This window comes from Silene latifolia, chromosome Y, assembly GCF_048544455.1.
Source record: "Silene latifolia isolate original U9 population chromosome Y, ASM4854445v1, whole genome shotgun sequence".
Taxonomy (NCBI): Eukaryota; Viridiplantae; Streptophyta; class Magnoliopsida; order Caryophyllales; family Caryophyllaceae; genus Silene; species Silene latifolia.
Window position 1 is genome coordinate 165156566 of NC_133538.1, and position 72089 is coordinate 165228654.

The 72089-nt window shown below is 35.4% G+C and overlaps 1 long non-coding RNA gene across 1 annotated transcript; it reads left to right on the forward strand.

Annotated features, from left to right (window-relative positions):
* Positions 1 to 24261: 24261 nt before the first annotated feature.
* LOC141634418 (uncharacterized) lies at positions 24262 to 27206 on the forward strand. The gene is made up of 3 exons (XR_012539134.1): positions 24262 to 24445; positions 25453 to 25539; positions 27009 to 27206. It is a non-coding gene; the product is annotated as an uncharacterized LOC141634418 (long non-coding RNA).
* The last annotated feature ends 44883 nt before the right edge of the window (positions 27207 to 72089 follow it).

The window sequence follows — 72089 nt, forward strand, 5'->3', positions numbered from 1 at the left end:
CCGTCTCACCATTCCTTGTCTTACGCACCTTGCGATCAAGAATCTCTTTAGGAATCTCGACATAGGACATGGATTCATCAAGCTCGATGTTCTCCATCTCAAGGATATGCGATGGATTACTCAGATACTTCAGAAGCTGAGAAACATGGAAAACATTGTGGACTCTATCCAAAGCTGGTGGCAAGGCTAATCTATAGGCTACCTCGCCTATACGGCCAAAATCTCATAAGGACCTATAAACTTTTGACTTAGCTTACCCCGCTTCCCAAATCTCATCACACCTCGCATAGGTGACACTTTCAAAAGGACCTTGTCACCTACTGCGAACTCAATGTCCCTACGGTGTAAATCGACATAGCTCTTCTGACGATCTTGAGCCGCTCTCATCTTTTGCCGAATTAACTGGACTTCCTCCACCATATCCTGTACTAGTTGTGGCCTTAAAACCACTGTCTCAGAACTATCATCCCAACAAACTGGACTTCGGCACTTCCGGCCATACAAAGCCTCAAAAGGTGTCATCCTGATGCTCGTATGATAACTGTTGTTGTATGAAAATTCGATCAGATCAAGCCTGTCTTCCCAGCTGCCCCCAAACTCCATGACACATGCCCTCAACATGTCCTCTAAGGTCTTGATGGTTCGTTCTGTCTGACCATCAGTTGCTGGATGAAAGGATGTACTCATCTTCAAAGTTGTACCCATCAACTCCTGCAGTTCTTGCCAAAACTTGGATATGAACCTCGCATCACGATCAGAAACGATATCTTTAGGTATAACATGTAACCGAACCACATGCCTCATGTAACCCAGTGCCAGCTGCATTTTAGACCAAGTATCTTTCATAGGAACAAAGTAGCTGACTTGGTTAACCGAACAACAATCACCCAGATCATGTTTTTAGCTTGCTGTGACCTAGGCAACCCCACAATGAAGTCCATAGAGATTGACTCCCACTTCCACTTAGGTACTTCCAAAGATTGTATCTTACCTTGTGGTCTCCTTTATTCACCCTTGACCCTTTGACAGGTCAAACATCTGGCCACAAACTCAGCTACATCTTTCTTCATGTTTGGCCACCAGAAAGTCTTCTTAAGATCTTTGTAAAGCTTGTCACCACCCGGGTGAACTGAATAAGGAGTACAATGAGCCTCCGTCAAGATCACTCTCCTCAACTCTGCATCCTCAGGAACACACCATCTCCCACCAAAACGGACACTCCCATCTGTATGGATAGAAAACCTGGAAACCGTCCCACTCTCTACTCTGGACTTCCACTCCTGAATCTTAGGATCAAGCTACTGCTTACTCTTGATGTTCTCATAGAACTCTGGCTCGATCGTCAAATCCCCGATGGAATCCCCCTTCCTTAACATAAAGATTCCCATCCTAGACACCTCATCCCTTAGCTTTAGCAAGGACATGGCTGGCGAATGAACGCTCTTCCTACTCAGTGCATCTGCAACAACATTAGCCTTACCCTCGTGATAGATGATCTCCATATCATAATCTCCGATAAGCTCCATCCACCGTCTCTGTCGCATATTAAGCTCCTTCTGAGTGTAGACATATTTTAAGCTCTTATGATCGGAAAACACCTTAAAGGTCGCTCCATAAAGGTAGTGCCTCCAAATCTTAAGAGCGAAAACAACTGCACCCAGCTCCAGATCATGAGTAGGGTAGTTCTCCTCATATGGCTTCAGCTGCCTCGAAGCATAAGCGATGACTTTCCCTGCCTGCATCAAAACACAACCAAGACCATTCTTTGAAGCATCGGTATAAACCTCAAAGTTCTCACATCCCTCTGGCAAACTAGGATAGGAGCCGTGGTCAAGCGTTCCTTTAAGGTCTGAAACGCCGTCTCACAACTCTCATCCCAAACAAATCTGGTCTCTTTCCTCATCAAAGATGTCATAGGTTGTGCTATGGTAGAGAAATCTTTCACAAATCTCCTGTAGTAGCAAGCAAGGCCTAAGAAACTCCGAATCTCAGCAACATTCTTCGGTGATTCCCACTTGGTTACGGCCTCAATCTTACTAGGATTCACAGATACCCCCTTCTTGGATATCACATGACCCAGAAAAGCCACCTTCTCCAACCAGAACTCGCACTTAGATAGCTTGGCATAAAGTTGATTCTCTCTCAAAGTCTGTAAGACTATCCTCAAGTGCTCCTCATGTTCTTCCTTAGTCTTAGAATAGACTAAGATGTCATCGATGAAAACAACCACAAACCTATCCAAGAACGGTGTAAAGATCTGGTTCATCAAATCCATGAAAGCTGTCGGTGCATTGGTCAACCTAAAAGGCATCACCACGTACTCATAATGACCATATCGAGATCGGAACGCCATCGTAGGAATATCCTCATCTGCTATCCTCAGCCGGTGATAACCCGACCTCAGATCAATCTTGGAAAACACACCTGCTCCACTTAGCTGATCAAACAGGTCATCAATCCTAGGCAAAGGATATTTGTTCTTCACTGTGACACGATTCAGCTCTCAGTAAACAATGCACAGTCTCATACTCCCATCTTTCTTCTTTACAAAAAGAACTGGGGCTCCCCACGGTGACACACTAGGCCTGATATAACCCTTGCTTAGCAACTCATGTATCTGCTTTTTCAACTCCGCTAACTCTTTAGGTGCCATACGGTAAGGTGCTTTGGATATCGGACTTGTTCCCGGTTTAAACTCCACGCTGAAATTAACATCCCTCTTGGAAGGCAAACTCGGTATCTCCTCAGGAAAGACATCTTCGAACTCTCTCACCACAGATATCTCAGAAGGTGTCGGCGGCTCTACTCGGTGATCTCTCACATGATAGAGAATCAAGGGGCACTTCTTCCTCAAACATGACTTTAAAGTCATCACAGCTATGAACTCACACTTAGTTTTACCACAAACCCTCTATAAGACACCCTTAGGACCCTTTAAGGACACTCTCTTTTGCCGACAATCTATCCTGGCATCATACTTACCCAGTCAATCCATCCCGACAATCACCTCAAACCCATCCATAGAAAACTCTAACAGATCTATCGGTAAATCTACCCCTCCAACCACCATGGACACACCCTTATACAACTTGAGACACGACACAGACTCCCCTGAAGGTATGAACACATCATCTTTTACAACCTCAAACTTACCCAAACTCATAGACATGGTATGACTCTTAGACACAAAAGAGTGTGTAGCCCCTGAATCAAACAAAACAAAGGATGGTACATTATGAACAAGAAAGGTACCAGTAACTACATGAGCATCATCTTGTGCTTCCTGTTTGTCCATCATGAAAAGCTTCCCACTATTTTTCTGTCCTCCACCTTGAACTGAAGCATTGGAGGTACTTGGCTTGGCTGCTGAATCCTGGGTGGTGCTGTTCTTCTGACGTTGATATGACCCACCACCATTGCGGTTATAACTGCCCTGGTAGCCCTGTCCACTTCTGTTGCCCCATGAACCTCCCGGTCGGTTACTAGCAAAGCTCTGAGTTGGCCCCGAGAGAAATTCCCTTGCCGAGCTCCTGAGCCAGTGTCGGGCCTGTAACTCGTGCATTCCCGTCTCCTGTGGCCTACACCACCACAGTTGAAGCATGTAAGGTTAGAGTTGTCACTCACACTCCGACCTCCATTCTTTCCTCAGCCACGAGATCCCCCCGAGAAACCAGCTCCACCAGAAAAAGCCTTTGCATGGTTGAAGTTCCCTTTCTTGTTGGCCGACTGACTGTTGCTTCCACTGTCAGCCTTCCTCTTTTCAGCAGCAGTCCCCTCATCAATCTCTCTTTATTTCTACATTACATAGTATAACATCCATATCCCTACCTCCTTTATTTCTACATTACACAGTGCATTTCAATTATGTCGAAATAGATGATATATAGAGAGTGAAAGGTTTTCAGTTCACTCTATCAATATCATGTAATAAATGCTTGCCAATTAGTGGATATGGTTGATACTTGACCTATGCAAACTATACAAGGATGATTCAATTACAAAGTGAGGGCCTATAATCTGTGATATACGATTAAACCTGCGGTTGTTACCGACTTACCGTATCTAATACTGTGATTTGGACATTTGGTACCATGATTTAGATTGCTTTACCCTTGTTTGGAATTTGGATGCAAGGGGTCAGGCTTGTAGCGAAGGGAAATGAGATCAATTTTGTATTACGTCCAAAATCTAAAGAGCTTAAATATTTGTTAATGCTTACAAGTTCGCTCAGATAACAATTTTCTATGGAGTTCTACAACCAAGACTTCAAGAGGACAACCAAGGCGGAGTAAAAGGCGGAATTAGGTTCAGTGGTGTGATATTGTATAATACAATCAGTGATATTGTTTAGTACAACCAGTGATATTATTTATCGTAAGGTGTGATATTGTTTTGTATAAGTTGTGATACTCTTTTACTGGATTCAAATACTTAGATACAATATTACAGCTTATACTAAACAATATCACAGCTTAGACATTTTTTTTTAAAAAAAAAAAATCGTGATATTTTTATGTAGAGCGTGTGATACATAAGTGAACTCACGAGACTCAAAAACATAGAGTGGACTCATGTGATCCTAATTCTTTATATATATATATATATATATATATATATATATATATATATATATATATATATATATATATATATATATATATATATATATATATATATATATAGGGTCGGGGTCAGGTGCGAACTAAAGTTCGGTGCGAACCGTACGAACTAGCTTCAAACCAGTTTTTTTTTTTTTTTTTTTTTTTTTTTTTTTTTTTTCAGATACACTTTATTTCCTTACTAGATACACCTCTTATTCAGATACATTTTATAACATATGTAGATACACTTTTTTTCCACCCTAAAATTCTAGATGCACTTTTACACTTTTTTAACTCTAATTTTTTTGGGAGTTTTAAGACTAACTCCGAGATACATTTTATACTATTTGCGGATACATTTTATATTATTAACGGATACACTTTATGGAAATTGCTACAAGTTTTAACACTAACTCTCGGTCACGTTTTATTTTTTTTGCGGATATATTTTATATTTTTGCCGGATACACATGACATTAAAGCTAGATACACATCTTTTCAAACCCACATACACATGTCATTAAAAGTCGGATACTTCCAGATACACATGATATTACTACTAGATACACATGTATCCCGTAGTAATACCATGTGTATCCGGGCCGATATTATGTGTATCTACGTGGTATTTTGCGTATCTACCGCCCCCGCCACCACCACTGCCCTACCACCGCCACAACCACCATCACCGCCGCTACCACCACCACCACCGTCACCACCATTACCAAACTGATCCCCACTAACACCATACCACTACCCCGACCATGCCACAGACAACACCGGCGACATCACCGCCACCCTACTTATCTTATGCTTTTACCCACATTCTTAAGAAGACGATATTACAGGGTGAAGTTGGGTTTTTTCCTACATAGTCCATTTCCCTCTTCAGAGATCTATCGGACTTTGCCAGTGAGAGTTGAAATCTTGAAAGCATTTCTGAACTCGGATTTAGTAGGCTTCCACACGTTTGATTATGCTCGACATTTTCTCTCGTGTTGTAGTAGGCTCCTCGGCTTGAATTATGAATCCAAAAGGGGTTATCTTGGGATTGATTATTATGGCCGAACTGTATATGCTTCAGCCTTGGGTTACACATCTATGGTCCAGTATTTAATCAAATCAGACTCTTCCCTGGTGTATCTCATCGATAAAATGGATCGTTCTTCTCTTCACTTGGCGGCTCAATACGGCCGTTTAGATGTATTGAAAACAATTACTGTGTGTTGTCCAGTTCGATTGAACAGATTGACAAAGATTATCGAAACATCCTTCATATTGCCGCTGACAACGGGATGTGTGTAGTCGTGAGATACCTTCTGAAGTTGCATGATATTATTGACAAGAAATGTGAGCCATTCATTTAATGTGTTTTTTAGACAGTTGATATTGAGTGAGCAGAGGATAGGGAACTAGGGGAGTGACGGGCCAGACAATGGATAAGAATGTGAGAGAGTGAAGTCATTAGTATTTGGGCTTTTTTAGTTTTGGGTCATTAATATGTGTCTTTTAGACAGGTTAAATGCGTTCGATCGAACTTTAGGTTCCCACAGGATCCTATTTCTATATATATATATATATATATATATATATATATATATATATATAGAGAGAGGCAAGATCCGGTGAGTCCACCTATATATTTGAGTCCATGAGTCCATAAAACAATATCACGCACTATACAAAACAATATCACGAATTTTTTTTTTTCAAATTTTTTTTTTCGAATTTTTTTTTTTGAAATTTTTTTTTTCGAATTTTTTTTTTTCAATTTTTTGAATTTTTTTTTTTTGAAAAATTTTTTTTTTTTTTTTTTTTTTTTTTTTTAAACTGTGATATTGTTTAGTATAACGTGTGATATTGTATTACAAAATAATATCACGATTTTTTTTTTTTAAAAAAAAAAATTTCGAAAAAGTTTTTTTTTTTTTTTTTAAATGTATGCTGTGATATTGTTTAGTATAACATGTGATATTGTATTACAAAACAATATCACGATTTTTTTTTTTTTGAATTTTTTTTTCAAAAACTTTTTTTTTTCAGTTGTGATATTGTTTAGTATAACGTGTGAAACTGTAAGCTGTGATATTGTGTAGTATAACGTGTGATATTGTATCATGGACTCACGGACTCAAAAAGATAGGGTGGACTCATGTGATCCTAATTCTATATATATATATATATATACATATATATATATATATATATATATATATATATATATATATATATATATAGAGATTGAATCATGTGAGGCACCCTTCTTAGGGTGAGGCGGCTGGACCCATCTCCACCATCCGATCAAAAACAAATGAATGCACCAGATTGTGCCACGTCCCACTAATTAAAATCTCAGGTATGTTGCTCATTTCCCGTCGTTTTATAATCATTTATTCAACTCTCCTTCCACTCTCCTCTTTCTCTCTCTTTGTCATTTATCTCCAGTCTTCAGCTTCTTCAATTTTGTGCTTTCCATCACCATTTTCGTCGCATTTCGATCATCTTCAATGCCTGCAACGATTCCGTTCTTCACTACTATCAACATCTTCAACAATTTCGAAACACTTGGATTGTTTTCCTCGAATTCTTTGAATTCAACAAAAGCTCGACGTCGATCGATGAATGAAGATGAAGAAGAGCGATTGAATCGATCAACTAGGTGAAGAATCGACGAGAGAAGCGAGAGGAGCGGCAAGAGAATGAGAATGACGAGCCGATTTAGCGAACATGAGACTACTGATCAGTAGTGAGATTGATTCATGAACATCTTTCTAAAGAGTTGACGAATGCGGCGAGACAAATTGCGGCGACGAACATTTATACAGATAAGTTTGAATTTTAGTTTGAATCGAACAAATTGCGTTGGTTTTTTGTTGAATATCAAAAGAATTCTGTGAATATTTTAGTTTGAATCGAACAAAAGGAGTTGGAATTTTTGTGTATGCTGATATTTCTGCCTAATTGTTGAAGAATTATCATGTTATTTTATTAGTTTGATTGGATGAACTTGGTGAAACCCCCTATCGAGGAGAAAGAACACTGGGTAAACCTTTTCTCTTTTTCGATTGAGCTTATTAGTTATGATGCTCGGAAGTCGTTTCTGCCAAGTCGGTATGTTGTAAGGCTTTTCTTATTAAGGCTGCAGACTTGTCTAATAGTAGCTCTCTTTTCATCTGGGATGGAAAGATGTATAGAATATTAGAATGTAGTCATGAACTACAACTTGTTTTTTCCTTAACTGGAGTTCTCATCTTATTACCTATTCTGGCTGAAACATGAAGCAAGTTGACCAGAATAATAATTCATGTAGTTAAGTACTTTATATAGTACCCTTTTTCTTGATCTTGGAAGAATTGTCTATCGAGTATCTATGATGACTATGAGGCCTGGAGTCCTTTTGCATGCTTGACTGCACTTCAGATAAAACCGACAAATACTCCCCCCTTGGAAACAACTGCTTGTCATTCTATTGTCATTTGTATAGGAGTATGTTTCAATAGCTATTTGATGCAATTGGTGTTAGAGTGTTAGACTTTTAGGTCCTTAAACAAACTGCCCAAAGCTTGACATCGAGTCAAGATGACGTGCTACTTATATCACGAGTTCTACCTTGTATATTACAGGTACCTGATGAAGCAGTGAATAAATGTTCATCCTGTGGATCAAACTTCAATGCTTTTGTCCGGAGGGTTCGTATTTTAAGAACGTGAAATAGCCATATTGCCACATGTTATTCATTTCGTGGTCTTGATCTTTGTTTCATGTTAATACAAACATCACCTGCGAAACGTGGGGAGATCTTCTGCGATAAATGTACTCAAGGTCGAACTCCTCTTACATTGGATGAGGACGCAACACCGCCCGAGTTTGTGATCGTTGCACTGGTACTGTGCATTATAATGTTTATTTTTTTTCATTGTTATCCAAGAATGACACATGATTGGGTTGATTGGATTTCTCCATCAGCATTATCTGAGGCTTTTGTTGTAAAATATATGCACTCACTCTAGCATCAAAAGTGATTGAAAATGTCCGTGACGAGACGAGAGGTACTGCTTGGGTGGTTCCGGCAGCTGGTGAGCTCCATTAGAAGTGTGTAATTTAAGATGGTGAATTAGAAGGAGATTGAAGAAGTAAAGCGTAGAAGGGTCAAGTGTGACTTATAATTGTCTACTTTCATATCGGATTTGGCCATTGTCGTCTATTAGCTCAAAAGGTAGAGCAATGTGTTATTGCACATGGTGTGGGTTCGAGCCCCACATAGACGAACATATATAAATCACTAGTTACACTTTGTAGTAACATTAGTTGTTCTATGTGGTAACAATAATTATCGAACAAAGTGATGCTAGCTAAGAATAACACTAGTTATTTGATAATGTAACATTGTTTCGTATATATAATAACACTGTTTATTTGATAAAGTAACACTTATGTTACATATATTGATAATAGAAGCTCATGTAGGAATTGAACCTACATCCTTTGTGCAATTGCACAAATGCTCTACCAATTGAGCTAATGAGCTAGTTTAGTAGAAACTGAATATTCGACCAACACACTACAGTTGATGTAATGGCCACAATATAAGTTTATAAGTCACCACTTCACCTGAGTATTCGAGTCATATGTTTCTCATGTTATTCCAAAGAGCATGTAGTGTTATTCCAAAGAACTTGTCATGTTATCACATAGAGTAACCGTGTTATTATTCTATTAACTTGTTACGTTATTCCATAGAGCCAAATAATATTCTGTGACACAAAAGCCATGTATTATAACACAATATCCTATTACGATAACATAGTTATAGTTACGGATTATAAAGCGCGAAAAACCAATTCTAATGATCTGAAGACAAACTAGTTCCGTCGATGACCGTATAAGGCACATTATATGCATTTAAAATCTGAATAAGGTATGAGATTCACAAAATAAGGTCTGAGATTCACCAAATAAGGAAAAGAGCAAAAAAGGTGATTTTAAGACCAAGTTTCACAAAACAAGCTCTAAGATTCACTGAACAAGATCTGAGATTCACAAAACAAAGTCTGAGATTCACCGAATAAAGAAAAGAGCAAAAAAGGTGATTTTAACCACTTATGATGACCAAGTTTCACAAAACAAGCCCTAAGATTTACTAAATAAAGTATGAGATTCACAAAATAAGGTCTGAGATTCACCAAATAAGGAAAAGCGCAAAAAAACGTGATTTTAACCACTTATGATGACCAAGTTTCACAAAACAAGCTCTAAGATTCACTGAACAAGGTCTGAGATTCACAAAACAAAGTCTGAGATTCACCTAATAAAGAAAAGAGCAAAATAGGTTATTTTAACCAATTATGATGATCAAGTTTCACAAAACAAGCCTTAAGATTCACTGAATAAGATATGAGATTCACAAAATAAGGTCTGAGATTCACCAAATAAGGAAAAGAGCAAAAAACGTGATTTTAACCACTTATGATGACCAAGTTTCACAAAACAAGCTCTAAGATTCACTTAACAAGGTCTGAGATTCACAAAACAAAGTCTGAGATTCACCTAATAAAGAAAAGAGCAAAATAGGTGATTTTAACCACTTATGATGATCAAGTTTCACAAAACAAGCCTTAAGATTCACTAAATAAGGTATGAGATTCACAAAATAAGGACTGAGATTCACAAAATAAGGCAAAGAACAAAATAGGTGATTTTAACCACTTATGATGACCAAGTTTCACAAAACAAGCTCTCAGATTCACTGTACAAGGTCTGAGATTCACAAAATAAGGTCTCGGATTCACCAAAGAGAGACAGATAGACAATCACTCAAAAAGTTTCATGTGCCATAGTAAAGCAAGATATTGAAACAAACCCGGTTAAAATACAAAGCAAGCATCTTCTCCTCATCGGCAGCGCACTTCCTACCAATCATAGGAACACATTTAATTTTTAGTCTATATAAGTAACCATGAGCAATTGTATTGCTGATAGTCCGAAACAACAAAAAGTTAAAGCATGATTTCCCTGAACTCGAGAGTCAAAATCATGTACTTACAATGTTTTGATTTCATAAAATCCCTCCACAGTCACAACTCACAAGTATAAGATGAATTTAAGTGTGATGGCAAATTAAGAGCATACTTATGGTCTGATAAATGATACCTGAAGAGGTCTAAGTAGATAGGTTGTGTCCAGTTAGCACAGTCCAAGCCGAGCTTCCGAAATCTTTGAGAAAATATCGGTAAAAGAGGAAAGTGAGGACTGAAATCAGCGAGTGAAATAGCAAAGGTAATTGAGCCTTGAGTCGTATATTTGGGACACACAGTAGCATATGCTTTGAAATAATAAAACAGCATGTTGACAAACAGCAGTACGAGTCAAACTACATAGCACGATTCAAAAATAACAGCTCAAAAGTTTCCATTACCAAGGGCTTCTATCAAAGATAGTTGGCTTCAAGATCTTCAACTTCGCACGTTTCAGCAAAAAATGACCACTACCCTGGTCGGGTAAATCATCCCCTCAACACTTGTAATCACCACATATTCAAGGCCCCATGATGCAATAGCCTCTGCCACATTCTTAGGCTCGTCTGGATCTGGTGGGGGAGGAGTCCTGGATGTCTTGACATTACAAAACCTGAAAAGAAATTGCAGGACCTCATCAATCAAAGGCTTTTCAGAAGAAGTTGATACTCATATTTGATGGATAAGGCAAATTCTAGGCCAAACCAAACAACTGTTGATAAATTCATGCTCGTACGACCATCACAAAAACAGACGCGATAAACTACACTGTCAAAATAAGGCCTAAGATTCATAAAATAAGAAAAAGAGCAAAATAAGATTCGTATCTAGTACTTCATGAATTTCTGATTGAATCATGTAATTGCCGACAAAAGAGTTATCTTCTAGGTTTAAAATGAGTTCTACGATTCACAAAATAAGGAAAAGAGCAAAATAGGTGATTTCAACCATTTACGACCAAGTTTCAGAATATTAACTTACAGATTCACAAAACAAGCTCTAAGATTCACAAAACAAGGTCTGAGATTCACCAAAAAAAAAAAAAAAAATAGGTAATTTCAACCACATGTGAAGAATTTTTACAATATTGGCTTCCAGTTTCACAAAACAAGTTGTAAAATTCACAAAATAAGGCCTAAGATTTACAAAATAAGAAAAAGAGCAAATTAAGATTGGTATATAGTACTTCATGAACCAGTACAAAATAATGCCTAAGATTTATAATTGTCGCTACATTTCTAATATTCGAGTTATTCAATTCAAAATCAGATAAATCATAGTGAATCTCTGCCTCATTAAGTATGAAAACATTACCGATAAAAGCGATAGATTTTACTTAAATTCCATTTCCAACAGAGCCAATGACCCAGAAAATGTAATTGATATTTGTGTTGAACTGACAGTCAATGGAGCTTTGGAACATGACGGAAAACAAGACAATGACTCTATCAACACATGATGGTCTGATTGCAGCATTGTCCGTGTCTAGCGCAACTGGGCTGGTGGCCTCGGCTAGTCATGACAAGATCGGCAAGCTCTGGAAGTAGTCTCTTTCTTATTGGGCTTTAACTTAAGCATAATCGCAAGGTTTACTTTCTGAACCTGTCGTAGCTCCATGTTATTAGACTTTTAACTCAAACTAACCCGTATGAGGTGCATCATGTTTTCTCGTTCATGAATGCTAAGATGCATCACCTAATTCAGATGGACTTGCTCTGGTTCATCTCTTATAAGTATCCGCCAGCATATATTACCGACACTCTTTTAAGTATCCAAATCTCCACCAAAAAAACGCACAAATACAATCATACAGCTAACAATACTAGCTCAAATTACTATGTTACTATCAATATCTTTGTTTAACAGTGTAAGAACACAAAATTTAAATAAATCAACAAGCAACCAAAATTATAAGCGAAAAAGGAGAAAAGAGACTGTATTGTAAACAATTTTCAAAATTGCATCGAATTTACAACAGAATCGCTACAAAAATCGGACAACATTCTGGATATACGAGAAAAAGATAGCAAATTAGCGAAGACAGATGAACAATCAAGCCAAAACTATCCAGAATTTTCGAAAACAACAACACAAAAACACAATTATTAACAACTAACATCAGTGCATAAGATTATTACTTCACTAATTAAAAATTAACACAATACATCAACGAAAAACTACACTATGTATGAACTAACACAAAATTTGATGTAAATCATTAAAATTACAAGCGAAAAGGAGAAAAGATTATATGGAGACATACCGAAAACAGTGTTGATAGGGTTCATGGCGACCTGATTCTTAGCAGCATCACCAATTATATGAATATGCTCAATTTTGATAAAAACATATGAAATTACCTCAAAATTGCTCAAAATCTTTTGCTGAAATTGCTTAATTTGATGAAATCTTCTTCTAAAATTGCTTAATTTGATGAAATCTTCTTCTGAAATTGCTTAATTCGATGTTGTTTTTGCTGAAAATCGTTCCTTTGATTCTCCGAAAACGAAAAATTTGGGGAACGTAAGCCAAATTGTTTTGTTGTTTTTGTAGTGAGAGAATCTGCAAATTTGTGTAAACTAAAGAAGGTAAAGAATTTGGGCTTGTTTTAGTTTAGAGAGAGGAAGTATTTTGGCCTAAATGAAAAGATTATGAAAGACCCCAAATTTCCAGCCCAATGAATAATTGGAAATCAGTCCAATGTAACAATTTGGTGAGTCCGGCCGCCTCGCCATAATGAGGTGCCTCACCGGATCCGGCCTCTATATACATATATATATATATATATATATATATATACGAGAATAGAAGCGAGTCGCTTCCGGTTTGGCCTGTAATCGTAGTCTTTTAGCTTATGTAGTAGTCGACCTTCCTACGCGCACGCGGTTCTTAGTGGCATTTTCTTTCTGGAAAAGTCTGGAGTTGGCCTCTCTGTAATGGTCTTATTCGGCGGAGGCCTTTGGTGTCCCCTCCAGTCACGAATTGGGGCCTCACAATCACTAGCCCGAAATGCCCCCGATCTTATAAACGCGAGCAAGCAAAAGGAACCTCTCCTTCTTCAAAAGTGCGTTCGGAAAAAAAACCTTTAGATAATACGAAAAATTGACGGAAAAGAATTTATGACGGATTATCCGTCAGTATCCGTCGCATAAAATTGGCGTGTTGAATAGTATCAATGGCGCTAATACCTTGACGGATTTCCGACGGAAAATCCGTCAGAAATTTGGTTTTACAGACGAAAAATCCTTCAGAAAGTAAGGATTTGTGTCGGATTTTCCGTCGCATATATTAATCAATATATATATATATATATATATAACATATATATATATATATATATATATATATATATATAGAAGTAGGATCACATAAGTCCACACTATCTTTCTGAGTCCGTGATTCCATGATACAATATCACATGTTATATTAAACAATATCACGGCTTATACTCCAAAAAAAATATTCGTGATATTCTTTTGTAATATAATATCACCCGTTATGCTACACAATATCACAGCTTACAGTATCACACATTATACTAAACAATATCACAGCTGAAAAAAAAAATCAAAAAAAAAATCATGATATTGTTTTGTAATACAATATCACACGTTATAATAAACAATATTACAGCTTACAAAAAAAGAAAGTGAAAAAAAAAATCTAAAAAAAAAATTAAAACAAAAAGTTTTTCGAAAAAAAAAATTTGAAAAAAAAAATTGAAGAAAAAAAATTTCGAAAAAAAAAATCTTGATATTGTTTTGTATAGTGCGTGATATTGTTTTATGGACTCATGGACTCAAATATATAGGTGGACTCACTGGATCTTGCCTATATATATATATATATATATATATATATATATATATTAATAAAGGAAGCTTTTTTTCGAGCGATTAGAAAGACTCCAACTTTCACAAACTACATAAATAATATTTTATAGTTAAATAAGAGTTGTACTCTAAGTTCTCTAACAATATCACGTTGTCATAAAGTCCTATTGGACTCAAAACTATCAATGAGATTTACCTCAAGTGGGTTTTCTACTATAAAATAAAATATTGCAAATCTTGATCCGCTAGAATTTGTTTTGGAACCGGAAAGAATAATTTTTGTATATATAAAACGAAAAAAACTATGCATTGAATTCTTATATATGCTTAATTCTCCATCTTATGTTGGCCACTTTTAAAGTTTTGATATGTATATATTTGTGTTCGTTGATTGTTATTGCATGCATGCGAGTTTGTATCTTTAAATTATTATATGTTTAGTTATGTAATTTACCATCCTCTTCTTTTTATTTATAATTCTAATCATCAATTTTCATAATATTTTTAGGGGCAAGGCAACGACGTGAGATTACTTTGGATCGGAATTACTGGTAAATTGTTCTTCCTATAAATATTTGAGATTTCGTGTAAAGGTCATAGATGATTTTTTTGATTTTTTTTTGCTTTGAAAAATTATGGTATTTTTAGTATTTGATATACAATAATCAAGCCACTTCTAATTTAATAATTTGTGACTCTTTCCATTTCAAATATTTGTTTACTTAAACAAATAATTGGGACGAAGGGAGTATCTACTTTATAGTTTTATCTAATGATTTAGGTAGGTTCGCTTTTCATAGATAATGACCAAAGTTTAAATCACCGATTAACAATCAAAAGTGTTTTACCAAATTAATGTATTCCATAAACATTAAAACTTTAGAGAGACATTGACCAACAATATTGTTTTTAAGGCACCCAACCCCACAACAATATACAACTAATCCATTGCTTATTTTGATGTATACCATCAGGTTTACGTCGGATTCGAAGTGGATAGAATCACTAAGACGGTACAGTCAAATTAATTCATATTTCCAAACTTACTTCAAGGTAGATACAAATGTGTGAAGCTATGCATAAATTTTTGTTTTAAATAAGAAGGGCGAAGCTCAAATGAGCCTAAAAATCTTACTCCATGCGTTTTCATGTAATAATGCCCCTAAGGTCCGTAACAGATTCACATTCCTATAATCCTGTGACCTTAATTGTAAAAGGCAACTTATATATTCAGAAAATGATTCTTCACAAGATAGACAAGTTGGCGAATTTACGTGTATGTTTTAGTTGCATCATCAATTTAGTTTGATCAAAGAGAAAGTTAATTAACTTTATAATCCTACTGCTTATCTAAACTTGAGAATTATACTTAAAAAAGTTATTTTTTTCATAGACAAAATCTAATGCAATTAATTGATGTTTAGTAGTATAGTACGGAAAATACCTAAACTAAATAATGGTACGTAATTTGTGTTAGCTTTATAGTCCTACGACTTATCTCAATTTCAGAATTATACTTGAAGATTAATTTTCGTCATATTGTTTAGAACAAAATTTAATGCACAGCTACCTAATTCATGTTTAATAGTTTAGTATGAAAAAGAACCTAGCTAAACTAAGATTCAGACATTAGCAAAATTTTCCTTGGCAATATAGAATCTAAAAAAAAAAAAAGTTACAAATAAAAAGGAAATAAGATAAAAGTTTCATGACATAAGATAAGATTATTATCATACACGCATTTGAAATTGATTTATACATATGTCGTACGTGACTATATATGCACTATTGTGTTACATTTTTAATATGAGATATAATAGTTGTGATAAAACGACTTATAAATCTTCATTTTATACGTTGATTTCCATAATTTGCAGTACAGTTTTCTTTGCATGGCTTTACTCTACAACACTCAAACGAAGCAGATTTACAATTAGAGACGACCGACTAGCTAGAAATTTTAAACTGATCTGGTTTCAAATAGATTCCAAATGACTCGAGTCGGGTTTAGTTCGAGTAACTTCGGGTCGAGTATTTAGGGATAGCAAAAGTTCGGGTCGGGTCGGGTTAGGTCGGGTCATTTCAGGTTTGGGTTGGTTATTAGCGTGGTTCAAATAACACAAATTCAAATTGAGTCCTTTTATGACTGGACTGAAGTTTGTAATGGTATGTATTCTATGACGTTTTAAAACAAGATATTACAATCGGCCCGTGCATCGCACGGGCATTAACTCTAGTATATTAATAAAGGAAGCTTTTTTCGAGCGATTATAGAGACTCCAAGTTTTACGAACTACTTAAATATAATAATAATAATAATAATAATAATAATAATAATAATAATAATAATAATAATAATAATAATAATAATAATACATTATTAATATATGAATTTATCTAAAGATAAAGTTTTAAAGTTGGCCAAACATACTACACGTTTTGTAAAACACAAGAACTAGAAAGATAGGTGGAGTAATTTATTGTGTTCCATCCATAGGTGTTAGTAGTCTAAGTATAAGACGATTATAAAGCTATTCAATACATGTCAAATACGTCAACTAGATTCAAATTTATTATATTTTTTTATTATTGTTCACAGTATATATACGTACGTTCCGAAGGTTTTGCATTACAAACATTCTAATTTATGCTGAACTTGATTATTATTCATCTTGCTTGATCATTCTAACTATTATTTTGTTTTCATGTTGTGCATGTAGGACATGATAAGTTACTTCTCCATCAAGGTAAATTACTATTTTGTTTTGTTTCATCGTCGTTATTATGTGTATCATCTTGGTAACCATAATGTGATTTTTAATTTGATGTGAAACTCTTTGTACATTTGCATTAGTTACATACATGTATGTGAAACTGACTGTTAATTTGATGGTCAAGTTTGCAGGACTGTTAATCTGATGGTGCAAAGTTAAAGAATGAACTATCCAAACAACAAACGTATAAAAGATGCACATGAAATATGTCAAGACACCGTCAACTCATAAGGATTGCATCACGACTGGGAATTGTTTATGAGATAATTTTAAAAGAAACATGTATGAAAGACTACGAGTTTTATTTGGTGGTTTGTTTATGAGTAGATTGAGTTTTTGAGTAATAATAGAAGCGAGAATTGAAAAATAACGTTATAGCATTATAGAAGTAAAACGTGCAAATACCTAATGTTAGTCTATTACTCCCTCCGTCCTAATCATTTGTTTACCAATTTTATTCTTTGTGATTAGTATTTTAATCAAAAGTAAACAAATGATTAAGACGGAGAGAGTATAATATTTTATTACTATTATAATCAAGTTTTTAATAGTTAATTGTGAGTAATGACACTACAATTCAAGAAACTTTAATATGAAAGTTAATATCATGATATCAACTAAATTTGCTTAAAGTTTCGCAAACATGATAGGAATATTCATGGCGACTATCAAAGACCATGACCCTTTTTTTTGCTGGAAGGAGCGAGAATTCAAGACTAATGAAGCGATATTTATATACTTCATATGATTAGCTATTGAATATTATTGGTTCTGAAATTAGTATACGTGTGCCTTAAGGCAAATTTATGATATGATCAAATGTTATCTTATCAATGATTGTTAAAACTACTTATTAAAATTGGTATGGCCGGTTAACATAGTGTATCACGATGGTGAAAATTAATAAATATTGATATTTTAGTTGTTTTCTCTACGTATATATTTTTATCAAACATTAGTCTGTTAGTGTTTTATTTATATACTACTAAGATTAAGATAGATGGTGGTGATAAAATAATAGAGAATAAAGCTATAATAGAGAATGCAATTAGTCATAGAAACTCTACCTTAATCCTCAAAGACTCAAGAGAGGATCAGATTACTAATTTTTACGTAGAAATTACTCTACTTAACCTGTACCCAAGCTATATATTTTATGTAAATCTTCTATATTATTTACCGATATACTTCGTACTATATATCTCTTCAGCTGATTTGTAGTCCCATGCAATCAGTTCCCCTTAGCTTATAACACGATATATTACAATGTGGGTAATAATAAGTTTAGTTCAGTTGAGAAAAGTTAAGCTCATATAAGTTCTGTTTGGAAAAGTTAAGCTCCTACCAGTTTAGTTCAACTCCTATAAATTCAGTTCAAAAAAGTTAGCTTAATTTGTACCCAGGGCATCGCCCGGGCGTTAAATCTAGTATCTATCTATATTATTAAAGGAAGTTTTTTTAGAGCGATTACAGAGTCTCCAACCTTCGTAAAACACCTCAACAAAATAGATAATGTTAAATAACAATAACTATATCAAAACATATCCTATATCAGTATGACGTGAAGTTGTTGATTATTACTCTGTTACATGTATTTGATATGTTCGCAAACTGATACAATTGTATGCGAATAACAATGCTAAGCAAACCCTTACGTTATCTTTTGGAAGCTCTCACAACTAAAAAAAAAAAAAGACTTTTATTAGACTTCAAATAACTCTATAAGTACAAATAAAAACAGTATATATACACATACCGACTAAATCAAATTGCTATATTTTCACGACTTCTCTAATTCCTAATTGTTTTTTCTTAGAAGCATGTTAACAAGATATTAAGTTACGATCTCTAATATTTATTGTTTGCAATAAATTTTCAGGCATAATTCAGGTTGTGCATATACAATGTGTTTTTTCAATTTAGAGATGGAACCCGTCTTCGGATAATTTATTATTGAAGGTATAGCGTTTTTGTAATTGTCTTCTTAGTTACCATCTTTCAAGATTTATAAGTCGGTCTAACTACTTTGCTTTGCATTTTATTTTATTATTTTATTTGAAGGAGGTACGCGTTATGTGTACTATTGATGTGCATATTAGCAACTTTGGAGTATGCGTTACTCATACATCTTTAAAATTGCCTAATACATTAGTACATGATAGTGTTTCTATACTAAATTAATTGTTTTTTTAATCTTATGATGTTTTATTGTTTTATGGCAGATATCATGGTTGTCGAGTATGCATGAAGATTGTTCGTAGTGAACTGGGTAAAGCTTTCCTCCGTCTGTCATCAAGCCAAGAACCCAAGCCTTCACTTCTAGACAAAATTAGACATTGGTGTACACATTTGTATCAACCTATTATGTGACACCCCGCGATAAAGCGGAAAATATAACTAATAAAATGCGAAATTTTCGGGAATTTTTAAAACGTTTAAAATTTAAAGCGCGGGTTCACCAAAATCTAAAACATAAATAAAGAGTGCGGAAATAAAGACTTTAAAATTATACAAACGTGATAATCAAGGTGAGGGAAAAGATATCCCTCGAATGACAATACAATAAAAGGTGAGTCTAAACAATCCTAATAAATCGACTAAAAGGCCAAAGTGCTCGCTAGCTCAAACATGTCTTCACCCCATGAATGCACCAACTAATACCTGTCATTCATGTAAACATGAACGCCACAGTCAGTGGGGAGTAACTCAAGGTTCTCCCAGCCACAAAATGTCGAAACGAACATAACAAAGAACTAAAACAGGTAAGTCATGTAAGATACTTACAAAAGATATGAATATCAAATTTATATTTAAGCATGGCAAATAAATGAGATGGAATATAATAGATCAATATTAGCATAATGGAGATTCAACTAATCATGTGAGACAATTAAATAATATGAAAGACGGGAATACGGTCATTTATGCAAAAGTACGCATTTCAAGGAATTACAACATAGGTATGAGATTAGAAACTGTAGCCATTATTTGGAAAACCACTTAGCAAACATTGCACGGGACGTGGCTACTAATGTCACATTCATACTTATGGCTTGCATCTCACCATAAGAACGGATGGGAACATCAATCCCGACGATCATATCGCAACTAGAGGGCTTATAGCTCACCCCTAGTATCCGATAGGACCAAGACAACCAACACAAGGCATAACTCTTGCCTTGAATGTAACACCCGCAAATTTCTCATTTTGACATTTAAAATTTATTAAACCGTTTAACCACTTTATTATATATTTTTGAATTATTCTATTTAATTAATTTTATGTCAAACACGATTTTTATAAACGTATTACATAAAAGCTCGTTTATATAAAAATACGTACGATTTAATTATATTTTTAAGGCATAATTTGTATAAAAATAAATGTATACGTATTTTAGTCGGATAATAATAGTGACAATAATAATGACCGTAATAATAATAGTGACAGTAATAATATTAGTTTCCGTCTCAAGTTAAAATAAACTCGAGACATTATTCCGTCTAGCTATAGACCGTCACATTTTACTTTGTACCCTTTTTAATCCGGGCCAATCGAAAATCGACAACACGGTCACCTACCTCTTATACTCTACTTTTAACTAATTCTTTTATTATTATTATTATTATTATTATTATTATTATTATTATTATTATTATTATTATTATTATTATTATTATTATTATTATTATTATTATTATTATTATTATTATTATTATTATTATTATTACTCTACCCATTCCCCACCTCCCTGCTTCTTTCCTTTTCCTTTTCGTTTTACCAGCAACAACAACAAACCAACAGCTCCATCACCATTCATTTTCATCCCGACCTTAAAACCTCAGATCCCGCCTCCATTCTCAACCAAATTCGATAATTTTTGTACCATTAGCTTCCTCGTCCTTTCCTCGTCCTTTTAAGGTAAGAAAATCTCCTTTTTGTAGTGGTTTCGTCTTTCGCCGTCTTATAAAAGTGTCGTCTTTTAGCTTCTTTATTCCGTTTTCTTGCCCTTTTATGAAGGATTCGAAGGCCCGGGGTGAGGCTCGTGCCTTGTGGACCATATATCCGAAGAATAAGGGGCGTTTGAGGTAACATGATTGTTACCCTATATTATTATAGTAGTATTTGTATATCTTACTTCGTTAAGTTAATTGTTTGTGAGACGGGTTGAATTACGGGTTAGATAATTCTTTAGATGATTGAAGGTTACGAAGCTTGTATAACAATGATACTAAATTTGGTTTTTAAAAATTACAGGTTTTTACCCAATTGAACCTATTACAAACATATCCTTTCAGTTTTTCCGTAGAATTACGTGTTTACTTTTCCGCGATAAGAGAGGGTGTCACAGTTGGTATCAGAGCATATTTGCTCCCGACGCACGTTTGTGCACCCCAATATAAATAACTTGACCTTAAAATAATAAACTTGAGAGATGGGTAAGATGGGTAGATTTAGGATCTTATGTTGTAGTCTCTTTGTGTTTGCTCTTTGTTAGGTACTAACCTGTTTGTTGATTGTCATTTAATAATTGTTGCGTTCATGGATCAATGACCGTGAGCTTATCTATAGCTAATGGAGTTATTACCCTAATTATAAAAAAAAAATTTGAACTAAAGGTTTTGAAAATATTTTAATGTTTTTCACTGGTTTTAACGTCAATTAGTGTTAAAGCTTGTTATTGGAGACGTCTGATAATTAGTTTTATCATTTGTTGGTGTAAAAATGTATTTTTATGTTTCTGAATTGGAATATTGATGTTCTTGAGTGATCGCCAAGAGTATCTCCGTTCCATTGAAAGGACACTTATATTTTACGAAGATCAAGATTTGGTGCCTAATGCTGAAGATTGAAGATTTGTTCAACCTTTGAAGAATGCTTCTACTTCCTTGAAGATGTTTCTCGTTCTTTGTGTATCTCGCCTTATTCTTAATCTCTTTGTCCTTATCCTCCTTCTAAACTCCCTTCTGTTTTACTTTAAAAGCTACGCTTGTACTCCTAACTTGTCTTTTGTTCCTTGCTTATCCTCCCTTAACGCCATTTGATAGTACTCTTTCTTGTGAGGAATGTTGACCTTGGTTGGAAATTCGACTTTTGAGGAGATTGTTTGTGTTTGACCCTTTCCTGGTTTTGAGAGGATTTGATGATGGAAAGACTTAGGTAAGGTGATGAGACATACTTAGTGATTCTTATACCTAGTTTCTTGATAAAGTGAGTATAATTGATTGGTGGATTATTTGTGTTAGGAATGAGTTGCCTATGTAATTAAAAGTTATAGAACTTGGCTTTGTTGTTTATGTTTGGGGATTTGAAAGCTTAGTAGGTTGAGCGTCGTCACCCTAGGAGTAAACATGAGATAAGTTTAGAATATGAATTTGGAAGAAAACCCATTTTTAGATGTTAACAATCCCGTATAGATTGGGAATGTGATTTGGTCGTTTTGTCATGAAGGTACAATACCCTAATAGGCGTTTCCTTGTTGTCTAATTTCCCTTTCTCCTTGATCATGAGCGTTACCGTTCATACCTCCTTTCCTCGCTTCATCTTGCTCCTCCTTTAAGTTTGACACTCGTATCTTGTGAAACTCTATCTTTGACATCCTTGTAAATTTGACTTCAATTCTTATCCCTAGGAAGTTCATCATACCTCTTTTGTTGGTTAAGCTTGAACCCTCTTAGCATACTTGTATCTATGATGTCTAACTTAATTTTCATTTCACACAACTTCTAAATATTTCAAACTACTATTTTTGGTTCGTTGTTAAAAATTTATGTTACCATTACAAAATTTTCCCTACTTGTAAAGATTTGGAAAATGAAAATTCGATTTGATTTTCTAATTGTTCTTTGAGTATAGACTTCCTTATCATGGTTTTGAGTTGCTAAACCTGAGATTTTTGTAAATTTTATCCAATTTCTATTCACTTTGATTTAATCATAATGCCTTTGTCAAAGTTTAATATTATATTTCAGGAATTTAACTCCCCTTTTAGTTTAAAGGTGAAACCTTCATTTCTATTTTGTCTTTCGTAAAAGAAAATTTGAGTGGATTGCCTTTTTCTTTGATTTTGACGTTGATCGGATGATAGAACTAGTTATTGGAAACGTTTGATAACTTGTTCTACGCTTGTCGGCGAATAGTTTTTGTTTTAAATTTGTCTCTGACTTGGAAAGTTAGCGTTCTTGTGTGCACGACAAGAGCAATTCCGTTCCATGAATGAGACTTATATTTTTGAAAACTCTGCATTAATGTTTTTGAAGGTATTTTGATTTTTGATTTATACAAATGATTTGCCTTTTGACCTTATCTTTGATTTGGAATGTGATGTTCTTGAATACGTAACGAGAACACTTCCGTTCCTCCGATGAGAGTCCTGTTACGTCGAAAAATTTTAGTTGAAGCTCTTGAAAGAATTTTGATTCTTACGATAAGTGACCTTTTAAATGTTTTAGTTACCGATTTCAATTCCAGTTTTATTTTCATAACCTTTCATCTCTACTTTCAAGTTTCGAGGACGAAACTTTTTAAAAGATGGGGTGATTGTAACACCCGCAAATTTCTCATTTTGACATTTAAAATTTATTAAACCGTTTAACCACTTTATTATATATTTTTGAATTATTCTATTTAATTAATTTTATGTCAAACACGATTTTTATAAACGTATTACATAAAAGCTCGTTTATATAAAAATACGTACGATTTAATTATATTTTTAAGGCATAATTTGTATAAAAATAAATGTATACGTATTTTAGTCGGATAATAATAGTGACAATAATAATGACCGTAATAATAATAGTGACAGTAATAATATTAGTTTCCGTCTCAAGTTAAAATAAACTCGAGACATTATTCCGTCTAGCTATAGACCGTCACATTTTACTTTATACCCTTTTTAATCCGGGCCAATCGAAAATCGACAACACGGTCACCTACCTCTTATACTCTACTTTTAACTAATTCTTTTATTATTATTATTATTATTATTATTATTATTATTATTATTATTATTATTATTATTATTATTACTCTACCCATTCCCCACCTCCCTGCTTCTTTCCTTTTCCTTTTCGTTTTACCAGCAACAACAACAAACCAACAGCTCCATCACCATTCATTTTCATCCCGACCTTAAAACCTCAGATCCCGCCTCCATTCTCAACCAAATTCGATAATTTTTGTACCATTAGCTTCCTCGTCCTTTCCTCGTCCTTTTAAGGTAAGAAAATCTCCTTTTTGTAGTGGTTTCGTCTTTCGCCGTCTTATAAAAGTGTCGTCTTTTAGCTTCTTTATTCCGTTTTCTTGCCCTTTTATGAAGGATTCGAAGGCCCGGGGTGAGGCTCGTGCCTTGTGGACCATATATCCGAAGAATAAGGGGCGTTTGAGGTAACATGATTGTTACCCTATATTATTATAGTAGTATTTGTATATCTTACTTCGTTAAGTTAATTGTTTGTGAGACGGGTTGAATTACGGGTTAGATAATTCTTTAGATGATTGAAGGTTACGAAGCTTGTATAACAATGATACTAAATTTGGTTTTTAGAAATGACAGTGTTTAATTTGGAACGATTTTTCGACAAGGAGTTTAATTATTAAGAATGGTGGGATTTTAGCAGTGATCAAAGCCTTTGGATAAAATCAATTCATTGCTAGTGTATGCGAATCAATCAATTCAGTTTACGCATGGTATTGTGGGAACAATTCTAAGGATCTGTTTTGTCCTTTTATCATTTAAGCTTGAAGTTAATTATCTCTGGGATTGTGTTGGTACGTGATATCCTATTTTTATTGTCGTTCTCTTTGACCATGACCCGTGGGTGAGTAGCTCGGAGTTTTAACCCGAGTGTTGAGCAATTCTTTTAATGGAATATTTGATATTATCGATATTGAAATTGAGATGGAAATCTGGTTACTATGGAGTATTATATTATAGGACGGAGTAATGAGAGAGATGGGGTAGAGAGTTGAGATTGAATTAATTTTTGGGACGAGAGTGACTTTTACAAGGTTGGCCTAGCGGCGGCTGGCCGTGGCCTCTTGTAGCTTTGGCGTGCCTTGGCCGTGGCCTAGGCAAAGGGCCGGGCTAAGTCGCGAGTTTGGGCCGTATCTATAAATTGTTTTGACGCTAGTTTGGTCTATTTAAAATATAATTAAATTAATTTCCGTCTCATATTTTATATAACGATAATTCGTTAATATCGTCCTTTCACATAATTATTTTAGGTGACTCATATGTGGTTGAAGATGAAGAGTAATTTTGGGTTTTAGAAGCTTTCTCAAGTTTATTGCTTGTCTCTTTGCTAGCGTAAGGTAACTATTCCGAGTTACTCGACGAATAAATGTCACATTCTTTGCTTTTTGTATGATTTTGTGAATGTTATATTTAGTATAAGTAGCATATGGGTAATTTTATGAAATGAGTAATGTTAGTAGTAAATATAGTGTTGATGGTAAAATTATTCTTATGATGGTAGTTGCAATGTTTGGATGATTGTGCCGAAAACTGAGCCTTAGTCCCTTTGACTGAATCGATGTCAGTCAATTGTGTGATTGGTCAGCCGCAATTTAACCCGTACCTGTCGCAGGACTGGGGTTGCGGGTAAAAATTCGGTTGGATGAAATTTTATATGAATTGAATAATCGGCCTTTTTCTTGTTTTAGGCCATTTATTATATCTCTATTTCACATGTGTAGTTAGTTGAATTTAAATAGCTTCTTATTTAGTTAGTTGAATTTAAATAGCTTCTTATTTTGTAGTAATGGCCCTAGATTCCCCTAAAGCCTTTAATATTGTTAAAATTGCTAGAATTGGAAGTTAGTATTGAATTTGTATTGAGGAACTGTTGGTTTATCTGCTGAATAGACATTTATATAGCCTTTCACATGATAGAATGTTAGAATTTATGTTGGTAAGTGGGACTTTTTGCCCTCTTATGGTTAAGTGGGTGTCTTAATTGACTTGTGTGGTGAGTCGTGTGTGGTGTGGGCTAAAGTATTCAAGCTGGGACTAGGTCCTAGGTGAGTATTTCGGCCTTCATCATAGATAGGTCTTTATAGTCTCTGACGAGTATATGTTCACTGCTTGATAGCCTTTGTGTTCCTGACTAGTGGATTTATATCCAAGTTGGGGCATGACCTCAGGTACTTATTTTGATAGTATGGGGTCAGCTTAAGTACTAGCCAACCCTTCGGTGGTGTCCTTAGGGTACTCACTTCACTTTGTTTTAAAAAAAAGTTGTGGGTCTTGGGTGCGGTGGTGTGTATCCGCATGTCTAGGTCTGCGCAGATTTTAGGCTAGGGCTGTGTTGTCTCTTGGCCATGTTTTCTTAATAGTAACCGCTGAGCCAAGATACCGGTTCGATTACCTTCCCTACCTCGTGGTATAGACTCGAGTTACAAAGTGACTATTGACCGTGCTAAGAACTTATGCCTGTCTTTGATATATTGCCCTTTCTTGTATGGTGATTCTATGAATCATAGAAGGTGAGATGCAAGCCGGCTATGGTTGATAGAGTTTGGATTCCTGGATGTTATGTGATTCACATGATAGTGTAGTATGAGTCGGTCTAGTATTCACATGCTAGGACTATGTGTTGTTATATTGTTGTTCACATGATAAGCACGATTGTCTAGCATCTATATGCTAAGGCTATGTGTTGTTCATATTCATATTCTTATGTTTACATGTTATATTAATTATGACATTTCGTGGCTGGGAGAACTCGGAGTTACTCCCCACTGACTGTGGCTTTCGTATTTGTATAAAATGCGAATGACAGGTAGGTGATGCATATATGGGGTACATGGACGAGCTAGCGAGCAAAGTAACCTTGGGACCTAGACTGGTTTTATTTCATTGTGACCCTTAAACCCTTTTTATGTCACATACATTTTAGGGACATATGTCTCCCTTTCTCATATTTGGTTTGTATAACTTTCTTTTCGCGACTTTAGCGATGTTTCATTCTTGAGATTTATTTTGGACCTTGCAAGGGCAAATACCAATATCTATAACCAAGCAAGACCTTTACTACTCATATATCAATATATAATTCCCCTGGTAGGACGACAATGGTACTCCCAAGACTCAGTCCTAGTCTAAATCTGGCCAGACTCTCGAGACAGCACAGTTCCCGATTCGACATGCGGCAGGACAGTCCGCATCCAAGACCCGAACCCTAAATCAGAAATCGAGAACCCACAATCGGCAGGACAGTCCGAATGAGGCGGAAGATATGGGCTAAACCCACAATCGGCAGGACAGTCCGAAAGAGGCGTAAAGATAAGTCAAGCAATACGGTATAGCCTAAAGGCATTATCAAACGAATACGACTCAACCAAGCGATACGAATCAACTTGGAAAGAAGCTACTACACGACCCAACCAAGCGATACGAATCAACTTGGAAAGGGACTACATAAAACATGTGACGGAATTCAAATCAATTAAACCCGAACATAAATATTTCACGGATAAAAATTAAATCAACCTAGGCTACGGCCTAGCCATGACCAGCCCAACCCGGCCACGGCATGGCCGCACACCCGACATGGCTCAGCTACGGCCAGCAAGGCCTGGCTCCTGTACAGACCAGTGCACGACAGCAAAAGTGCTGGCCAAACAGAAGCAATACGATACACACAGCAGAACAAACCCAGCAATTCCCCCTCTGTCCATCCGCCTTAAGACGATTTTATAGGTCAAACAAAGACGGATTTCACCCGTACGAAAGACCCAATCCAAACATGTAAATATACTTGAGACATAAGCAGGAAAGTTGGTTCAATTTAGCATAAAGAAACCCGTCAAAACAGCCCGCGAAAACTGCCCGACAAAACCCATTTTCACTGTTAAAGAAGCTCATTTGTGACCGTCTTAAGATGAAATTTTAAGCATTAAAATGATAGTATTCATCCAATTAAATTACCCAACATAGTCACCCACATCACCATGAATCCAAAGGTACCAACTTTTCTCAAAATGGATAAATAAAACTTGTATAAAACCATCTCAAAAACCGCACCACCAAAACCACATTCACGGCCCAAAACAGAGTATGAAACCTCCCATATTATTCCCCTTTAACGCATAAAATCAGTCCAAAGAAGGCACTATCCACTTGAATTGTTTAACACGTTGGTTTTACTTCAATTGCCAGACAAATTGATAAATATGCTACCGATTGCAGAGGAGTACGTAATATATTGCTAAAATCAAATAACTTCCTTATTAAAACATAGGAGTATAATAAAAACGTACCAGGCAATAGCTTTATTATAATATATCTGCATATAAAGTAGTAATTTTGCCCCTTCAAATCTAAGTTCTTTGTAAATTAATAAATGAATTAATCAAAACACCTCATCAATTATAGCTGGCACACCCAAGAACAAAGAGGAGACGTGCCAAATGAGATAGCTGCTACACCAAAACGGTTCCATTATACCGCAAATGACTATAACACCAGTTGGTTTGACCCAAGGAAAAAGCCGACACTGATCCAAGCTTTTCATACAAAGTATCCAAAACAGTCTAAATTAATAGCGCATAAAAACAACCCATTTCAAACATCAATTTGAGACGGAAATTACCATACAAATGAGAAAAATGTAAAGAACCAAACTTTATCAAACAAGAGCATATAAAACGACACATAAGACGGAATTTCGACGTTTTTGTCGAGTAACCTATCACCGTTACCTGTTTTTGATCTCTGAAAGTCCAAGGAATCGCCCAAGGATGATCTTAAACCCAAAACAGAAGAAATTAACCCAAAATCCGAATCCATTATAAGACGGCCGAATTGAAATAGGACGAAAGCTTGGCTCTTTCTTACATATAAAGAAGGAGGACGAGGAGAGGAAGCTATTGGTGTAAAAATTAATGAAAATGGTTGAGAAATGAAGTCGGGATCTGAGTTTGAATGTCGGGTTTAATGGAGGTGTTGATGTCGTTTTGGTTGATGCAGATTGTTGTTGTTATTGTTTTGGTTGTCGCTGGTGAATCACGAAAAGGAAGGGGAAAAGAAGGGGGTAGGGTCAGGGGTACAACAACAACAATAAAAATAAAAATAATAATAATTATTATTATTATAATTATATTTTAAGTTAGAGATAAGGTGAGTGTGAGTGTGTGTAGTAGGAATCGGATTAGTTCGAATAAATTAGCTTCAAAATGAAAATGTGACGGTCTTATACTAGACGGGAATACGTCTCAAACCTATTACAATTTAAGACGAAACTTTTCTATTATTACTATTATCATTACTATCCTGCTCGACTAACAAAATATATTTTTATATAAACAGGCTTATAAAAATATAGTTCTTATAAAAATCTTGTTTAAAATAAAATTAATTAAGTTAAATAATTTAAAATATAAATAAAATAAGAGAACGGTTAATTAAATCATAAATGCTAAAAGTGGAAAATTCGCGGGTGTTACAATCACCCCATCTTTTAAAAAGTTTCGTCCTCGAAACTTGAAAGTAGAAATGAAAGACTATATAAAATGAAACTGGAATTGGAATCGGTAACCAAAACATTAAAAGGTTACTTATCGTAAGAATTAAAATCCTTTCAAAAGTTTCAAATAAAATTCTCCGACAGAACCAGATTCTCATCAAAGGAACGGAAGTGCTCTCGTTGCGCATTCAAGAACATCACATTCCAAATCAAAGATAAGGTCAAAAAGCAAATCATTTGTATAAATCGAAAATCAAAATACTTTAAAAAACATTAATGAAGAGTTTTCAAAAGTATAAGTCTCATTCATGGAACGAAATTGCTCTTGTCGTGCACACAAGAACGCTAACTTTCCAAGTCAAAGGACAAATTTAAAACAAAAATCATTCGCCGACAAGCGTAGAACAAGTTATTAAACGTCTCTAATAACGAATTCTAACATCCTATCAACGTTAAAATCAAAAGAAAAAGGTAATTCACTCAAATTTTCTTTTGCAAAAGCCAAAATAGAGATAAAGGTTTCATCTTTAAACTCAAAAGGGAGTCAAATTCCTGAAAATATAACATTAAACTTTCACCAAGAAATTTTAAATGGATTAAAGTTAACAGGGATTGTATAAAATTTAAAGGAATTTCGGGTTTAGCAATTAAAAATTATGATAAATGAGTTTATATTCAAACAACAAATAGGGAACTAAATCAAATTTTCATTTTCGAACCTTTTAAATTAGGTAAAGTTTGCAAAAGTAACATCAACTTTTAACAACGAATCAAAACTGGTAGCTTGAAATATTTAGAAATTGTATGAAATGAAAAGGAATTTAGACAACATAAATACGAAGTACGCTAAGAGAGTCCAAACTTAACCAACAAAAGAGCTATGATGAATTTCATAGGGTAAGAATTGAAGTCAGGTCAACAAGGATGTCAAAGATAGAGTTTCACAGGTTACGAGTATCCAATTTAAAGGAGGAGCATGATGAAACGAGGAAGAGAGGTATGAACGGTAACGCTTATGGCCAAAGAAGAATGGGAATTAGATAACAAGGAAACGCCAGGTACTCTAATCTCAAGTAACATCATCCTAAACGGTTCCAAAAACTTCATAACCACAAAACTTATAACCACAACACTCCCAGGGATTTCCTCAAATCATTTATGTTACTTCATCTTAAGCTATTCCATGAAACAAGGTATTTCACTATAAGTGTGATTCCACCACTCCAAATCCCCACACATCTACCAACATCCTCCACGAGATCAAGGTCAAGGCTTCTAACAAAGCTATACTCGTATCCAACTGGTGTCAACTATGAGTTTCTCAAGATGGTAAACCATCGATCAAAAATCCAAATTCAAAAGTTCTTTTGCACATTCTATCATCCCAAGGAGATCTTGTTATACTCTCGAAACATAAAGCATAGATGGTGAGATTCTCCAAGTTACGAGACAACCACCCAAAACATCTAACTCATCTTAGCTGAGCATCTATCGATCCTAACTTACAATTACATCCCAAAGAACTCTGGCTACTAATCCTCATTATCGCCAAGTGAATGCCTAAATGTGATTCCAAAACTAACAACAACTCTTGCCTAACATGATTCTTATGCAAACATCACAACACTCACAAAGGTATACCGACTATGCTAACCTCGAGTTCAACCCAAACTTCCAAGTATAAACAACAAGGCCAAGTTCTATAACCTTAGTATCTTAAGCAACTCTCACTTAGCACAAAGAATTCACCAATCAATTATACTCACTTTACCAAGGAACTAGGTATAAGAATCATCAAGTATGTCTCATCACACTACTTAAGTCTTTCTAACATCATAGCCTCTCAAAACCAGGGTTAAGGGTCAAGACAAACAATCTCCTCAAAAGTCAAAATTTCCAACCGAGGTCAACATTCCTCAACAGAAAGAGTACTAACAAAAGGCGTAAAAGGAGGATTAGCAAGGAACAAGGGACAAGTTGGGAGGATACAAAAGTAACTTCCAAGGAAAATAAAAGAGAGTTTAGAAGGAGGATAGGCACCAAGAGGTAAAGAATAAGGCAAGGTACACAAAGAAGGAGGTACATCTTCGAGGAAGAAGAAGCATTCTTCAAAGGTTGAACAAATCTTCAGTTTCCGGCACTAGGCACCAAGTCTTGATCGCAACACGGGTGAGCTCATGGTTTGTCGATCCAAGGCCACAAAAACAGATGACAATCAACAAACATGTTAGAACCTACCAAGAAGCATACACAAAGAGACTACCAGCTTAGGTCTTTAAGTCTACCCATCCCTCATTCATTATTTAAGGTCAAGTTCAAATCTAAATTTGGGGTACATGTGTGTGCGTCGGGAGCAACATAGGCTCTGATACCAACTGTGACACCCCGCGATAAAGCGGAAAATATAACTAATAAAATGCGAAATTTTCGGGAATTTTTAAAACGTTTAAAATTTAAAGCGCGGGTTCACCAAAATCTAAAACATAAATAAAGAGTGCGGAAATAAAGACTTTAAAATTATACAAACGTGATAATCAAGGTGAGGGAAAAGATATCCCTCGAATGACAATACAATAAAAGGTGAGTCTAAGCAATCCTAATAAATCGACTAAAAGGCCAAAGTGCTCGCTAGCTCAAACATGTCTTCACCCCATGAATGCACCAACTAATACCTGTCATTCATGTAAACATGAACGCCACAGTTAGTGGGGAGTAACTCAAGGTTCTCCCAGCCACAAAATGTCGAAACGAACATAACAAAGAACTAAAACAGGTAAGTCATGTAAGATACTTACAAAAGATATGAATATCAAATTTATATTTAAGCATGGCAAATAAATGAGATGGAATATGATAGATCAATATTAGCATAATGGAGATTCAACTAATCATGTGAGACAATTAAATAATATGAAAGACGGGAATACGGTCATTTATGCAAAAGTACGCATTTCAAGGAATTACAACATAGGTATGAGATTAGAAACCGTAGCCATTATTTGGAAAACCACTTAGCAAACATTGCACGGGACGTGGCTACTAATGTCACATTCATACTTATGGCTTGCATCTCACCATAAGAACGGATGGGAACATAAATCCCGACGATCATATCGCAACTAGAGGGCTTATAGCTCACCCCTAGTATCCGATAGGACCAAGACAACCAACACAAGGCATAACTCTTGCCTTGAAGGGCAAATACCAATATCTATAATCAAGCAAGACCTTTACTACTCATATATCAATATATAATTCCCCTGGTAGGACGACAATGGTACTCCCAAGACTCAGTCCTAGTCTAAATCTGGCCAGACTCTCGAGACAAAGACAGCCCCCGATTCGACATGCGGCAGGACAGTCCGCATCCAAGACCCGAACCCTAAATCAGAAATCGAGAACCCACAATCGGCAGGACAGTCCGAAAGAGGCGGAAGATTTGGGCTAAACCCACAATCGGCAGGACAGTCCGAAAGAGGCGTAAAGATAAGTCAAACAATACGGTATAGCCTAAAGGCATTATCAAACGAATACGACTCAACCAAGCGATACAAATCAACTTCGAAAGAGGCTACTACACGACCCAACCAAGCGATACGAATCAACTTGGAAAGGGACTACATAAAACATGTGACGGAATTCAAATCAATTAAACCCGAACATAAATATTTCACGGATAAAAATTAAATCAACCTAGGCTACGGCCTAGCCATGTCCAACCCAACCTCCCACGGTCCCGGCCGCACACCCGACATGGCTCGGCTACGGCCAAGCAAGGCCTGGCTCTGTACATGACTTGAAGCACGACAAAGAAAAGTGCTGGCCAAACAGAAGCAATACGATACACACAGCAGAACAAACCCAGCAATTCCCCCTCTGTCCATCCGCCTTAAGACGATTTTCTAGGTCAAACAAAGACGGATTTCACCCGTACGAAAGACCCAATCCAAACATGTAAATTAGGAAATTTTTGAAACTTTTAAAGTTTAAAGCACGGATTCATGAAGACCTAAAACATAAATAGAAAATGCGGAAATAAAGATTTAAATTATACAAACGTGATAGTCAAGGTGAGGGAAAATATATCCCTCGAATGACAAATGATAAAAGGTGAGTCTAAGCAATTCTACTAAACCGACTAATAGTCCAAGGTGCTCGCTAGCTCACACGTCTAAACCCCACAAATGCATCTTCACAAACCCGTCATTCATGTAAACATGAAAGCCACGGTGGGGGGAGTAACTCGTGGTTCTCCCACCACATTATGTTAAAATAAACATAACAAGAAACTCAGTTAAGCAAGGCGTAGAAAATAATTGTAAACAATGTGAATAAATAAATGCAATGGAATAAAACTTGCCAATTGAATAAAAGTAATTAAAGTGACTAAAATTAGCATAACATAAATTCATCCAATTATGGGAGACATTTGAATAAAAGAAGATGAGTAACCGTTAAATAATTATGGACCCGCATCCCAAGTAAAAATGACATATGCAACCATCCATAATGCAAGACATTTACCACTCTTAGACTATAATTTCCCCGGGTAGGACTACGATGGTCCTAGTCTAAATTTGCAGATTCTCGGGTGTACATCCCGATTCGACGTGCGCCAGCACAGCACGCACCCAAGACTCGACTACTAAGGAGACCGAGTACCCCAATCGCCAGAACAGCACGAAAGTGGCGGAAAGACTAAGATAAGACTCACTTGCCAGAACAGCACAAGTGGCCAAAGGCGTACTTGCCAGAACAGCACAAGTAGGCTAAACCCGTACTTGCCAGAACAGCACAAGTAGGGCGTAAATATAAGTCAAGCAAGAAGGTAGAGCATTATGACATTCTCACAAGAATACGACTCGATTCAATTAATCATGTGGAATAAATCACTCGTATTTGAATTACGATAAATAAATGAGAATAAAAGAATTAAAGCTCATATTATAAATAAATGAAGACATTTCATATAATAATGACATGAATAAATAATAAGTTCCACATTTCTAATTCATGTGAGAAAAATATAAATAAACGGCAAATAACGAATTTAAGGTACATAAAACATGTGACGGAAATTCAATTTAATTAAACCCGAACAAAAATATTTCACGGATAAAAATTAACTCAACCGAGGTTACGGCCTAGCCATGACCAGTCCGCCCCGGCCACGGCCTGGCCGCACACCCGACATGGCTCAGCTACGGCCTGCAAGGCCTGGCCCCTGTACAGACCAGTGCACAGCAGCAACAGTGCTGACCAAACAGAAGCAAAATGATACACACAGCAGAACAAACCCAGCAATTCCCCCCTCTGTCTAGCCGCCTTAAGACGATTTTCTAGGTCAAACAAAGACGGATTTCACCCGTACAAAAGACCCAATCCAAACATGTAAATATACTTGAGACATAAGCAAGAAAGTTGGTTCAATTTAGCATAAAGAAACCCGTCAAAACAACCCGCGAAAACTGCCTGACAAAACCCATTTTCACGGTTAATGAGGCTCATTTGTGACCGTCTTAAGACAAAATTTTAAGCATGAAAAGAATGAAATTTTATTACATATAACCAACCCATTAAATACATAGATAATCACATGAGGCGGAAATTAAATAATTGGCTCAAATCATCAGTGAAATCGACTCAAAAACAGTCCACAAAGATCACCCATACACACGGTTCCTTATAAACAAAACAAGGAAAATTATTTCTGTCTTGCACTACTCTTAATGACCTTTCAATTCCCTTTATCCAAACAAAGGGGGTTTATATTTCCAGTGGTACTCGTCTGTTATGATTAGCAACATTAGCAGAAGACAAATTTTGATCCAACGGTAGTGATACTAAATTTGTAATTCTGGATATTTTACAAAAGGATCAAAAGTGGGGCATCCAGTACCTGTCATGGTTGCCAATATTCAGGCGTAAAGATTACTATAAGACAGATTAGGCTTGGTATGGTTCAGCGGATGCAGAGTGTTGTCCACGGTTCACTTCCCTTTTTGAGACCGTCTTAAGACGAAATTTTAAGCATTAAAATGATATTATTCACCCAATTAAATTACCCAACATGATTACCCACTTCACCAAGAATCCAAAGGTACCAACTTTTCTCAAAATGGATAAGTAAAACTCGAATAAAAACCGTCTCAAAGAACACCACATGAACTCGGTCAAGAAGAAAATTTTGCTTTATAAAAAGTAAGAACACATGTAAATACATACAAATTTCAACATAATGTCGAGTAATCCCATCACCGTTACCTTATTTGCTCTACAATGAACACGACTCCAACTCAAAACTACTCCGGGTTGTCTAAGCTTGCACCTAAACACGAAAATGAACGGAATTAGCGACAATTTCGAGCCTTAAGATAGATGGCAGCCACGAAATTGGAGGAAAGATGGAACCTTTCTTACCTAGAGAGGGGAAGGAGGGAGTAAGGAGGAGAATGGTACAAAAATTATCGAATTTAGTCGAGAAATGGGGACGGGATCTGCGTTGAAGACGGGCTGAAAAATGAATGGTGATGGAGCTTCTGTTGGTTGTTTGTTGTTGCTGATAGATTGAAAAAGAATTGGGAAAAATGTAAGGGGGAAGTGACGGGGGTGGGACAAGATAATAATAATAATAATAATAATAATAATAATAATAATAATAATAATAATAAGTTAGAGATAAGGTGAGTGAGTAGGTGTAGTAGGGATCGGATTGGTCCGAATAAATTAGCCTCATATATAAAAATGTGACGGTCTTATGCTAGACGGGAAAAAGTCTCAAATCTATATCAACTTAAGACGGAAAACTATTATTACTACTGTCACTATTATTATCCGACCAAAAATATATATACATATAATTCTTATATAAATTATGCCTTAAGAATATAATTTAATAATACGTATTTTTATATAAATGAGCTTTTATATATTACTTTTATAGAAATCGTGTTTGAAATAAAATTAATTAAATTGAGTAATTTAAAAATATAAAATAAAGTAATCAAACGGGTTAATAAATTTTAAATGTCAAATTGGGAAATTCGCGGGTGTTACATGAGACATAAGCAGGAAAGTTGGTTCAATTTAGCATAAAGAAACCCGTCAAAACAGCCCGCGAAAACTGCCCGACAAAACCCATTTTCACTGTTAAAGAAGCTCATTTGTGACCGTCTTAAGATGAAATTTTAAGCATTAAAATGATAGTATTCATCCAATTAAATTACCCAACATAGTCACCCACATCACCATGAATCCAAAGGTACCAACTTTTCTCAAAATGGATAAATAAAACTTGTATAAAACCGTCTCAAAAACCGCACCACCAAAACCACATTCACGGTCCAAAACAGAGTATGAAACCTCCCATATTATTCCCCTTTAACGCATAAAATCAGTCCAAAGAAGGCACTATCCACTTGAATTGTTTAACACGTTGGTTTTACTTCAATTGCCAGACAAATTGATAAATATGCTACCGATTGCAGAGGAGTACGTAATATATTGCTAAAATCAAATAACTTCCTTATTAAAACATAGGAGTATAATAAAAACGTACCAGGCAATAGCTTTATTATAATATATCTGCATATAAAGTAGTAATTTTGCCCCTTCAAATCTAAGTTCTTTGTAAATTAATAAATGAATTAATCAAAACACCTCATCAATTATAGTCACACACCCAAGAACAAAGAGGAGACGTGACAAATGAGATAGCTGCTACACCAAAACGGTTCCATTATACTGCAAATGACTATAACACCAGTTGGTTTGACCCAAGGAAAAAGCCGACACTGATCCAAGCTTTTCATACAAAGTATCCAAAACAGTCTAAATTAATAGCGCATAAAAACAACCCATTTCAAACATCAATTTGAGACGGAAATTACCATACAAATGAGAAAAATGTAAAGAACCAAACTTTATCAAACAAGAGCATATAAAACGACACATAAGACGGAATTTCGACGTTTTTGTCGAGTAACCTATCACCGTTACCTGTTTTTGATCTCTGAAAGTCCAAGGAATCGCCCAAGGATGATCTTAAACCCAAAACAGAAGAAATTAACCCAAAATCCGAATCCATTATAAGACGGCCGAATTGAAATAGGACGAAAGCTTGGCTCTTTCTTACATATAAAGAAGGAGGACGAGGAGAGGAAGCTATTGGTGTAAAAATTAATGAAAATGGTTGAGAAATGAAGTCGGGATCTGAGTTTGAATGTCGGGTTTAATGGAGGTGTTGATGTCGTTTTGGTTGATGCAGATTGTTGTTGTTATTGTTTTGGTTGTCATTTGGTGAATCACGAAAAGGAAGGGGAAAAGAAGGGGGTAGGGTCAGGGGTACAACAACAACAATAAAAATAAAAATAATAATAATTATTATTATTATAATTATATTTTAAGTTAGAGATAAGGTGAGTGTGAGTGTGTGTAGTAGGAATCGGATTAGTTCGAATAAATTAGCTTCAAAATGAAAATGTGACGGTCTTATACTAGACGGGAATACGTCTCAAACCTATTACAATTTAAGACGAAACTTTTCTATTATTACTATTATCATTACTATCCTGCTCGACTAACAAAATATATTTTTATATAAACAGGCTTATAAAAATATAGTTCTTATAAAAATCTTGTTTAAAATAAAATTAATTAAGTTAAATAATTTAAAATATAAATAAAATAAGAGAACGGTTAATTAAATCATAAATGCTAAAAGTGGGAAATTCGCGGGTGTTACATATTAGGAGTTGTAACTTTCTTGGTTTTACAATCCGATTCGTTCATTCTCAAGTATATAAGCTGCGTATAAAATCTCAAAAAAAAAAATGGAGTATAAACAATGAACATGTTATTCATTACTATCTACGTTATAATGTAATTTTGTAGATAATCCAATCTCATTCTATTTTGTTTCTTTTATTGTAGTTACTAGATTTAATGCCCGTGCGATGCACGGGCCTATTGATAATAATCTATCGTGTATAATGTATAACGTAGTGGAAAATCAAAGCATCAAACTTATAGTACCCAAACTCCACTGCCATTGTAGCATACAGCTACAACTGCGTTGGACTAAGGATAGCAAGGCAGGTGGGGATTAGGCCGATCATCCTTAAATATAATCTTATTCGTTGACGCTATCTTGAGAATGTGGTTAATTAAAAAGAGATATTGAATTCTTAAGAGAGACGGTCTCTTACTAATTAAGTTATTGAGTAACTACTCTTCTGTAGCCATTTTTTTATGTTTTCGTACACCTTTTATTGCTGATCGTGACTTAAACTTCTTTAATTTCGTATTTATGTTCAAAATAAGCTATATATTTCATCTTTAACCCTATTTCGTACCTATTTCATTATGTAGCGTCCGCGTACTATTTTTACTTTAAACTATAAAGTGATCTCTCAATAAATTTATTAAGACACCGTCTCTCATACTGACTTACTTAACAAATACTCCGTACTCCGTAAGTGGACTGTGGATAGGAGTAACACAAATTCTTATTTGTGACGGAGATATCCGTCACAAATAAGAGACGGGCCAAATACATACCATTTAACTCAATGTGGTACCCGTTTGCATGGAACCCTGCGCTGACAGCACATCAATAGGGGGCGGCTTCACTGTACATCTATACTTTCTTTTTCTCTCCTCTTTCCTCCACATCTATACTTTCTTTCTCCTCTTTCCTCCACATCTATACTTTCTTTTTCTTTTTCCAGATTTCTTTTTCCTTCTCCAAATTTCTTTCTTAAACCATTATCATTTACCATCATTTCTTCTGTTTTGAACTCATCAATCCATCAACTTCATCTCCCTTCGAAATTTTTAAAAGAAAAAAAAAATTAAGCATCCAAAAACCTCCTAACAACAATGGTAATTATGTCAAATTTTATACCGTAATTTATCCATGAAGAAGCTCTTGTTATTCGGTTTTTTTTTTGTTTATGATCTATTTTTCATTTTTTAATCTAATATAAATCATCTTTAATTTCATTAATTCACTTTTCATTGTTATTTTTGAATCTTTGTTGGTGATTGTTAATGATATTTTTTACATTTTTAGTTTGATATTACGAATTTTAGTTCATTTTTCCCTTTATAATTTCGGTAAATTCATATTTTATGGGCACTGTTAAAACTTTTTTGATAATTGTTACCAATATTACTTTGATTGTTACAATTTTTGGTTCATTTTTCTTTCCTATTTTTGTTATTTTTTGTTAAACTTTGTATCGATTTTTTTTATCCTATTCAAAGATTGTTCCCATTTTTAGTTGCTATGAAATTTTGATTAAAGAACAGAATGAAGACAATGTCATTCTATCGAGTTCACTTGTTTATATATTAAAATACTTTGTAAAAAATAATAAGATTTTAGTTATTGATGTTGGTAATGAGCGAATATTTTGTTGTCATCTCATGGAGTATAAAGTTTGATTATTGTTAACTTGATTTTTTGTGTATATGTCTTTCACAGTAGTATATATGTTTGAATATAACGAATGTCTATATTTTTTGTGTTAATGTTACCCTGTCAACTATTTCAGTTACAGATTATTTAAAGGCACATGTTGTCGTATGTATATCAGATTAATGTCTCTACTTTTACTGTTAATGTCACCCTGTGAATTAGAGTGGGTCAGATTATTTGAAGGAAGATTTTGTATATCTAATAAATGTGTCTAATTTTCCTTGTAATGTGACCCTGCAACTAGAATATGAAATGATTATGTAAATGCACATGTTGTTGGTTATCTCATCAATGTCTTCACTTTTTGGCCCAATGTCACCCTCAGAAACTTATGTAGGTACAAATTATTCCAAGTCATTATTTGGAATGAAAGCAGAAAAATGGGAAGTTATTTATTTACTATGTTAAAATGAAATGGTTGTATGTAAAGCAAAAATAGTGACATATTGGAAGTTTAGAAGATGTTTATTGAAATCGATTAATATGTAACCATATATCATGATAATGTGTGTATATTCATTCTTTTGTTACTCGACAACCGTGATGTATTGTTTAGTCAGTGTTTTATGATGAATCAATATGTACGTAGTTTTAAACTTTTTGTTACCCTGTCAACATGCCTTCATTGCAGTTGTTGGCTAGTTCATCTCATGTGATTTTTTTATTGTGTTTCTTATTATTTTTATTTATATATTCCTATTTTGAATTTAATTATACCTAATATGTTGGTAACTGTTTTTTGAATGTCTACTTTTTTTATTCTTTTGTCGTCATGTTAACCTCCACAGGTACAAACTACTCAGGGTCTATTGTTGGATCGACTACGAAGAAGTGAAAACTCATATGGAAGATGTATAAATAACACTCCTACCGTAGTCTTTAGTATTAGGAAAGCATGTTCCATGTAGGATTCAAAAATATCATAGTTGGATTTTGGAAGCTAATTAATAGCATCACCGTATGTAGAACCATATTTCGATTTAAACATTTTGCGACGTTCAATATTATGTAACCACCTTTGTGGGATATGTAAGGTGTAAGTAGAGCTTGTGGAACAATTTAAGTTAGTATAATGCATTTAGTTAGGTGAACATGTTATGTTTACAATTATGTGAATTATGTTTACATTTTATACTAGTGTGTAATAACATTCACAGCTGTTTTCGATTTATGTTCACATCTATATTCGAATGTTACAAATCCTTTGTTTGGTAACATATGATTTATTAAGATAGACATGTTTTTTTTTTATATCATGAACATATGGTTTGCTAACATAATAAATGAATTGAATATGTGAACAATGGAAATGTTGTCATTCTTGAATAATATTTTAGCATTTACAATTTGGTAACATTATTAATAAAAATGTGAACTTTTTTCAAACATGTAAAATCTTTTCAAACACGTAAACATTATTGATAAAAATGTGCACAACATTTCTGCTAAGAAATGAATATGTAAATTTTTTTCAACGTGGTAACACTATATTTGTAATGACCAATATAAATGTCCACTATGTTCACATTTTTGAATAATATGTTACCATATTTATAAATGTAAACAACCATTATTGTACAATTTGTTAGCATATCTTAAATGGTAACATAATGGATAAACATGTCAACTCGCATTGCAGTTTTCTATTATACAAAGGGGAATTACAGGTTGCATTATATAAGATTAAATAATATCTTCATTCTTGCACAATATGATACCATATACAATTTGGTTAACATGTTTTCATATCTAATTATAATGTCTTCGTTTTTGCTTAATATATGTTAATTTCAAAATATGTAACATAATAGATCAATATGTAAACAACTGACATGTTTCCATTTTATGTAAGCAAATTAGTCATGTTGAACTTTATAGATCATTCTTTCCATTTCTTGTGACATTCCGAAGACAACTGACATTCTTTGCATTTCTTGTAACATTAAAATTTATAAGTCATGTTGTCATTCTTGAAAAATATGTTACCATATAGAATTAGTTTTCAATACGTCATCATTCATCCAAATTCGAATACTATTACGAATGCCCAATTAGTTGACATTCTTCAACAAAATGTCACCATTCCATAAAATGATACATAATGTCAAATACTTGAGAACAATTGTCCAAAAGTAATTTTCCAATAAGCCCAATTAGTTAACCCGCAACACTTGTCATCTCACTTGACAGAGGCTCAACATAACCCTCTTGATGGCCTTCTAACTCCCATGTCAGGCTCTATGCATATGGGCAACCACCGAAAGATTCCTTCTTGTTGTCATCCAATTTCGGACCCGGATCTATACGAAATATCATATGTTAAATCAGATGCTCACATATTTACTTAAGTCATAAACATTACCGACTAATCTGTGAACAACTTTGAATCCTAAACTGGTTACAAATAACACATTTGCCTAATACATAAGTTGTGCCTATTTTGACAAAACTTGTGACCATTTCAATTATACAAGAATAAATATACAATTATTAAACCAATAACCAAAAAACTACATTAAAAAAAAAACACTATCAATTGCATGTACCATTATATTGAAAACAACAAAAATCAAAAAAATAAACAATCAAATGGTCATAAACCATTTTGTGTCAAAAAACCATCCAAAATCCAAAGAATAAACCATTAAATATACAATTAATAAAACAAAAATCAAAACAATAAACAATAAAATCGAAAAAATCAAAACAATAAATATACTATTTTAATCAAATCTAATCAAAACATATCTAAAATCATTACATTAATCGCCTTATATGGTTACACTTTGACTAATATGGTTACCTATTGTAATTCATATTGTAAAACAGTAACAAATTCTAACTACAATGGTAACATTATATACACACTCTCACATTTCACCATTATATTATATGATATTTTCGTAGTATGTTGCAGATATATATGTCACCATTTGTATCATGCTATGTTATCATTTTATACATATATTACCATGTTACCATTTTGCTCACATATGAGATGGACATATGTTACCATACTATTGATGAAATGTCACCATTTTAAATTATGTTCGAAAATTGATAAAATCAGTTAACATTCATAGCAATAAAACACCAAATCCAAAAAAGATGAACCAAAAAATTTGTACCTTCAACAAAAATCATTCTCAATGTCTGTGGCTCTAGTGGAAGATCTAAAAAATCAATGAAAATGAAAATACCTACTCCCACATAAATAAACCAATTTTAATCCAACAAAACAAAAACAAACAAACAAATAAAATGAAACCATCATGGATTACTAGCATGTGTCCATTATATACCCACATGGATCACTTGCATGTGTCCATTATTAAACAAAAAACGATTACCAGAACAAAAGAAAATGAAAAAAATCTATGAAAATCAGAATACCTCCTCCGACATCACCGTTCGCATTTGTCCTTCTAGTATTCTTCTTAGGTAGTTGCCTTTTTGCTATTATTTTCTTCCCCACCATCTTGGTTGATTTGTATAAAAATAAGAATATTTATGTTTATATTTTTTTATTTTGGATGATTTGTATGAAGAAGGAGAATTTGAGAGAGAGAGAGAAGATGAACTAGTGAGAAAAGCAGGAGAGTTTGAGGAGAATTTGGCATTATTATGATAATGTTTTGACCTTTGGTTGAATTGTGGATAGGTTAGGCGTTTTTGTTGTGACAACAAGAAGAGAGAAGATGAAGAGAGAAGATGAAGGGGAATAATTGTGACGGTAAATGGAAAAATAATGAGGTTTAGGGTTGATTTTCAAAATATGTGGACAATAATTAGTATTGGGAAGGGAGAATTATTTAATAATTTTTTTCATAATTGTTGTCTTTCCCAATGAACAACTGCGCATCACTCACCCATCAACTCTCAACCCGTTTCCACACAAAACGCTACTATTCGCCCCGTCTCTTGCTTGTGACGGATAACCCGTCACAAGCAAGACTTATTGTAGGAGTAATACCTTTTGACCTTAGTTTCATACTTTCATTGTAGTTTACATTATTTACCGATTAAAATAAAAGGTCTAATCTATTGCTACATAAGTCTCCTCCTTCCTCTACTCCTCTCCGGTTCCATTAACATGCCAGTATCTCATTGCCTCTCCTCTTATATTATATGGAGTATAATTTTAAGTAAAAGTATGACTCAAGGTAAATCTTCAAAATTCACGTAATATTAATTGTATAAATATAATAATTAGGATGGGATTTCAACTTTCAAGAACATTACTCTAATTCATATATGTATGATTTGATTTGTTTATACGATTAGCGTAATATAGGAATGACAATGATGATAAGAAAACCCCTGTTATTATTATTATTATTATTATTATTATTATTATTATTATTTATTTATTTATTTATTTATTTATTTATTTATTTTTAAGTGTGTTTCAAAAATTAGAGACTCTAATATAGCTTGAATGACTAACCTAAACCGTATAGTAATTCTGTTAAGTTCACTACACTCAGTAGTTCAGCTTTATTAAGATTCGATACAGTTAAGCTATATGGTTTATGGTTTGTAGGCTCAACAATTTATAATGCACGAAGTTTACTCCTAACAGGAATTTTACGTAACAAAATATGGATAGGAAAATAAAAAAGCCTTGCAACACAGTAATTTTCCGTAACAAACGGTAGACAAACATAGGGATATGTCCTATAGCCTAAAGTATTCTATGAAGTCAATATTATTATTCTATCATGGTGTCATATGTTGATATGTCTACTACAAAGATATACTACCTGTTTAGTGATTACCTGTTTGATCCATGAATCTCTGCTTGAACGTGGAACAATTAATATACCAAACAAATGCTAGCTAATAGCAGATGTTTTCATCTACTACTAATTCCAATCAGTAATATATACAATCATCTTGGATATATGAAATATAAGAGCTAGCACTTTGTTAAGTAGTATTTTAAAATAATGTAAATATACTATTGACCGGAACGAAGGAAGTACTATTTTAGGTTAAAAAATGTAGAATCTCGATCTTAAAAAATCTTTCATTGCTTTGAAAGATTTGTTTACTCTGTGTCCAGTTTAATAGTTTATCCTTCTCAAGGCCAATATAACATATTAACAGTAATGAGGTAGACCTTAATGACATTCCAGACGATCATGATCAATATGATACAGAGAACTCATTCATTGACGACGCTGACCTGGTGGGTATTTTTTGTTTGGTCGACTTTTGTTTTTTCCCTATTCTTTTTCTCAACCATCCCCTATCCTCTTCCTGTCTATTGAAGTTACTATCCGTCTTTTCATTTGCAATAACAATCTCTTCGAAAATATATGAGTAATTTGTTGAGTCACATGGAAAAACGATTTTTAAATCTCATGTTTCGGAGTTTGAATGCTAAAAATCGATATAAATCCACACTATTGTACCAAAAAAAAGAGAGAAGATATATCTACTTGAAGTATGGAGGAAGTAGTTGCATCGTGTTTTGAGATTACTTTTCACTGTCTAATTCGGAGTATCTGAAGTGTATATACATAATTAATTTCTTATAAAATTTCTTCTCATCTAACATACGCGGCGTATGGTGAAATTGCTTGATATTCTTCTAATCTGACATTAAGAAAAAAGAGAAAATTAATTAGATTCACAAACACAATAGTAATAATTAATCATATAAAGAAAAAAAAACACGAAATAATTGCAAACAAATAAATAAATTGCATTCAAATAAAGAAGAACGCACGTAAGAAAAAATAGAATAAAACAAAAATAAAATATGCCTGGTCGGATACATCATAACACTTTATATATAGTGATATTTCGGAATTGTTTCCGTAGTTTGTATATTGTTAAACTCTATTGTAAAAATTCTTTATCTTTAAAAATTATTAAATTTATTTATTCGAATTTTGCAAAAGTTGGAGACTCGAAAGTATTTCATAAAAGCTGAAGACTGTGTAATCACTCGAAAAAAGCTTCCTTTATTAATATAGATAGATATATATACGGAGTACATATTATAGTAGGAGTGTTCTGTTGGGTTCCTTATGTTGATGATAACATGCCCATTTGATTTGTGTTATCTTAGTTTACCTTTTCAGGATTAATGATGTAATCAAGCTTGGATTAAGAAGTGTTGAAGTTGTTTTTCATCCCATTGTAATTAGTCGTGTGTCATCTAATGTACAAGCAAGAAAGTTAAGTATAGTAGAGTAATAGAAACAGTCCAGATGACTGTTGCTTCAACAAGTAAACAGCTGAGTGGACTATGCCACAACTCGTAGAAACTTGAAGCTTCCTCTTTATCTTTTAAATGCTTTCACGTGACTCATATTTTTCAAAGATAAAAAATCAGATTTTTATTAAGGAGGTAGTATCCAATAAAGAGTGGTTTGAATTATTCAAAATGTTTCCTCTTTATGCAAATTCAATCCTTTGGTCTTTAAGAAAACAAGAAATGCTTTTTGCCATATTTGTGTTAACTTGTCATCATGTGACTTGTCTCACATCCTTTGTTTTCTGATTTTGCATGAGCATTTAAGGTTATCTTTCAAACCTTCTTTCTCTATTCTTACCTTTGCAAAAGACTCCTTTTTGGTGCAAGTTTTTAGGTGGTTGCTATTGCCCTTCACATGTGAGGTCTTTGACCCTTTAAAACCCTAGCAACCCCTTCACTCACCTCCTCTATAAATACCGAGTCCCTCCTTCATTAATTCCCAAGACTTTTCTGATTTAATTTTTCCAACTTTGCAAATTGTTTTAAGAGTTTAAAACCGTGTCTTTGCAAAATCGTTTAAAAGTCTTCAAGTATCTTCAGTTTCTACAGTCGTGGCTACTGTTGCTTTTCTATACTAAACTCTCTTGCTTAAGAATTGTTGATCTTGTAAAAGTTGTCCACCTCTATTCTTTGTTAAGAATGTGTTAGTGGAAACTTGATCCTATAACATTCTAAGTGTGTTAGTAGAGTTTAGGACGGAGTAGTCTTTAACTCTTGACAACCGGAGTAGGTTGTGAGTTGTTGAGTTCTAGGACGGAGTAGTTCTTTAACTCTTGGCAATCGGAGTAGATTGCGAGTTAGCTTGTCATAAGAACGGAGTAGTTCTTGTACTAGCTTTGCAACCGGAGTAGGTTGGCGTCTTTTATTACAAGGGTCTTTTAGTTGTCGGAGTAGATCACTAAAGGAAAGTAATAAAAAGGTAGATTGGACGTAGGCACTTGAGTTTCTTGCCGAACCAATTCAAAAATCTCGTGTTCAAGTGTTCACTTTATTTCCGCTGCTTTATACTTTGTTTGTTTGTTTTGTTTCGCTTAAACTTAGAAGTAACAGTTCATCATATCACGTCGCATTTGGTCCGGCAGAATATTCCACAAACCGAGACAAATAGATACAAATAACGATTGTTGCTTTCATACTTCAAAGAAACATTCATCGTGATACTTGTTCAATCTTTCTATATTATTCAAAGTATCCTCTAATCTCTTTTGTTCTTGTAACTCACTTTAATTCAATAAAGTTGAAGTTATAAATTTTTAAAATAGTACCTAATTCACCCCCTCCCCTCTTAGGTACTTGAATCCATAAACTCAACAATTGGTATCGAGCCTCGTGCTTTGATCGAGGCTAACCGCCTTAGAGTTTGATTCGTGGGTAATGGATTCCGAGAAACACTCCAAGATCCCGGTCTTTACCGGTTCGAATTTTGGATGGTGGAAACTCAAAATGGAACATTACATCAAAAGTATCGATTATCAATGTTGGAACATCATCCAAAATGGACCTCTTGCCATTGAGGAAACCGATATTCTTAACGGTTTCACCAAGACAAAAGAGGAAAGAAATTACAATGAGAACGACTTCAAGCTTGCCGAAAAGAATTCCAAAGCAATGTCGATTCTTCAACGTTATGTTGGTGAGGGGGAAGTTAGTCGAATCTCTGGGTGTCCTACGGCAAAATCTATTTGGGATTCCCTTGTACTTGCATATGAAGGGACGTCCCAAGTAAGAAAACACCGTATTGACCTTCTCATGCAACAATATGAAATGTTTAGAATGTCAAAGGACGAGTCTTTAAATAGTTTCTCTTCTCGTTTTTCTTGTATTATTAATGAGCTTCAAAGTCTAGGAAGGAATTTCGAGTCCGAGGACATCATTCGAAAAATCCTTCGTAGTCTAACCCCTAAATGGCAACCTAAAGTCACCGCCATAGAGGAAGCTAAAGACTTGTCAACCCTATCTCTTCATGAACTAATGGGATCACTAATGGCTCACGAGTTTAATCTCGATAAGCATTCTAGTGAGTCATCAAAGGGAAAGAGTCTCGCCCTCACATCTTCTCCAAGCGATGAAGAAGATGAGGAGGAAGACGAGTTTGCTATGTTCACAAGGAACTTAGCCGGGTTGGTCAATGGACAAGGTAACAAAAAGTTCACTAATAATTACTCGAAAAAACGCTTTCCTAAGAGACGACCTACTTCCACCATGGGATGCTTTAAATGTGGTGATAAAACTCATCAAATTAAAGAATGTCCCAAGTGGGAAGAAATCAAATCTAAGGAAAGAAGAGAAAAGGTTAAAAAGGACTACAAACATAGAGTCATGAGTGCTATATGGGGAATGTCCGACTCCGAGGAAGATGAGGAACTCATTGAGGAGGAACTTGAGGCTAAAATGTGTCTTGCAAATCATGGTAAAGAAAAAGTCTCAAAAACCTCAAAACTTGAACACTTAAGATGCCTCATGGCTAACCCCGACGATTCCGACTCCGATTCCGACAACGAGGTAAATCATCTAAAGGCCAAGGCTAGAACTTACTCCAAAGAGAAAGTATGTAAGCTTCTTGACCAACTTCTTGATAAGTGTCGGTCTCAAACTAATAAGCTTGATATAATGCAAAATGAGATTGAGGAAATTGCTCAAGAGAACTTTAATCAAAAAACGAACTAAAAGCAACAGATCACAAGTATCGTCACTTCGAGGCATATAATGAAGTCAAAAGAGTCAATAAGTTAAACAAACATTTGACTAAAGAACTAGAGCGTCTTAGGTTGACCCCCACGGACGTCTCTGACCTTGAAAATGTCAACACAACTTTGGTGATGCAAGTTTCCCAACTAACCAAGGAACGTGATGACATTTTGAAGGACAAAGATGCTCTTGAAAATGAGATCTATGACCTTGTAGTTGAAGTTGTAGACTTAAGAGAAACAGTCTCTAAGACTGTTGCTTCTGACCACGACTTAGACAAGTTTAAAAGAAAAAGTGAATGGTTGGAAAATGAAAATGAGTGTCTTAAAAGTGAGGTTGTTTGTCTCAAAAATGAAATAGAAGATCTCCATGATAGGCTTACTTTCTTTCAAAAAGGTATGCCCGAATGTAGCACTTCTAGGTCTTCTCCTCACCATAGATCCGATGAAGTCGTTGATCTAAGCAAGAGACTTGACGAGATGACATCTAAATATGAAGAGTCCAAAGAAAGAATCATATATCTCGTGTCTAAACTCAACAATCACACCCATGACTTCATCGTTGAGAAAAGATTGTCCATAGAAAGTGTTAACAATGATGAACTTAAAAGAGAAAAGGAAAAGAACTTGCATCTTCTCTCTCGTGTCAATGACTTGACCAATGAGCTTGTTAATGCTAAGAACATCACTGAAAAATGGGAAGGAAGTCAAACCGTGTTAAACTTCCTCACGAATCAAACCGAGAAATGTGAGAAATCTGCTGGTTTGGGGTTCAAATGGAACAGTCAGGCTGACTGTTGCATCCAGAAGCCTAAAAATGATTTTAGAGGAAGGAAGTATGTAGGTCTTCCCGAATACATCATTTGCAATTATTGTGGTGACAATGGTCATGTTTTTAATGGATGTACAAAACGATTTGATGACATTGATAAGAACACCAAAGCATTAAAAGAAATGAACATTAAGAAAGACACCACAAGTTATGTTGATCACAAAAAGGGACCCAAATTCATTTGGGTTCCTAAACTCAAAAACTAATCTTGTGTAGGGCTTGGTGAGAGGCGGCCGCAATTGGTACTTGGATAGTGGATGCTCTCGTCACATGACGGGTGATAGAAGCCAATTCCTCTCACTTAAAGCGTATGATGGTGGCACGGTAAGGATTGGTGACAACAAGAAAGGTGAAGTAATTGGTATTGGAAAAGTTGGTAAGTCATCCTTACTTTGTGTCGACAATGTGCGGCTTGTCAAAAGTTTGAAACATAATCTCCTTAGTATTTCTCAACTTTGTGATAAGGGTAATGTTGTTGAATTTCATGCCAATATGTGTCGAATTTTTGATGCCACTACTAATGAACTAATACTCGAAGGAAGACGTGTCAAAGATGTTTACTTAACTAATTTGAACTCTCTATCCGGTCACACCATGTCTTGCATGAGTGTAATGAACAATGATCCTTGGTTATGGCATAAAAGGTTTGGTCATGTTAGTACAAAAACTCTTAATACCCTTAAAAGACTTGATTTAGTTGAAGGCATTCCTAATATAAAATTTGACATTGATAAGGTATGTGATGAATGTGCTAGAGGTAAACATGTTAAAAGTTCCTTCAAATCCAAAAGAATTATGAGTACATCTCAACCTTTGCAACTTTTACATATCGACTTGTGTGGACCAATGAGAACTAGAAGTAGAGGTGGTAGTCGTTATGTGTGTGTTATTGTTGATGATTACTCTAGGTTTGTTTGGGCACTCTTCCTAAGCTCTAAGGATGAGACATTTGATGAGTTTCTAATTTGGTTAAAGAAGATTCAAAATAAACTTGGTTTAAAACTTGTTTCAATGAGAACCGATCATGGAACCGAATTCAAAACTCATCATTTGGTGCTTATCAGATGACAATGGTGTAGACCATAACTTCTCGGCTCCTAGAACCCCACAACAAAATGGTGTGGTTGAAAGGATGAATAGAACCCTTGAAGGAATGGCTAGAACAATGTTATTAACTAGTAAGTTGCCTAAGAACTTTTGGGCGGAAGCGGTAAATACCGCTTGCTACATTTATAATCGTGTCATGATAAGGAGTATTTTAAATAAAACTCCCTATGAATCATTGCGTGGAAGAAAACCCAACATTTCTTATTTTAGATGTTTTGGAAGCAAATGCTTTGTTCACAACAATGGTAAAAACAACTTGGGTAAGTTCGATCCACGTAGTGATGAAGGAGTATTTATTGGGTACTCCGATCATAGCAAGGCCTATAAAGTTTACAATAAACGAACCTTGTTAATTGAAGAAAGCATCCATGTCATTTTTGATGAATCTAGTGTGCTTGGGCAGGTACAAAACATGGATGATGATGATGAGGATGAGGATGATGAGTTTGAGATTGGTCTTGTTCGAAAAGACTTCGTGTTCACGGATGAAGAAGCTCCCAAAGATCGAATTGCAACAGATACGTAGACTGTCACCTTCAAAGGAGAGCAAAGAACTCGGGGGAACACGTAATACTTCGATTCCTCTCGAAGCAATGCACCCAACGATCGTTGCATCCACCTCCGTAATCAAGTAACCCAAAACAAAGAGGATGAAGAACCTTCCAGGCCAATAGAAACAACCATCGTGATCGATGTTTGTTGAGGGGGAACAAGAAACCATTGTTCCAAAGAAGTGGAAACATCAAAGCTCTAATCCACTCACTAATCTCACAAGCGATCTCAACTCGGGAATTCGAACAAGATCATCCGTCAACAATCTCGCTCACCTCAATGAGTATTGTGCCCATAATGCCTTCCTATCTCAAATTGAGCCTTCAAATGTAACAGTCGCCTTGACTGATGCAGATTGGGTGCTTGCCATGCAAGATGAGCTCAATCAACTCAAAAGAAATGAGGTATGGCACTTAGTCCCTAGGCCGCCTAATCGTACCGTCATTGGTACTAGGTGGGTCTTTCGCAACAAGCTTGATGACTCGGGAGAAATTGTAAGGAACAAGGCTAGACTAGTGGTGCAAGGTTATAACCAACAAGAGGGTATAGATTACGATGAAACCTATGCACCGGTAGCTAGACTTGAGGCCATACGATTGCTTATAGCTTTTGCGGCTCACAAAGGCATTAAACTCTTCCAAATGGATGTCAAAACCGCTTTCTTAAATGGATATTTGGAAGAAGATGTCTTTGTAGAGCAACCACCGGGTTTTGAGAACAATGATTTGCCTAACCATGTTTTCAAATTAGACAAAGCTCTTTATGGTTTAAAACAAGCACCAAGATGTTGGTATGATAGATTGTCTAAATTTCTTATTGAAAATGGTTTTAAAAGAGGCTCCGTTGACAAAACATTGTTCTTGAAGCAACAGTCCAGTGAACTGTTGGTTGTACAAGTATATGTTGATGACATTATATTTGGTGCAACAAATGAACTCCTTTACTTATATTTTTCGGAACTAATGAAATCGGAGTTTGAAATGAGCATGATGGGTGAGATAGGATTCTTCCTTGGGCTCCAAATTAAGCAATCAAAGGATGGAATCATGATCCATCAACAAAAGTATATCAAAGAAATGCTTAAGAAATTTGGGATGACTAATGGTAAGCCTCATGATACACCTATGGTAGCCGGGTCCAAATTGGACAAGGATGAACTCGGTAAGAATGTTAGTGATAAGGTGTATAGAGGTATGATAGGCTCACTTCTTTACTTGACCGCAAGTCGTCCCGACATTCTCTTTAGCGTATGTTTATGTGCTAGGTTCCAAGAAAATCCGAAAGAATCACATTTCAAAGCCGTTAAACGAATTCTTCGGTATTTGATTGGAACACAAAATCTCTACCTATGGTACCCTTTACATTGTCCTTTTGATCTTATAGGCTTTTCGGACGCGGACTATGCGGGGTGCACGGTAGATAGAAAGAGTACCTCCGGAATTGCAACGTTCTTGGGTCCTTGCTTGACTTCTTGGGCCTCAAAGAAACAAAACACGGTAGCTCTTTCTACGGCCGAAAGTGAGTACGTTAGTGCGGCACATTGTTGTTCTCAACTCCTTTGGGTAAAACAACAACTCTTGGATTTTGGTATTATTTTTGACTCCATTCCTTTAATGTGTGATAATACGAGTGCAATAAATATCTCCAAAAATCCTATTCAACACTCTAAAACCAAACATATTGATATTCGTCACCATTTTATTCGTGATCATGTTGAAAAAGGACATATTAAACTTATCTTTTGCAAGACCGAAAATCAAATTGCCGATATTTTTACTAAACCACTTGCAAGAGAACATTTTGAGAAATTTAGACTAGAAATTGGGTTAATTAATAGCTTGTGATTTTTAGTATGAGTTTTACAAAATTCCTTAATTGATTAAATTAAATTTGGATATATGTTATTAAGTGTTCTAAGTGCATTGACATCATGTTTAGACCAAAATTGACACCGTATTTGTGAGTCGGTAATCACTCAACCTCATATCTAAATTTACGTTTATTATATGCTACCTTGCGTTTTTATTTCGAGTGATTAAATTTTGTCTAGTCGGGCCAACCACCTCACTTACCTCATTAAATGGGCCATTAACTACTTCAATCCACTACCTATCCCTACCCGTCCAAACCGCCTAAACCCACTTACCCTTCCATCTCCCAAATCCATTAACTCCATCAAAGCTAACCTACCCTTAACCCACAATGGTAAAAACCTCCTTTAACACAACCATACCCATCAAACCCACAAAAATTACCTCCCCCATCACATCAAATCCGCCTACATCACCAACTCCAACCATGACTCCAGTCAAAACATCTTATGCATTCCCTCCACAAACCTCAAACACGACCCCTTCAACAAACCCAGATCCACCTAACCCACAATCATCACCGAACCCCACTGCCCCTCCATCATCCGACGACATACCTATCGCCACTATGGTAGGACGGCGCACACGAGGTGGTCGAAAGAAAAGCTCCTCTATTCCAAGCTCTTCCTCTGAACCAGTGATTGTTGAAGATGTTGAAGAAGAGACCGAATTCGATTTAAATGAGAATCCGTCTAAGTCCGGCGAGTCTGACCCGACTCCGGCGAAAAAGACCAACAAAAGGAAAGAAAAAGCCTTATCATCCCAATTACCCCCAATCTCAGAAAATGTTGAACAAAGTAACATCGAAAACCCCATTGTTGATACCCCAATTGAAAATCCCAGTGAACCTCCTCAGAAAAAATCGAAACCACTGAAGAAAAAGCTTGTATACCTTGCTCCCTCTGATCCGGTCTCCCTAACCTCAAAATGGGACTTGGCCATGGTTTGGGATCACCTTGAGAGTATTGACCTCCCCACTTCCATTTATAAAAATTGTGAGAGGTTAATGAACATCAAAGCCATTCACTCCCCTCGGGCTTACAACCAAACTTGGTTTGACCCGCCGCGCCTTTCACTCACCCGTGATATGGTTTTAGCTCAAGGTTGGGAGAAGTCATTGGAAATGCGTGAGCCGGTATTTGTGAGCGAGGTAATTCAGTTCTTTGCAACGGTTCGGGTCGAGAAGTCGGGTGAGGCTCTTACGGCTAAGGTGAACGGTAAGCCCCTTAAATTGTCTCAATCTGATTTCGCTACTGCTCTTAATATTCCAAATCGGAGGCTATGACAAACTCCCCTCCGAAACTTGGGTTGCCTTACCATATGCCTCCCCTCTTAGCATTGCTCAAACCGTTTGTCCCAAAACTGTTTCTCCTGGACCCGTGAGCAACACCCAAATCCCACCTCCTCTTCGAATTATTTTCAACATGCTTTGTAGGTCTATTTACCCCTCGGGTGATAGGGGAAAACTCACCATAGCCCAACAATACTTAATCTATCATATTGCCACCCATAAGAAGGTGAACCTAGTCGGGTTAATGTTTAAACGCTTTCACCTTATTTCGACCAAGCTTCGTCGACCTTCTTCTAGTATGATTTACCTACCCTATGACATGTGGTTATCGGTTGTGCTCAAGGCACAAGGGGTGTTGGTAAACACTAGCTTGGGTTCGTTGGATATGTGTGATGTTATGAGTGATGGGCAAATGGGGAAGATGCTTATCAAGGTTGAGAATGATGAGTTAATTTCTGTGAAAATTAAGAAGGACCCGGAAGTTGGGTCATCAAGTCAAGGGAATACGGGTAGTATGCGGGAAGTGCTCAATGCCGTGGCTGAGTTGGGTGCGTGGATTAGGGAAGATGCTCGTCAAAAGGACGTGGCAATCTCGGCTCTTGCTTCTACTTTGGACCTCATCCGTGGAGAGGTGGATATCATTTCCACCCTTGTGTCAACAAAAGAAGTTGGTGAAGATGCTAATGTGGATGATGATCCGTTGGGTAGTGGCTCGGATGGTGAACAAGCCTCCTCCCCTTAGCCTTTCCCTTCCCTCTCGGCCTATTAATATTTTACCCTTGCCATCTCATTTTGTCCCACCGGTTGTGCCTTTCTAAGACTTGTTTTCTTGCTTGTTATTTTGAACATTTGTTGGTGTATGTTAAACTCTATTTAGCTTTGTTGAACTTTGATTAACATATGCTTAATCCTTGTTAATGTTGACCTTGTTACCTTGTCACATTTACATGTGTCGTTTTGTGTTTTCTTATGAAATATCTGCACTCTAATGCTTGTGACATCCCTATCCTTTTGATGATGTCAAGAGGGGGAAAAGGTAAACTCATGCTCTAAATCTCCTTGCTTATTGATTAAACTAATGGCTTGTCTAACCTTCTTAGCTTGATTCTTGTTTGGGACAATGTAAAATTGTCATGATAGTTTGATTCTAGCTTTTGCCCTTGGTAAGATAATATTGTCCCTTCTCTATCATTTGATCTTGCTTGTTAAAATTCTTGAATCAAGGTGTTTACATTGTTTATACATTCGTTTGGGGCTTGTCATCATCAAAGGGGGAATTTGTTGGGTTCCTTATGTTGATGATAACATGCCCATTTGATTTGTGTTATCTTAGTTTACCTTTTCAGGATTAATGATGTAATCAAGCTTGGATTAAGAAGTGTTGAAGTTGTTTTTCATCCCATTGTAATTAGTCGTGTGTCATCTAATGTACAAGAAAGAAAGTTAAGTATAGTAGAGTAATAGAAACAGTCCAGATGACTGTTGCTTCAACAAGTAAACAGCTGAGTGGACTATGCCACAACTCGTAGAAACTTGAAGCTTCCTCTTTATCTTTTAAATGCTTTCACGTGACTCATATTTTTCAAAGATAAAAAATCAGATTTTTATTAAGGAGGTAGTATCCAATAAAGAGTGGTTTGAATTATTCAAAATGTTTCCTCTTTGTGCAAATTCAATCCTTTGGTCTTTAAGAAAACAAGAAATGCTTTTTGCCATATTTGTGTTAACTTGTCATCATGTGACTTGTCTCACATCCTTTGTTTTCTGATTTTGCATGAGCATTTAAGGTTATCTTTCAAACCTTCTTTCTCTATTCTTACCTTTGCAAAAGACTCCTTTTTGGTGCAAGTTTTTAGGTGGTTGCTATTGCCCTTCACATGTGAGGTCTTTGACCCTTTAAAACCCTAGCAACCCCTTCACTCACCTCCTCTATAAATACCGAGTCCCTCCTTCATTAATTCCCAAGACTTTTCTGATTTAATTTTTCCAACTTTGCAAATTGTTTTAAGAGTTTAAAACCGTGTCTTTGCAAAATCGTTTAAAAGTCTTCAAGTATCTTCGATTTCTACGATCGTGGCTATCTTGTTGCTTTTCTATACTAAACTCTCTTGCTTAAGAATTGTTGATCTTGTAAAAGTTGTCCACCTCTATTCTTTGTTAAGAATGTGTTAGTGGAAACTTGATCCTATAACATTCTAAGTGTGTTAGTAGAGTTTAGGACGGAGTAGTCTTTAACTCTTGACAACCGGAGTAGGTTGTGAGTTGTTGAGTTCTAGGACGGAGTAGTTCTTTAACTCTTGGCAATCGGAGTAGATTGCGAGTTAGCTTGTCATAAGAACGGAGTAGTTCTTGTACTAGCTTTGCAACCGGAGTAGGTTGGCGTCTTTTATTACAAGGGTCTTTTAGTTGTCGGAGTAGATCACTAAAGGAAAGTAATAAAAAGGTAGATTGGACGTAGGCACTTGAGTTTCTTGCCGAACCAATTCAAAAATCTCGTGTTCAAGTGTTCACTTTATTTCCATTTGCTTTATACTTTGTTTGTTTGTTTTGTTTCGCTTAAACTTAGAAGAAATGTGATTCATCATCATACTGTCGCATTTGGTCTCATAAATATTCCACAAACTGAGACAAATAGATACAGTCAGAACGATTGTTGCTTTCATACTTCAGCAAACATTCATCGTGATACTTGTTCAATCTTTCTATATTATTCAAAGTATCCTCTAATCTCTTTTGTTCTTGTAACTCACTTTAATTCAATAAAGTTGAAGTTATAAATTTTTAAAATAGTACCTAATTCACCCCCTCCCCCTCTTAGGTACTTGAATCCATAAACTCAACATGTTCATCTTTAAGGGTTATTCTTACCTTGAATCTGTATGTTATGCCATCAATCGATCTCGACAAATATTTATCGTGTAGTTTCATAATTGTTTCTTATTAGTATTTGTTTCTTTACAACTTTAGTTCGGTTGGTGATACGGACTAATAATGAGGATGTTTGAGTAGTATGAACACAACCAAGCACTCAATTTCTATGTTTCATTGTTCTTACTTTGATAAAAAAAAAAAAAAAAAAAAAAAAAAAAAAAAAAAAAAAAAAAAATTGCTTATTGCTATTGTATAATACTCAGCATGATGTAGCATGCGATTTTTTTTTTAATTATACACTTAGATATGTAATTGATTGCCTAATATTTGAGAGTTTTTTTTGTTTTAATTGAAGAATTTTCAGTACTTATGTTTAAGCGCACATACAGTATATGAAGATTATTACATAAGGTATCATCGTCTTTATTATTTCTTATTATCATACGGACCATAATTGTGACCTTGAAAAGGCTTATGACAACAGCGTAGAATAACAAGATTAACACCCATCTTTGATACTACTTAAATGATTTAAGTGCTTTCAAGCCCAAGAACAATGATCCTCATTTAACCTTTGAGACAACGTAAATGATTTAAATTTTTTTTGAATGACACTACACACTAAAAATATCGTCCGAATTAATTAAAACTTATGTTTTTCCGAGCCCCGTATTAAAAATTGACTTTTTTTAAGCTCCCTCCATGAAGAATTTTAATCAAAGGTAAAATGATTGGGACGGAGGAAATACTATCTCTATCCCAGTCATTAGTTTACACCTGCCTTATTTCCCCGTCAGAACATAAAGTAGACGTAAACTATTCATTGGGGTGGAGGAAGTACTATTCATTATTTTAGTATGCAGCTTAAACATAATTAAATAAAAAACAGTTGTTTTTAAGTATTTGATTTTGATTAAGGGCCTACTCAAACTAACCGTATATAAAAATGAGTGAGAATAAGAGTAAAACATTGGTGTATGTTAAATGAAACACGGTTACTCAGTTAGAATTTTACAAACATAAACTTTGGTTGATAGTGTAGACCTATGTTACTCAGACTCGTTTAGAAGTATCTGAGACGGGCACGTGTCCAAGTGTCGGACTCGGCTATTTTTATGAAAAATATGCAATATTTTGGTTAAAAATGAGGTATCCAAGTGTCATACCCATGTCCGAGTGTCGAGTGTCGGACACGAATACGCGAGGGAATTAGAAGAGTCGGAGTAACATAGATGTAGACGTGATCCGACTTCCAGTTGAAATATTGGCTAACATTTCAAGTCCACCATAAGTTACTTTAGAAATGCTTATACAAAGTGATGGGAAAAAAACACGCATCTATGTTTGTTGGGTTTTTCTAACCTATGCCCACTAGGCATAGGATAATAAACCCAAAAAGGAAAAAATTAAATGCTATTTTTATGGAAAATTGTAATATTCTATCATTTTTTACTTTTCTTTACAAGAATGCATTTATTTATTTCCTTTTTGGGTTTCTTATCCTATGCCTAGTGGACATAGGTTAAAAAAACCGATGTTTGTTTTACATGTACTCTTTTAGTAACCGAGCCAAGGACGAAGCTCGGACCAAATTTTAGCCCGGGCCGAAATAATTTTAGGTTCACTAAGCATGTAAACATCATATTACCTTTACATTAGAGCGCGCAAGTGGGAGAGGGACTATGAGATGTCACAAGCTCGTGATCATCACAAGCAAGACGGTCTGAAACCCACTACTTGACAAAACCCAAAGTCTGCCTCTTCACTTTTATCCATTTCGGCAACACAAAGCTAATCACTTAAGCTTCTAGTAATCCCATCAACAAAAAAGCACATCCTCACTACTGCTTCTCCATTTTTATGCAATTAAAATTCATATTATTCCCAACCTCCATCATTGTTTATTTTCTATTGGCCCTTAACGATGACATAACAATCAATAAAAGAGTACTAATTTTACTAATCTAGAAGGGAAAATAGATTAGACGAGAAATTACCTCTATTTGATCTCTAAAGACAGAAGTTTCTATGGCAAATGAGCAAATCAGCAATGAAGAGTATACGTTTTTTGTTTATTGTGATTCTCCGGTTTTTAATATGACACAAATTTATGTGCTTACATAATTTAAGAATGTCAATTTTTTAATTATGCTAGTTATTTTGCAATTATTTTGTTTACAAATTTAACCATTCATTTCCTTGTTATGCAAGAAGGATATGGAGAAGATTAAGGACACTTTTTTTTTCCAATATATCTTTATGTATAAATATTTTTCAAAAAGTCCGCCGGGGCCGCGGCCTGGCCGGCCATACCTATGCTTCGCCTCTGAACCGAGCCTACATATATTTTCTATGAGTTTTTAAAGTTTTAAAGTTGCTCCATATATTAATATTTTTACGTCAATACTCAAAAATAACTGAATCTATATGTATAGTTTCTCAGCTATTATTACTAATTTACGGAACTTATTTCCACGTACTCTATAGAAAGAGGCTTTTGCGTTAATATATCGAGGTGTCAATTATATACAAGCACGTACTCTATAGAAAATTACATAGAGGCCCGTGCATTAAATCTAGTATCTATCTATATTAATAAAGGAAGCTTTTTTCGAGCGATTACAGAGAGTCCAATTATTGCGAACTACCTAAAGCAATTGAACTACCTAAAACAATTAAAATTAAGACTAGAAGATAGAGTTTTTAGCTAAGACTAGAAGATAGAGTTTTTAGCTAATGGTAACAATAAAACTACCTAAAACATACGGAGTAGAATGATATTAGAAGAATAGCTTCAAAGAACTCTTTTGTGAGTCAACTACATATCTTAAAACAATCTAATTTCACGTAAATGCCTATTATATATAGATAGATTTACACCATAATTATTCAAATCTAGCTTCCTCAATCAATGATTTCTATTGTTTCCATGTAATTGTGCTTCTTTCATGCTCTTATTCATTATATTGTATATACTGAGTACATGCTACTAACTAATTTTTTTTGTTATGGAGTTTTTTGTAGGAGATCTATGAATTCGATTGCGCAATACTACGATGTTGGTGCCGGAAAATTTAGTAACTTGCGTTTATTTATTTTTATTTTTAATATTTATTTACATTTCATTGTTATATATTTTCAGATCGTTTATGTTCATTAGCCTTCTAAAAACCACCGCATACGGGACAATTCTGACAAAAATATACTGTAGGTATCTTGGAAGTTTTAATTTTTTTTCCCTCATAATATTGATATTGATCTGTTTATATTTATTTTTACCGCAATTAATTATACATTTAACCTATTTCAGTCTTGCTTGTGGAACGCAAGTTCTTTCTTCTATTATCAATACAAGATTGGTAAGAGTTTGATTGGCACCAAATAATTTCTGCAATGTATGAAAAAAGTGTCCTATCTCCCCTAACCTCAAAATAATGTTTCTGCAACTACCTACTGTAAATGCTTAAATTTTATTTACTTCGTACAATGTTGAATGAATGAATTTTATATTGGACGGTTTTAGATTGTCCATGCATCCAACATATGTATAGTATAATGCTTATTTAGTCCACAAAATTAGTAATTTGTGACACGAATTTAACCAAGCTTACAGAATTCGAATTTTGATACTTTAGATATTTTAGAAAGTAAAACGGAATTTAGGATATATTAAATTTTTTTAAAAAAATTGGGAGTACGTTTTAAAATTCGGAAAAATACGATGGTATATATATTATAGAAATCTCCTTTTTTTACGCATAACGCATAGGTATATTATCACCCTCGGGGTCATCTTTCACTCCCTGATTTTAACCTTTTTTTTAATGTTTACATAAATTGTTTTTAGTTATTTTTTGTTATTGTTATTGCATGTGTATTTATTTTAAAATAGTGATTTACAAATCAACTCTAATAAACATGTTTGCAAAGCTGCAAAGCCTTACCTCTTGAATATGTCTCATCACTATTGAAGCTGCAACTGCTACTCATCATAAAAGGATGACTGACCAACTATGTAACACTCAACTCTATAGTGTTTCGTTGCGATTCATATTCAAGTTAACTATATACACCGAATGTATCAAAGTTTTCGAACCGCACATTAAAAGTTGACGTTTATAACGAATGCATACAAATATCAATAATCAGTTTAGTATTTATTAGCTATCAATGTTATTGACGGTAACTAAGTTGGTTACATGCTAGGATTATGGGATATGCCTAATGTTTTCATACGTATAATAAATTTGTGATTTAGTTAATGGAGGACAAAATTACACGAGTGATGGACTGATGCCTGATAGAGTGATGGTAGAGAGTTTATGTACTACTCCAATGACATATTTTCATACAAAAATCTACTCAATTCACATATTACATCTAGGCCTTTTTAGGAGAAAATGAATTTGAATTTTTTCTTAGTACTCCTTTTAAAATTCGGTTTTTTAAAATTACTCTTTTATAAAAAAAAATCCTAAAATTAATCCCTTAAGATACACTTTTATCAAAAATTGTTTCAAAACTCTAACTTAAGTGAATTTTTCCGTCTGTTTTTGAATTCTAACTAAAGATATAGTCATATGCGAAGTCATTATAAAACACGAGATAGTCTCTTAATTTTTTACGCAAGTTGATTCAATTAATGAAAATATTATCCTATTTTTAAAATTTGTATGTTTTAAAAACGTACAACCTTCTACTTGTGTTGCATGAACTCAATTAATGGAGGATTTTAGAATTGTTGACATTATACAAACTCGATTAACATAGGATTTCGTCATTTCGACATACAAGTACCAAATCTCGGGCGAAAGGAAGTATATATAGAGAATGATTATGGTACTTTACATCACCAAGTACCAGGTCGCATCAGGGCTAGCGCCCGTACATTGTAAAACACCTATATAGTTTAAATATTAATATGTACGAAAAGATATAAATTTGGCCAAACAGATAATGCAGAAGATATAATAATTATTTTATAATTAATAACAACTGACAAAAGATCTATTTTCCATTACAATTCTACTATTAATTAAGGGGGCTGATTTATATCGACGACGTTTTAGTAAATATCGACGACGTTTTTCATAAAAAAGACGATGACTGCCCTTATGACTTTATCTCTCTAAAAAAAATTCTCTCAAACTCAACTAAATTCAAAACAAACAACAACAACAACAATTAACAATATGTCTAATCTCGATTCAACGGTACGTAAACAACTTAATCATTTGCTTAATTTTTCAATTTTTTTTTGCGCATCGTTCATTCTATTCGATAGTTGAATTAATTGACGTATTAACTTAGTAGTAGGGAATGTTTGAATTTGTTGCGTAATCTGAAAAATGTCCCCCGAAAGATGAACCATGGCCAAAGTTGGAAACCAACGTTCAGACCACGGTCCAAACAATGGAAACCAACGTTTGGCCACGGACCAAACAATGGAATTCCACGTTTGGCCATGGTCCAACGTTGGATTCCAATGTTTGGCCGTGGTCAAACGTTGGAATTCAATGTTTGGCCGTGGTCAAACGTTGGATTTCATTGTTTGGCCGTGGTCAAATGTTGATTTTCATTGTTTGGCCGTGGATTAAAGTTGGTTTTCGTTGTTCGTCCGCGGTTGATCGATAGAAAGTAATGTTTGGCCGCGGTCGTTTGTTGGGTCTCGTGTTTTAGGCATGAATAAGTCGTTTTTACATGCTTTTCTTTCGTTTTACGCAATTTATGTAGTATATGATTCCTTTTTATTGTCTTACTATAGTCGTTAATGCTTGTAACAGGAATCGTGGGAGGATTTTGGCGATAATCCAATTGATTACAACCCGTTGTTCGAGACTACTATAGATTTCGAAACGCGTGACGAAGCTTTCAATTGGGCTCAGAAAATCGCATTCGAGAATGGGTTTGCTTTGGTTAAAGCAAATAACGGAGCTAAAAATAGGAAAAAGAACGGGTTGTTGGCAAGTTATTTTCGATGTAAAAGACATGGTAAACCAAAAGAAACGGACGATCTTGAAAAGCCAAGGAGGTCGCAGAAGTGTTCATGCAAGTTTCGTATTCGTGCCGTTCAAAATTTCGTGTCTAAAAATGATAAAGAGACGGTGGTGTGGAACATTCTAACCTCCGAGGGTGCTGGACTACACAACCACAACGTAGCCGTTTATAAGGACGGGGATCGGCACTTTGCGGGATTGGACGCGGAAGAGAAGGCATATGTTAGGCAACAAACATTGGCCGGGGTTCAACCGAGGGATATTAAAAATGGTCTTCATTTGAGATCCCCCGATAAACCTCAACCGTCAAGCACCCAACTGTATAATGAAACAAGGAAAATTAAGAAAGAAGAAATGGGTGAAAGAAACACCGCTCAAAGAAATGTTGGCTCTAGCGGTGGCAGCGAAATACGTCCACTTCTACGAGATTGATTCCGAGGAGTCAAAAGAGTTGACTCACATTTTCATGGCTTATCCTGAAGCGATTAAGTTGTTCCGGGCTTATCCTTATGTGGTCCTCATGGATTCGACTTATAAAACCAACATTTACCAGAATCCACTCATTGAGATGGTTGGTGTGACACCCACGGGATCGTCCTTCTTAATTGCATGTGCGACGATTCCTTCCGAGTCCGACGTGAATTACAAGTGGTCATTGAGAAAGTTAGCTGCGATTTTAGATGCCACCGGAGTTGCGTCCCCTGCTGTATTTGTCACCGACCGGGAATTGGGTTTGATCAGCGCTCTTGAGCAAGTATTTCCCCGGGCTGAGCATTTGTTGTGTAGATGGCATGTGAACAAAGCCGTCAATGCAAAAGCCTTGACAACATTCAAAACTGAAAGTATGAGGAAATTTGTCATCTCAAATGATGAAGATGGTTGGTTTAGGGTGATCAATTCAGTTACCGAGGAATCGTTTCAGCGTGCGTGGCAGTGTTTCCAACGTAAGTGGCCACAAATGGTGGATTATGTACGGACAACTTGGGGTCAACACGCAGGGAAGTTCGTTTTATGCTATACAAACGAGGTCTTACATTTTGGTAACACGACAACTTCCCGTGTTGAGTCAAAGACATTCTCTATTGAAGGCTTGGTTGAAGTCAAAGCATCTCACACTTGACTCCATGTGGTCCCGTATCCACGGCATGCTTGAAAGTCAACACTCGAAGATTAAGAAAGAACTCGAAGATGAAATGAGTAAACCTAGGAGAACATCTCGTGCTTTCTCCTTATTGCAAGGAAACGTGTCTACTAAGGCCATAGAGTTAATGGAGAAAGAACTTACTAGAGGCCTTGGTTTAGGTATCGGATTGAATGATCGATGCCGATACGTGATGCGAACGACTCATGGATTACCTTGTGCATGCAATTTGGTATCTTTGCACGGAAAAGGTAGGAGGGTCCATCTCGAGGATATTCATGTCTTTTGGAAGACATTGGTGTATGATATTCCTCAACAAATGCCGAAAAATGACGGTGATTTATGGGATGAATTAGCGAATGATATGAGGCACAAAGTGACCCTTAAACTAAGGGCGGCCATAGACTTGTTGCGTGATTTCCGGACCCGGAGGACCAAGAGATTTTGCCACCCCCTATTAATGAGCACCCGAAAGGTCGTCCAAGAGGTTCAACTACTAGAAACAAGTCGGGTTTTGAGCATGCAGAAAGGAAGTTCGGGACACCAAGTACTCACTGTTCAACAAATGCAGAGGTTCAACAAAGAATTGGTGATTTCGAATCAGGAACTCCCGGTGCTCCTTTGGGAAGGAACTTTACCATTGGCTTTATATCAACATGGGTCAAACGGTGGGGTATACCTGAGGTTTTGTGGGGCCACTTCGATGGTTGGGTGGATGTTGGAGATGACGGTCATTGTGGATTCCGGGTAATATCGCACGCCCAGCGAGGCCGAGAGACAGATTATATAGTTATGCGGGAATGGTGTTCGAGGGAGATGAGGACCGACTCTATCTACGCAGAGTTATATGGAGGTTTTCTATCACCACTCAGCGTTATGTCAGGGTTAGATTTAGCACTTCGACGAGTTGAGTTTTTTCAGCAGATTAGTTGTGGGCAGGACCATTGGATGTGTAGCGACGATTTGCTAGTTTTTGCAACGATGTTCAACTGGACGATATGTGTGATTGGTCTTCACATGCTATCTCCAACCTTTTTGTTATTGTCAAATGATCTTCAGTCAACCACGACACAAAATTATTGCAAACTAAACACTTAAAGTACGCTTTCATTGGATTATTAATTGACCCGGAAATCATGATGATAGCGTTTTTGCGGCAAAGATTGCAACGTTGATTCTTAAAGTTAAGGCCTTCAATTGGGTGATTTCTCCCCATTGTGGATGATGTCGACATTAGTGGATAGATAAGGAAGAAAATATAAGTCAAAAGTAGAAGAAGATGAGGATGATTGAAAACTGGAAGAAGATGAATATGTTAATATAGATGAGTATTCAAAAATAACCGTTATAATTAAAAATAACCGTTATTATTCAAAATCACCGTTATTATTCAAAATCACCGTTATAATTGAAAAATGTTACCGTTATAATTCAAATGTTACCGTTATAATTCAAATGTTACCGTTATAATTCAAAATCACCGTTATAATTCAAATGTTACCGTTATAATTCAAAATCACCGTTATAATTCAAATGTTACCGTTATAATTCAAAATCATCGTTATAATTCAAATGTTACCGTTATTATTCAAAAATAGCCGTTACAATTAATAAATAGTCGTTACAATTACTAGCTTATAAATAGGCCATTCTATGTCAATTTCAATCACAACATCCAATTCTAATCACAACATCCAATTCTATTCACAACATACAATACTAAAATGGATCTCACAAATGCACAAAAAACCAGAGTTTATCAAATAAGAATCGACCTAATTGTTCAAAATTTACCAATTCTAATTGAGCGTCTTGAATCAGTGGTTCCCAGTGCCACTGTATGGCACATGCTTGAAGAGCCTCCAATTGGTAGCCTTTGTATAATTTTACAAGGAAACCGAGAAGATGTGCTAACTCCAGCAATTACAGATGAGGTTGTCTCTGATGAAGCATTAACCGAGAAGATGTGGGAGTTTCGTAGGTTAAAAAGTGACATCTTTACATATTTTGAGCGCATTCTCACCGTGATCGATTACCCAAGACTATCAGACTTATGTGCTGATAGAGTGTCGGGCCAAAGAATTCTATATCTCTACTTGAATGATTTGTTGACTGAATATATGTCTACCCAACCTGAAGAAATTGAGGTTCATGACCATGAAGAAGATAAGGAATCGTCGTCTTCATCATCGGAAGATAATTAAGTTCGATAGTTATTTAATTATGTTATGTTTTAAGTAATAATCGTTTATGGTTTGGGGTTTAGGGTTTAGGGTTTAGGGTTTAGGGTATGGGGTTTAGGGTTTAGGGTTTAGGGTATGGGGTGTTGTTGTTAGTTTTGAATTTATGTTTTAAGTGGTTTATGTTTTAATCATATTTTAAGTGGTTTATGTAATGTCGTTGTATTTCAATTAATGAATGTTTTAATTAAATTATGTTTAAAGTCATTTAATTAAATATCGTTGCATTTAATTAAATACCGTCTCCAAACAATAATACAAACATCTGGGAAAGTACTCGTATATCCACGCCTCAACAAGAGGACGGTCCTCAAAAAAGAATCCACCACCGGGTCGGAACCTGGGAAAGTACTCGTATATCCACGCCTGGAGTAACGGTAGACACCCACTAACACCAGCACTATCTCGGCGCGATGCTATCCCTATGAAAGAAATGTGGATTCAAATACTTACTAACATACTCATATATGTCGAAATTAATTTGTCATAAAATTAAATGTGGATTTTATGCATGCAAACAATATGAAAAATAGAGGAGAAATCATGTCCTTACATTGATGATTTCGGTTTAATGGGCACAAGAGAGATCACCTTTCTCTCTTGTTCTTGAGCTTTCCTTTATGGAAGAACAAAGATCCAAGTATAGGATCTGATCGGTCCGTTTAGTATTCACAAATAGATAGATGTGGTCGTTGGTCACGGTCGAATCAAAACACAATTTATAGCTTAACAAGCAACTCTACAATTAGTAAAGAGGCAAGTAAAGGTCGGATCCCAAGGGACGGGAGTTGAAATGAGATTTCTATTGTAACTAGTGGTGTCTAAGGGGTGTCACAAATTGGGTTGATGTAGAAGGTTACTAAACTAGAATAACAATGAAAATAAACAAATAAGATGAATTAAAGGGGTGTAAACAATTGATTAAAGGCACTAGGGTGTCATGGGATCATAGGGGAATCATGGGATATGATCATACAAACATGTTCTCAAATTATAAGCAAGCAATTATTGTTGTGATGGATTGAGTTGGGTTATATCTTACAATCCTAGGAAAGTTTGGGTCCCTTTATTTAATCGATTAGATTGTACAACACCTACAAGTCGACTTAATCTTCCCTACTCAACAACATGCATGGTCTAATGAGACTCGAGTTGGGTTATGTCTTACAAGTCTCATTGAAAAGATAGGAGATGATAGTAAATGCAAGGATTCATAGGCTTAGCATTTCATCAAATATAACATGTGCATGAGTTGAGATCAAAACAAGCAAGCAAATAAGATATGAAAGCATATTAATTTAAGCATGAATTATTCCCCATGTTGGTTTCCCCTAATCACCCATTAACCCTAGCTAAGAGACTACTCACTCATTATCATGTTGATCATGCTAGCAAAGTTGTCAATCATACCAACAATATGAAACATGATGAATAAATGAAAGTAATTAACAATAATTAAACAAGGGATTAAGAGATTATACCTACTAATTATTCCAATAATAAAGCAAGAATAATAGAAGTACTTGAATGCTAGATTGAGAGGTTGTCAATCTCCCAATAATAACCCAAATAATCTTCAATTACCCAAAATAAAGGATGAACAAAAGAGAGATTAAAGAACTAAAACTTGGATTAAAACTTGATTAATACTTGATTACAATATTGAAGAGAGATTTGATTGATATTAACTACACTAATTATTGATAAGAAGAACATGCTCCTCTAATTAGATTAATGGGGTATTTATAGTGAAAATTAGGGAGGATGCATTAGGGTTAACTAAGGGCTAAACTAGTAATTACACTTTTTAAGTAGAGCAAGGAGAAGCCGGTATTTTTGGAGAGAAGGGCTTCTCTTTTCGTAGCTTGAAGAAGACAACCCACACAGAAGGAATCCGGGCGGATTAGGGTCGGGACGGCGGATTTGGTCGATGGAATCCGAGCGGATTCTGGGAATCCGGGGCGGATTGTTGAGGGGAATCCGAGCGGATTCCACCGGGACGCTCGGATTGTGGATAGGCGGACGGGCGGATTGCCGACAATCCGCTCGGATTGTCGATCGTGATACTTCTTCTTTTTCTTCCCTTTTCTTCATAAATTCCTTGGGGATTTCCTTGGGGACTCAAGGATCCTTTCTCAACATTGCTCTTCTACTATGATATGTACAAAGGCCTTCTAATCTTGTCTCTCCTTGATGCTTGGTCATTGAATTTGATCAATTTAGTCTTGTTTTGCCACGAAAATGCAAGATTCTTACTCCTTTCCTACCAAGGGATCAAAATCTCAAAGAATATGCAAAACAAAGAACTAAAGATAAGAAATGACCCAAATAAGCACTAAAAAGCAAGGAAACAAGGGTAATTCGGGGGCTAAATATGCGCCAATTATGGTCACATCAAATATCCCCAAACCGAACCTTTGCTCGTCCCGAGTAAAGAGGTGACAAAGACTAGGACCAATACTAACCTATCCTAATAATATAGCCGATATGAGACAATTAGCGGGTCTCACTCAGCCCCTTCAACTCACAACAAGACAACCATGAGGTAGGATGCCTTCTTGCAAGGCAAGGTGGGTCTTGCCAAAATGGCGACACATCCAAGCATTAAGCACACAAAAACACATAATGGATGCATCTACAAAAAGAATAGCCACTCCCTCATCAAGTGGCGGAAATTATCTACAAGGGAAGCAATTCAAGGGTACACAATCCTTCATAGATGCAATTTGTTCAAACTACTAAGCCTAGAAGGATACCAATAAATCATCTCCAAAATGTGTCAAGATAGGGTACCTTTGTCCTCAATCGTTAAATGCTTTTGTCAAGAGTAGACTCCCTATGGTGTTAGAAACACTGGAGGATCGCAGAATTCCCCCTCTTGCCTAGACAAGAAGAAGGGTCGTCCCCTCTCTACCATGCACAAAAATGGATATGATGGATAAAGGGATCAATAGATATTTGAGTTTCACTTTGGGAGTTTGCTTTTGTTTTTGTTTTCCCCCCAATTTCTTGTGGCATATAACATTTGAGAACACTTTCTTGCCATTTCTTTTTTATTTTTGGCATTTCAATACTTGACAACTTTTGCATTTCTTTTTGAACATTTTCAAAGTCACCCCAATTAGTAACGAGGGTGCCTTGTATTTGAAGCTTTTTAGGAGTTCTATTTTTGCTCCTCTTTTCTTTTGATGCATTTTTGCAAACTTTCTTTCACTTTTCATTTCATTGAACTCAAATTGATTTCTTTTTGTGCCCATTCCCTTTGATGACAAAAATGTATGGTAGAACATGGATGATGGATGGATGCATGGTTTCAAGGGTCACCTTGGAATAAACGGTAGCCAAGGAGTTATCACACCACAAGGTACTCTTGACTAGGCCTTAAACCATGGGTCAACGGATACTAGCATGACACATCCTAGGGTGTTTTACAAGCATTCTAACAAGCAAAGTCTTAAGAACAAAAGGCATCTACTAGGGCCTATATACACTTGTCAAGCTTCCCAAATAGACGGTTTCGCAAAATTTTTCTAACATGCAACTACATGCCATGATACAACTAGCATTTATACATCGTAATGCATATGATTCTACCAACTAATATGACATATAATCTAAGTGCAAGTCCTAAGTTCACATTGTTTTTACCGCATCAATCAAAATAAAGCCACATAGTCATTAACATAAAGAGGAAAAAGGAGATTGGAAAGATCATACCATGCGGTCTTCAATATCCTCATGTCTCGGATGTGGCGTAGTCAATCAATGTGAACAAGGATAAAACAAACACAATATATACTAGACAATATATACAAAGGAAATGAACTTGTTTTTGGGTTTTCAATTTTTTTTCAATTTTTATGGGTTTTTGAATAAGAGTTAAATGTTAGAATTCCCATCCCCACACTAATATGGGCATTGTCCTCAATGGCCAAAATGATGGAAATTATGCAAACATGATGCATGATTTCTATACTAAATGCAATTCTATAGTAAGCTACACTACATGATGCATGGTTTTTTGTTATGACGGAGAGGATAATTTAGATTACCTCCCGTTGTGTATGCATTAACTTCCCCAAACCGAGTGAGACACTATTGCTAATGTCCAAGGATGGGTATAGTTAATGCACACACTATGCTATGCATGAAACTAGTTTGTCATTTTGGATTTTACAAATGGGAACAATAAAGACACCTCAATGGTACCGAGGTGTGAGTCCTTTGATGTTGCTAGGACTAAACCAACAATGATCAAAATGAAATAAAATACAAAGAGATATAGACAAACCATGGGAGTGTAGGAGTCTCCAAGGCTTGCTAGTCTTCCATCATGCTATCATCATCACCACTTCCCTCATGAGAAGTGGTCACATTGCCACTTTCCTTGTCACTTTCTTCCTCATCTTCTTCCTCATCATCATCTTCACCATCTCTTTCTCCTTCCATTGCTTCTTCCTCAATATTATCATCAACTTCTTCATCATTTCCAACAACCTCATTATCTCCCACCACGTCCGTAGATGCACCCGGAAATAAGACTTCTCTATCCGCCCAACTAGGCAAAGGACAAGATGGATCAAGGAGTCCTTGCCTAGCTAGATGTAGGAGGGGTGGATATTGAGCCAAATACGCATTTTTCCGATCTTCATGGGCTTGCTTGTGCATTGCTTGCATAAGAAGAGTCACATAGTCTTTCCCAATTTCAATTCCTTCCGGCTTGAACTCTTCATACTCAAAGGGGTAAGGTGGTATGATAATGGAAGAGGAGGGGGTTTCAAGATCACCCTTTTGTTGTTGAATGATATACTCGGCTTCTTCGGAAAGGGGAAGTAGATAATTGGTCCGGTGGACACTTAGGCGACAAATCTTCGAGGGCAAGGTGAACGATCTAGCTTCACTAGTTAGCCATCCATATTTAGTGTCAAGGGGGTTATGGGCAACCCACTTGAACTTGTTAATCATAATGTGCATATCAATAAGATGGCCACCTTCCTTTGCTTTGTACTTCTTATCCTTATTGAAATTAGGATCAAAGTGCTTAGCTAGAACCGTGACTA